This window comes from Vidua macroura, chromosome 1 (assembly GCF_024509145.1).
Source record: "Vidua macroura isolate BioBank_ID:100142 chromosome 1, ASM2450914v1, whole genome shotgun sequence".
Classification (NCBI taxonomy): Eukaryota; Metazoa; Chordata; class Aves; order Passeriformes; family Viduidae; genus Vidua; species Vidua macroura.
The window spans coordinates 133,206,963-133,260,302 of record NC_071571.1 but is presented as its reverse complement, the minus strand read 5'-3'; the positions used below and the strand labels follow the sequence as shown (position 1 = coordinate 133,260,302).

Genomic DNA, 53,340 nt, shown 5'->3' with positions numbered 1-53,340 from the left:
TCAGCCAGTAAACCTGGATGGGTATCAATCCATCTCTCCCAACTCTGTGACTGCACAAACAGTTGGAGAAGCACAGTTAAAATGTAGATGAGTCACAGCAGGGCTGCCATGAGAAGCAATGTTTGCTGAGGTGTGCCTTTGGAGTTGCAGCTCTGCAATTCTGTTCCCTGTGGGACCTCTCACAGTTGTATTTTGCTTTGGTTAATGGAGCATTTTGGATAGCCTATCTGAACTAATAAATCAGCTTATGCATTTGCTTCCACTTTTAAAAGGCCTACTGTTTCTTGCTCAACAGGTTTTAACATCATTAGTGCTCTCAGCAAAATTGTTCCCTTCTCTGCATCCCTGGTAACTGAGAGTTTGCCTCCTGCTGGTCTTTAGAACTTGTTAGCTGATTTTTGTTTTCAATTCCTTCATTCCTGCTGTTGGTAGCTCCCACACTTGGTCTTGAAGTATACAACTACACTGCTGTCTCTTAATTGCCTTCCCTATTCTTCTGTGAGGTTGCTTATCTGAAATTATTATATCCTATTCTGCTTATTTTGCTTGAAATACTCTGTTAATGTAGAAAAATGCACATGTATGGGAAGCCTTACTCCAGGATAAAGTAATTTGCACCACATATGACCAGATCACATATCATGACCACAATGTTCCACAGATGGCAACAATTCTGTGATGCAAAGAATGTAAATTAGAAATAAACTTCCCTCATGGATGGATTTCTGCACTACTATACCTGCAGGGTCTGTCTCTGGCATCTGTTGGATGAGCTGATGTGGGAAATGTAAGCAGAGAGAGCTCCCAAGACCTCAAACATACAAGCTCAGAGATAGAGATGGATACAGTGCTTGACCTAAGACCTTGGAGAAGGCTAGGAGCTGTAGAATAGAATTGTGAAACTGACACGAAATAAGAATAAAGATATGTCGTTTAAGCAGAAATATGTTTTAAGCAAGTAGAAATATGCCTCATGTAAGCAAATAAATATGTTAAGCAAGATAGTAGAAGATTCTAAAGTTTAACAATAGAACTTGTTGTAGAGTTGGTAAAAAGTAGCAGATCCAGCACAAAGTTTCTGTAGAGTTATATGATTGGATAGAAAAAGACCCATTGCAGCAAATCGAGTAAAACGTAGCAATTGGCAATTGGTTATGAAGATGCTAGCGAGCTTTGTGGAAGTAGCTGATTGGATAAGAAATTAATAAATTCATTGTAACTGAAATTAGAACAGCTTCTAATGTGATGGCTTTGAATGTAACAACCTTGCAGTCTCACCCGATGGACTTTTGCAATAAACTATCTTTTAAACACCTCTTCAGTCGTCCTGTCATTCTGTATCCCGAACAAGCTTTCAGGGTAGCAATCTTCAAAGCTCTCCTATTCCATCTCTACAAGCACCTCTCCTGACTTGTGATGCAAAGGACATAATTCCTGTTTGTGGCTGTGCCTTACCTGCCCCTTTTCTTTTGCTGTGCATTTTCCTGCTTCCCATCACTTTTTAGTCTGAGAGTGCTTCTGTTGTTTGACACTCCATCTCTGCTTCCTTGCTGTCTCCCAGAGCAGTTGTTCTCTTAAAAAGGACAGTCTGAAGGGAGCAGCTGTTCAGAGGCACTGTGTGGTGATGGAGCATACAATGGTTTGGACACACTGGAGAATGGGGAGGTGCAGATATACTGACTGTGAGCGACTTACCCCTTGGTGCCTCGCCTCCTAAGGGATTTCTCAGCTTTAAGCTGAGGACACAAGGAAAATCATATAGAGGGAAGTGTGATCAACCAATAATGATACATTACAAGAGATCTTCCTTAAAGTGAGTTGCTTAGGTAGGGCTGGCAGAAATGCTGAGGAGAGTGGTGCAAATTTAGCCCTTCTCCTCTTCCTCAGACACTTGGCTTTGGATTGACAGAAGTTGCCAGAAGGTCTTGGTATGAGGATTTACAGCCTTCACCTTCCTCTGGGAGAAGGGGCTTTGTATGGACTCTAAGAGAGTCCAGAGGTGGCTCTGTGTTTTCCCCTTTGCCTCTTCCTTTAGGAGCTAGTGCATTTGATTCCTTTAGCAATCCAATTTTCTTTTCCTCTCCTGTCTTGATATTTTATTAAGTATTAGCAGTGGGAAGGAGAACAGAAGGCGCAGTCTCCCTTTGCTTGGGATGAATCCAACATGTTGGGCTGTTTGCACTTGCTGAACTGAGATTTGTGCAGCCATTCCCTGCAAATGACTGTGAACACTTTCAGCTGGAGTGTCAACGGCAGATGACATGCATTTGAAGGATCTAAGCTTTGGCCCTAGATTTACCCAAGGACCGACAGGCCCTGCTCTGTGCTGTAGTCGTGCTCTGTCCTGAGAGTTCTCTGGGGATTGCACACTGACCAGAGCATCCCTAATAGAGCTCTGAGAATTTATTCTGCTTATGGAGAGGAAAGGCTCTCTTGCAAGACTAAGTTACAGAAGCTTCTAGAGTAGGATCAAGATCATGTGGACAGTAGTTTGTACTTTAAAAATGTCACTGGATTTCCAGGCCCTTCCTGATTTCTGCCTTTGTGATGTTTGCATTTGGCTTTTCAGCTTTGCAGCTGCTTAACAATTCAGCACTTTTGTTTCTGTTATTCTGTCTGACTTGGAGCTCTGCACATCACCAGCGTGGCCCTGGGTTAAACAGCTGATCTAGATGGCATAGGCAGGACTAACACCAAAAGGCAAACCTATGGGACTAGACTAAGAAGCAGATTTGGTCAATTACACTTTGAAACTGATGGTATCTCCTGCTTAGGAGGGGAAAGATGCAAAAAGATGAAAAAGGAACAGCAACAGCTATGCCCTGTGTCTTTACTCCTCTTTTTGAAGATAATAGCTTTTAGAGCTTAAAATTGTCATATTTAGGGAAGCTACTCTATCTATTTAAGGTGGAAATCTTGGGTGAAGACTAAGTACCTCTTCCACCAGGTTAGAACATCTTATCTGGGTTTTCAGCACCATACACAAATACACATTTAAAGTTTATGGGCATTTTCCTTTCATTCTTTGGAATGTGAAAAAATATAATTGGTTGCAAGAAGTTTCTCTTCTCTGTAGCCCAGATCCTGAGGACACAGGATCACATTTCAGGAAACTTACCCAGCAGCTGGCACTGAGATTAGTTAATTATTTTTTTAAGTAGGCCAGAGTCTCAGTTTGTGTGAAGTGATGATAACAGACAGCACCACTTTCTGTAGGTGAGGCATGGCCTGAGCACAGAGGGAAGAGAGAGGACCACCTGGTTGTCAGACTCCTGGCAAATTTTCTTGCTCTGTCTCCTCAGTTTGCCTGCCTGTAGAGCAGAGATAAGTTTTCCCTGGAGGAAAATCATGTATGTGAAGGGCTTTGAAGATAAAAACCACTCTACACTCACTATTGCAGTTAGCTTTACATTAAACCAAAGCATGTCGTGTTATCTAACCCTTTTATGCTGTTTGTCTCTGAGCTATTCACACATCATATGTAAAAATCAAGACCTTGGAAATGCTGGTGTGTTGCCAGCATGGGGAAAATGGAGTTGTTATTCTAAGCTTCACTCCTGGTTTTAGCTAACAAAAAGGAAAGGTATTGCTAATTCTTGCAGTAATAAACTTTTTCCCTTCATACTTAGTTGCTTGAGTCATGTGAAAGACTTAGGCAGCAAGGGCCAGAGGGGAAAATGTCATCTTTCACATGATTTAATGACACTAATTGCTGAGTTGAATACTGATGCATAAATTTAATTAGTAGTAATGTCTCAACATTCTGTAGGGAGTCTCATTTTACTGATCAAATGACACATTGTTTTGATTTAGGTTAAAAAATGTTTCCAGGCAAACTTGCTGTATTTTGCTCTATTTAGTAATGTGCATTTTGAGAAAGTAAACATAGCTTATCCTTCTCTTGAGAGTGTTTGCCTATAGAAGAGAATGTTTATACTTTCAAGTGACCAAATACTGTCCAAACCTATTGAAGCCATCTTATGTCAATTGTAAAATAGTGTAATTGTAGTTTTTTAGGACTTCCAGGTCTGTTTATAGATGATGTAGGGTTTGTACAGAGGCATTAGGTCCATATTAGCCAATTGTAATAGCTGGAGGAACAATCAAACTTTCAGATAATTTGTGTTCATTAAAGATTTTTTTGTTTTGTGGGTTTATTTTGTTCTGTTTTTGGTGTTTTGTTGTTTGTTTGGTTTGGTTTGGTTGGGCTTTGTGTCTTTTTTTCCCTTTTCAATATTAGACGATCCAATAACTTTGATCACCACTCACAGAAAAAAAGAGTAAAAGCCTCTGAAGTAGCACAAGTCAAGGACAGAAGTTACCAGCTCATAAAAAATAGTTCTGTGGGTACAGAACAAAGAAATCATGTATGGACATACTGGAAAGAGAAGACATCTTTAATCAGAATGTGTCTTGTGTATAAGACCTAGCTGATAAGGTTAATGTAATATTGGGTTTTGTGTCTTGGAGCAGGAACTCAGAAGTGGTAAGATTGTAAAAAAATAGAGACCCCACATCAAAAGAGGCTGCTCACCTGGGCTGTCTTCTGGTGGCTGCCCTGAAAAAGGCTCTGCCTTTGCTGTGGGCCCTGAGGTCCATCAGGGAGGTTCTGGGTGGTACCCTGTGCCTTTTGCAGGACATCATGTCTTGCTGCCAAAACAAGAGAGCACTGAAAGCTCTTTGGAAACTATGAATACTTCCTCATTTTTGTTTAGCTTTCCTTTGTTTAGCAGCTGAGGAGAATTTTGGACATGCTGTGCATCCAATGTTTTATCTAAAAATGACCAAACTGATGGCAGATGCGAGAGAGGTAGTCGCAGCTGGAGCAGTATCTTCAGAATGGTAAGCCTGGCTATAACAACCTGATCAACTTTCATATGTAGGGCTTAAACCTCAATGATATGAGTACAATATTGACTGCAGGGTGCTCTACCTTCCTTTACTGAGATGAGTTAGGGTGTATCTAAAATGCTAAACATCGCAGCCATGTCCTGGCTGCTGGTTCACCAGGTTTAGAACATCAGGGTATCGTATTTCTCTTATTTCTGAAGCAGATGCCTTTCTGCAGGTTTCCCAAAAGGCAAGAGTGCAGTTTCACACTGAACAGCCCTGAACGGAACAGTTCACCCCTGCTGCTCCACAACTGACAGAGCTGACATGGGACCCACTGGGTAGAAGACACTGGCAAAAATAACAGGCACTTGGGCAGGTAGAAGACTAACATGAACCTCCTCCCTTCAAGAGTTTCCAAGAAGACTTGTGAGAATTATAAGAAGAGTTTGTAGAAAAATTACATCTCAGTGTGCTGTGTTGTAGGACAGGTCTGCAGGATTCCTAGAATGGGTCTTGTGAGTTTCATATAAGCCAAGAAAAAAGAAAAATCCATTTCAACTATCCAAAAGGACAGGTGTGGTAGGGAGATGAGCTTAAAGAGGTTTTGTAGCCTCTGGCCTCAGGTATTTTGTGCCAAGACTTACAAAACAGAAACTCAGGGTTAAAGATGTACTTAGTGGTTATTCTATCTTTTTTCACTTGAGCATTCATTTCTTTTAAAGTTACCAGCCTTGAGTGACCATGGAGTTACATGGCCAAGAACCTTACAGAGGTCTTGCTTTGGGAGAACATGTATTTTGCCCTGCTCATAGCTTCAGTAATTTAACAGACTGATAAAGGCAGCTGGGCAGAAACCATGGGATGAATAAAGTAACACTATTTAGTCAAAAGTCATGTTTTGAGACACTGGCCATGTTTTTCATCTGTTGGCTATATTTGGTTTCCTCCCTCCCCGTTTTCCACTAGTTTTTCAGTTACTTTGGATTCAAATATTACAAATAGTGATGCCTTTTTTTTTTTTTTTTGGTTTTTTTTTAAGCTACAGCAGGTAAGTTTGAATTTTTCAACCAAATAATTTGTTACATGAAAGAGTTGAAAATACTATCCTATCTCCCAGGTTCAAGACTTCCTTTGCTATCTTCCTTTCCTTGTGTTCTTAGAGTATCAGTCTGCTTCTGATAAAGTAAAGCAGTGAGTTCCAATGACAGAGTGCTCTCTGTGAAGCCTGGGTGGCAATAATAATAATATCGTTATTGTTTTTTTCTCCATGTACAAACTTGTTTCTCACATGGAAAGAACTGCATGCTTTGTTTTTATATTCTGTGGCATATCTGATGAATCTTTTGCCTCTAAACAGTTCACAGGAAAGTATTTGTGAGAATTTAATAGAAGGATTGCACACATTCTTGGACTTTGCAATTGTAAATGCTTTTTGATAGTGTCAGTGGTTTGCACTGATGAGTGTATTGGTGACTGCTAGGAAAATGTCATGTTCTCTTATCTTGCAATTGTAGTGATGGGCAGAATCTGGCATATATTTGGGTTGTTGTAGCCTAGATGACTTTTCAAATGCATTTAAATGTGGCCTATGGCATGTGTGATCTTTCTTTGGCAGCCTTGGAGCCTTGATAACTTGTGATTGTATCTGACTATTGCAAGTTGCCATACGTCCCTTTTTCCATTCCTCGTTTCATGTTACTGTGGTTCTAATGAGAATAGTGGTGTTTTGGAGCAGGTGGGTGCAGTATGACTGACTCCACAGCACTTTTAGGGAGAGGATGCTGTTTTGGTTTTCTGGGAAGGGCTTGGTGTGCTGTGGTAACGTTGCTTGAAGTGAACTGTTCTGGGAAATGGGCATGTTTGGAAGGACCAAATAAGAGGTTTGTATCTCAAGAGCTCTTCACATGCTATGTGTGACTAAGGTATGTAAGGGGAGTTCAGGAGGGCTATAGAAAATGGTATGAACATTTTTTGAAACAAATTCTAGAAAGGTTTTTCCTGCATATTTTGTAAATAATAAGATACTGTTTATTTACAGTCTCTTAAATTCAGACTGGCTAGAGTGCTAAAGACAATGAATGACTTCTGTTGTAAGAAGCAGTCTTTTTAGTTCTGATCCAATGCCTACTACAGCCATACAGATAACTCCCAGTAATTACTGCTGAGTCTTAATTAGTCTTGATGAGACTGATAACAGGGCTGCTAAAGAAAGTTAAATCTGTCAGGAATGCCTGCAATATACTGTCAAACACTGCCAACTGACTTTTCTTCTACAAAGTTCTGGCAGGAAATATCAGTTCAAAATATCAGTTTCCAGGGTTTAAAGATGTCTTTTGACATGATAACACTGTGGATTTCTCTTAATGCACCAGCAGAAATAATGTATATTAGTTTTTTTCTCTACACCAGGCCCTTTTGATGAGGAGGGGTGACTTGATAAGTATATGTGCAGTACTAATTTTACAGGTTATGTACACCTGTGTATGCTTATAAAGGTGTGTGATAACTGTGCTACCAAAAACAGTTAGTTATTTTGTAGAGGTCAAGATAGGCACAGAATTATTCCTTAAGTATTGGTGCAAGGTCAGCACATTGTCAAGACAAAAAAATGAACCCAAATTTCTGTTCCACAATACAATAGATTTTAATAAGCTATGGTTAGGCTTCCTGGTTGGCAAAGACCAACCAGGTCTTTGTAGTTCTACAGCTTTATTTGCTTAAAATTAAAACTTAAAATGGTTGTGCTTACATAAATGCTGCTTCATAATACAAATGGCAGTAGTGCTTAGTGTGTTCTTCCATTATGGTAAAAAACAATATCCAAATAGAGATCAAATAACTCTGTGAAAGACAAGAGTGCATCAATTGTCATTACCTGTGCACAGTGCCTTTTATTGGTGCAATTGACAGTTGAAGAAATACTCCTTTTGGTTATTAAAGAATGTCACCCAGCAAACAGTCCTTGTTGTACGTGTTCTAGTATTTATTAGCATACTGTTACTTGAGAGGTGTCTTATGGCAGAGTAACAAAATTTCTCCAACAGTACTGAAATACAGAGTAAAGTTCATTCTTAATGCACCTCTGTGCTGTTCTTTTCTTTCCTGTTGTTGAAGATGTGTAGGCAGCACTTAGTGTCCTACATGTTTCTCGGGAGAGAAAACAGTGAATTCTTCTGTGTTACTGATACTTAGTGTTAAAACCAAACATTACCCCAAACTTGCTCATGTTATACTGCAAGAGGGATGACTAGTGAGTAAAAAATAATTAAAAATAACAGATTGATTCTATAACCAGAATCTAAGCTGCTCTGAAAAAGCATGTTCCTTTTCCGGCAAAGGCATGGACTGGCCTTGAGTAGTCAGTCTTGGCAAGCTGAAACAAGTTAGCACACACCTGTGCAAGCAACCTGGCAGCTGGTGTGGGAGAAGAGGCAGAGGGACTGCACTGCAGTGCTGATGAACGGGAAGCAGTCACCTTTCTGCCACCACAGCAATTTATTGAGCACAGATATGTCTGCATGTCAAAGCAGTGCAGCTTTTATAATAGAAACCTTCATTTTTAATAGAATGAAAACATGGGAAACTAGAGGTGCATGAACTTGCTAGGGTTCAGATACCTTTTCCTAAAAATTCTATTGCTGAGTTTTTTTCACCTTCATATCTATCTTTCATTATGAGAGAGAAGTTAATACTTACCTAAGAGAGAGTAATTACTTAATTTTCTTGGTTTGCCTTAAACAGCAGTATTTAAGCTTCTACGTGAAGGGATTTGTATGTGTCACTGACTAAAATATACTATGCAAAGGGAAAAATCAAACTCATTTTAAGACTTTTTTGGTCCTTGTCCTGTGTTTCTTCTGAATGGGGTTGTGAAGTGTGTGCTGGAGTGGGAGTGCTGTACAAGGACCATGGCTTTACTGCAGCTGCTTGAACGTATTGAACATGACTCGTGTGTCTGCACTCAGCATGACACCAACCAGCTGCATCCCCCAACCACATGTAACAGGGCCAACTTTCCAAGTTTGGAACAAGCCCGTGCAGGCTAACCTGGCTTTCCAGGTGCCTGTTTTTGCCTGGCACCACCTTTTCCTGCTGCAGAGGTTACAGCAGGCATACTCTGGCTGTTGCTCCAGTAACTTACCTCACAGGAGGAGTTGTCAGGGGACAGCAGGACACCCAACACAACGGGAGACAGCTTGACAGAATGGATGTTTTGCTCAAAACAAACATTGCTAAAGTATTTACCAGCACTATCACATAGTAGAGTTGAACACAGAGTTGAATGATCTAACCCCTAACACCCCTGCCCTTCCACTCTTTCAGACTCTACAAACTTTCAGACTCTACAATAACCAAGCTGGAGAGACTGATTCAGTATATTCCTTACTACCTCCAGCTCCTAAAGACAAATGCTGTGGTTCTTGCAAGAAGCCACTAACAAGAGGAGACTTTGTGACTGTGTTGTATCTTCTCCTTTTTCATCAGGAGAAAGACAGTATGAGCAGGTACATATATCCCTATCAGTCTCATTTTCATGCAACACATAGATATCCTTATTGAATGTAACCTGAGATTATGGTCTGCCTGTGTAGGGCATCCATGCAATAATGTGGAGTACTCAGGATGCAGCTGTGAGGACAACCAGTCATTATGCACTTATGAATAGAATTGAGACACATTTCCTTGAAGCAGCAGAGGTTTGGAGTTGGGAATCTAACAGGCTGACATTTTCCATTCTGTGTTGAACAGCAGCCTCTAACATGAGGAAAAGGATTCAGGTGTTGATGAAAGGACAGATGAAAAGTTGAGTACTTGAGCAAAAACAACAGAGCAGAGCCTGATAACAGGCAAAAAGTAGCATTCTTAGGTGGTTCTTTACCAAAGGATTCTGATATAAGATGGTTTTCTTTCTGAAAAGCAAACATGAGGACAAGGATTGAATACCATAAGAGAATTGTGGTGTGTATGGTATTGGAAATGTAAGTAAAAAGTAACCCAGAAATCTGCAGGTGTAACCAGCATCAAAGCTGTTCTGATCACAAGCTGCATTTCCTTCGCTACAGCCCCTGTCTCTGACCACATGATCTCTGCTCCCCTGACCTTGCATCACACCATTTGTGCAAGCAGTGGAGGAATGCATGTTAGGAACATTCCTCTCTTCTCTCTCAGTAACTCACAAATGTGTTTGGATGTGTATGTACACAAACAGAAGACTGAGTATCTAAGATTTTAGCACTACTCTAAAAATGTTATTCATATCAAACTAGGTTGTGTTTCGTATTTATTTAATTTCTATTTCAAAATGCAGCTGGACACAGAACTGAATTTCACCTGAATTTCATATGGGAAGTTCCTATACTTTCAGACTTGTATTGTGTGTGGCCAAGGGGGAAGGTTTCTGGCATAGAAAGGCCTGAATAAAAAGATATCTGGGTAACTTTCTTGCTATATAACATATATATTTTTTGAGATCTGTTTGTTTCTGTTTCGGTTTATTATTTGTTTCTGCTTTTCTTTCTTTATGAAAACTTTTATTTTTTTCATCAAAACTGAAACCCAAAGAAAATGCCTTACCAGCTCTGTATTATTCCTATTTAATGATTGAGCTGTGCTTCAAGCTACTGGGACAGACTAGTGGGTAGTAGACAGCAGTTCTAGATGTTTCAGGAGATTTTACTACAGCTAATAGTAACACTGTTAAGGGGATATTCAAACAATATGAAGGGATACAAGAAAGTGTCCAATTCAAGTTACATTTCCTGAATTTCAGGAGAAAAAGTGTAAGAAACACGAATATCTACTGAATATCTACTGTTGCCAAAACACAAGGTTTCTTTATGTTGGTGCCTGTTTTGAGTAGATAAGACTTTAGTGCTCTTTCCAAAACTAAAATAGTTGCTTGGGACAAAATCTGAGCTTTTTCTGCGAATTTATTTTAAAATAATTTTCCATCAATTTTGGATGTTGTTAGAATTGTCATCTGTGCTTACTGAATGGATCATTGCTTACACTGGTAAATATTTTTTCTTTTGTATTTGTATTAAACTTATGCTAGATTCTATTGTGTTATTTTAGGGACATGTCTGTATTTGTACTTCTTCACTTAACACTGTCTTCTCCTGCCTTACAGACTGCACTGTTTCCTCCTTTTGTTTCATGTCAGTGACTTTCTTTGGTCGCAACAATACTTCACTGATAAGAGGCTAAACACAAATATTTGTAACATTGAACAATGTGGGGAGTTTCTGGCATGGACAGTTCTGCCTTCTGGGTTAAAAGCAGATGATAAAATGAAGTGGGGGAGGGGAATCCCCAAACACAACAGCTTAAGATGATTTTTATTTTTGATTTGCTGTGTCATAACCTTACTAAGGGAATCACAGAATTATAGAATGGTTTGGGTTGGAAGGGACCTTAAAGATCATGTAGTTCCAATCCCCCTGCCATGAGTGGACACCTTCTGCTAGACCAGATTGCTGAGAGCCCTGCCCACCCTGTTTTTAAACACTTCCAGAAATGGGGCATCCACAGCTTCTCTGGGAAGCTGTTCCAGTATCTCAACACTCACAGTAAAGAATTTCGGACTAATATCTAATCTAAACCCACCCTCAGTTTAGATCCATTCTCCCTTGTTCTATTAATACACGCCCTTTTGAAAACAACAGTAATCAAAATCTGGAGATAAATAGTGAATTTGTCCCCAGTGCCATGATGTGAAGCTGTGCTTGTAGTTCACTAGAATCAAATAAGATAAAATAACACAATTTAAAAAAGACAGCTGCAGAAACTGCTGGTTTAAGTGTTAAACAGGCATACTTAATGTGACTATTCTAGGTGGAACTGAGATTTTATTTCCTCTAACATCCTTTCTTGAAGATCCTCAAATTAATCTGCCTACTAATATGTTGTACAGTGTTCTTGTAGAACTCAAACTGCTTAGAAGTAGCTTGAAACCTTGAATCACGCTTGTCTTTTTTTCCATGACTGCTGAGTAGAGAGGAGGCAATGAGGGTAGTGTGCTGCCAGATAGGACTCCCTCGGAGTGGCAGAAGGGTAACATGACCACTGTGATCCCAGCCCTGGACTGCCACAGTGGATGAGGTGCCCTGTATCCAGGTTGTAAAAGCTGCTGGGGTGGCAGTGAGGATCTGGGAAAAGTAGATGCATAAAGTCCTCCATGTACTTTCCCTGAGGAGGTTTCATCATGAACAGCACACACCCAGAAGCACTTTGGTATTTGAGCCTTTTCAACCCCCCAGCACTGCTGAGCCCCAGGTAGTAAATTGCTCTGTAGTGACCTGTTTGCTGCTCATTGAGAGTCAGTAATGAGGGGTGGGCCTTTATCTAATTCTGATGTTTGTATCCCATGTTTGTTCCACACTTCACATACATTTTTATCACATGTGAAATGTTTCATACCAAAATATGTGCTCCACAGGTATTTGCCAGGAAGTGTCTGCTCCTTCTCATGTGAGGAAAGTTGTAAAGGTAGTCAAGAAAGCACAGCAGATGACCCTCTGTGTAAGAGACAGAGGGGCTTTTGTATCTTCATAGAAGCAAAGTAGTGCTTATTTTAATTAAAAGGAATAACTAGACCTATCTCCTCAATAAGAAATAAAGAGATTTGGGAATAAAGATTGAATCCCTAGAAGTACTCAATGCCTTGAGAAGGGGTTCTTTTATTCCTTAATAGATGCAAACAGGTGTGTGGGTATGCAGATACGTGAAATACTGGGTGTCAGGAAAATCTTTGAGAAGTCTGTTTATATAAGAAAGATTGTTTTAGTTTGGCTTTCCTCAACTTTTTCCCCACATATCATTCTCCAAACTTTTATAACATGTTCTTAATTTTCAGTTATTTTTGGGAAAAAACCCCAAACCAACACTTATTGTTTGTACTTGTATAGTCTTTCTGACTGAAAAAAATAATTTACCAATCTGAACTGAGTCAGTTAATTGGAGTCATGAATCCTAGGATGTTCTCCAGGATACCCAATGAGGGTTAATAGAGCACACAGCATAAATGTCAGCTCTGCCACTCTGCTCTTGCTGACCTTGCAGGAGCTGGGAGATGGTCCTATATAGAGACACCATGAAGACTGCAGAAAGATGCCAAGAGTACTTGAAACCTAAGGGGTCCCAGGAACCCTCCCATATTTTTGGCCAGGCTAGCAAAGGTGGATACAAGAAACTAAAATTTCATCTTGCATGCAGTTATGCGCAGTTCCAGCATTTCCTCTGCTGTGATTGTGAAGGGAAGTACCTGTTCTCAATGCCAGAAGGACCACTGCTGTCTTCTGATACAGGGCAATCAACAGGAGGAGGAGCTGCAGTGATGAGTTTGTGCCACCTAATCCAGAGGGAATCCCAAGGATGTTCTCAAACTAGTCCTCATCTTCTGAAATGAGTAACTGACTTCTCATGCAGAGCAAGGCATGGTACTTTCTACATATGAGCTCGGGAAAGTATTTTAGGGACATATAAAGTCTTAATATAAAACCAGTGGAGAATACCCCATTCCTTTGCACTACCTCACTGTTAGAAATGTGAACTTTGGCTCTAGTCTAGCTCTGTCTATCATCAGCTGACAGCCTGTGCTGATCTGGCTTCTGTGCTTTAGTTTTCCAGATTGCAAATCACCCGTTTATTGTGTCTACACATAAAACAGTTCTTTGTGGTCACTTATTTAAGACCTGTTTTCTCATGACCTAAATGCTTTCAGGTTTCTTTTTTACACCTCCTCTCACTGTGCAGCGGTTTGGACCTTTGGGAACTGCAAAGTATTCCTGTAGCAGTGGCTCTTGTCTATTCAGATACTGTAGCCTCATTATTCTCACCAGACATTTTTCCAGGTGTAGGTACAGGGATGCACTTCTTCCTTTTGGCAAGATTGTGACTTTGAAAATTCACCTTCAGTTGTATATTCACCTCCTCTTTTTGGAGTCTCTGCTTCCTGGGAAGCAACTGTGTCATGCCTACAAACATTGAGACACCAGGTAGCCTGTGGCACTAAACACCAAAAAGACTCTCCTCTAATTCTTCAGTATCTTCCCATTTGCTGTTCTGCAAGTTTATTTTTTTTGTCATCTTCAAGCTTTAATAGTAGTTTTAGTAACTTTATAACATATATATGCATAAATGGTAATCTCAATTTTTTATTTTACCTGAATAAATAGGGAATGGAACATCAGCATCTTCAGAAGGATTTCAGCAATATGGAAAGCAGTAAAACAGTGCTGCATTTCTACCTGACAGGATACATTTAAGATCCAAACCCAGAGAGCCTTTTTGGATGTTTACCTTGCTGATGGCAGCAATATTAGACTTTATATCCAGACATCAGACACTGCAGAAAGAATATTACAGGTAATGGCTTTCTAGAATTGTGTTGAAAGTTTCAATTTGTGGGAAGTAGATAAAAATTAATGTAATTTCAATTAGGAAAGGATAAACCTCTCTATATGAAGACATACAAGAGTATTTTCTGTAGGCTTTGAAAAGTTTATTGTACCAGAGAGCTGGGGGAAACTGCTGGTTTTGCAGATGAGATTTGGAGTCCTTAGAATTGTCCACAATTAAATTCTTAATGTTACATGACTTCTGCTTCTATGGTTTAGCTGTTAAGTTCAGGTTTCCTTCACATATGACAGAATCAGAAAATACATAGAGACATTCATAATTAAGCTGCCTTTGGTTTGGCATAGTGTGGATGAAAGTTCTTGAACACTGGAGTCAGAAATTATCTAAATCTTCACTTACGTCTTGGTTGGCAGCTGCTGTTAAAACTGCACAACTGATGCATTTTTTTTCCCCTGCATGCTTCTCTTTATTGTTTTGTGTTCCTTGGTGCTTTCTGTGGAACTGTGTGTTTGCAGTATTGGTGCAGTTCTAGTGCTGGCTCTGGAATGTCTGTAACAGCTGTTGCAATACACACTGTAAACAATTGCTAGTTACAATTTGAAACCAGTAGCAACCAAATATTGTTTACACAACTGGCTGATATGTGATTGAGACTTCCAGCTGGAGTTCCCTTCTTATGCCAGGGGAGGAGGAGCAGCAATGGCTCTGCTTATTTTGTGTATTTGCACATTTATGTGGGCACAAGCAAGACTTCTTTGGTTGCCCTCATTTCCTAATCCTAACAGCAATAACAAAGCATGCATCTGTCCAATGGGTGCTGCTCTTTGTCGTGGGATTCTAAAATTTCCTCTCACTGTACATAAAAGTGTGCACCGTGTTTCTTCTGTGCCTTTGCAATCTGAGTTTGTGGAGGTGGTTCTCAACCGGCTGTAGGTATAGGGGAGCTCAGCACGTGTTTGCTGTACTCTGTTGAGCTGATGTGTGTGAGTCCAGCCTCAGAACTTACCTGTACATAGGAACCATAAACTGGAAAACAAAAAGTGACCCTTTGCTGGCTTTGTTCTGCCATGGGGTTTGCACCACCTGAGGCAATGCTGGGACCGGTTCTTCCAGGGGAAGTAAGTGTCAGAGTCAGCCTTAGACTCTGTAACAGGAGACTTGTGAGGTGGGAGATGCCGAAGGCAAAAAGCGTTGGGTGTGGCAGGGAGATAGGAACTCTGATTTGGGGAGAGAGAAGCAGGTGCTAATAGGGTGGAAGAAAGAAGGAGACATATTTGGACCAGAAACTTGTACAGGGGCCTTGAGTAAGGAAAGGATGTTCTAATATACTTTAAAAAACATTAATAACTTGTGCTTGATAAACTTGTCAGTTTGCAGTGGGCCAAGGTAATTTCCAAGACAGACAGTGGTGTTGTTTATTGCTTTGTATGTCACTTCTATATATGTTTAACGTTTATGTGACACTGTAAAGGAGGAATGACACTTAAAATGCTGCAGACACAATTTCTTCTTTTGTAGTCTTAAAGATGAAATAGGACTTTTGGGAATTATTTAGCTTTTTCACTGTAAATTGCTACTACATTCACTGTTATTTTGTGATGGAGTTAGATTTTACAACCCTCACTCCCTAATATTCTGGTGCTCAGGCAGCATATACCAGTTTGTGCTTTGATCCAAGAAATAAAACCAGTCAAAATCCTACTAAATCTGAGATCTGTGTTTGCCATTCCTTGGAAATGCCATCCGGTATGCTTAGTATTGCACTAGCAAGGGATAGCACATTAGTCTGTGGCTAGTTTCTTGAAGTAATTTGTGAGGACAACACAGTGGCAGATAAAGTAAAAGGTGATAGTCACTTCTTTGTCTTCTGTGTTTGGACTTAGGAAACTTTCTTCCCATCATATCTGATGTCTGAATTGACTGTGAGACAAGTGATTTTAATGGTCTGCTGCCATCTCTGAAAACAGTCCTGATATTAACAGGGATAAGGAAAACCTTGCTAATGTGTTTTTTAATTTTAACTGGAAACAATTGTTTCCAATCTATATTTAGCTTGATGACCACTTTTTTCCACGCACAAAAACATGCCTACTTTTTGAACCCACTGATACAGCTGGAGAAAACTTTTCTGAACTGTGAAGATGAATTTACAATGCTGTCACTGTGACACAGAATTTGAAGTGTTTTGGGATTGGCACACTTTGGAAGAAGAGTTATGCTCAGACAAAGGAAGTCCATCTCTCTGACCAAAGCATGAGGTTGCACGATCTGCCAGAGTAGCTATGAGAGCAGTATTTTCAGGACTGAAGAGATTTCTTATAATCTCTTAGTGCCAAATCACTTTCCTGAGCAAACTCAGGAGATTATGGTCACTATGGAATTTAGGAATGCTTCAATGGTACTGCATTCTTTTACGTTATTTAAACTTAGGCTGTTTAAACTTATGCTTTGATTTTTCAGAACCTAAACCAGAATAAGACAACTCTCCCAATCAGATTCAGTGGTTAGTTGTTGGATTATTCCCAGCTTTTCAGAGATGGGGCAACTGAGAGGCGTTTTAAAAGATTTTATTCCATTTTCAGTCTTGATGAAGGGTGAGACATAAGAGATGTAAAACTCAATGCCATTCTATCAGAAGCCAACCTATTTCCTGGTTACAATACCTTATAAATGTTTTTCAGCCTATTTGCTTTTGCCACACAATGCTGCTAATACGTCTAACACAAATCACCTATATTTTTACCTCACGTGGTCCTGCTACAATGCATCTTTCACCATTCTAATTTTCTAAAATATCTGGTCTTTTTACAAGGCCATAGTTTGAAACTTGTTGCAACTTGTTTCTAGTTCAATCTCTCAACAATGTCATCTCTATTCCATGACCTTCCTAAGTCAGCACACCTTACCTCAGTGTTTGCATACAGATGTACAAGACTGTGTGAGCTTTCTGCAAGATTTTGAGAATTCCTTACAAATCCGTTTCTCACAGTTAGCGGGCTCACCTCTGCCTGATTTTTGTCCTCACTATCCTATTGTGCAGCTAGCTGGTCCTATAAATATTGTCTGCATTTTCTGTTGGTGCTACTTCTGCCCTCTTGCAGAGAAGATGTAGAGAGGCCACAGCAAACTAAAAGCAATATGTCAAGCCAGATAGGGTTTTTCCTCCTTATGCATTATTGATAATGAAAGTTCCACAGAGCTCAAGTCTGCTCTTGTCAGAAGCCTTTACAGAGAACCCTACAAGACTGGTGTTTTCACTAAAGGGCAGGATGTGTAGATATTTCCTAGAACAAGAGAACTCTATCAGCCTGCAAAAAACACAAATCCTGTAAAAATATGTATTTGTGATGCTCATGAATAATGTTAACTCAGAGCACACAGTGCTCAGTGTACAACAAGATTTGAGGATTTAGTAGTAAAGATCTGGAATAAAATGGCAGATGCCTTGCATTAGAGAATACATGCATGACAGTAGTAAACAGTCTGTTTTGTTACATTTTTACATTTCTTTGAATCTTATGAAACTCATCACAAATTCACATGCTGGAATATGAGAGTGGTTATATTTACTTCTAAACGAGCAGTTAAATGGGACATAAGGGAAAATTTTAAAACAGTTAAGTTACATTAATAGGTATTGAACACTTCTTCCTTATTCATGCTAATGTATAGTGAAGCTTCTGACCTTCTTTGTTTTTGAATGTTACATTGTGTGAGGGGAGTCTCTTGAGAGAATTTATAAAATATTTTAGCCTATTTTTCTTTCAAGATTGTGAAGATGAAGCTCTGTCTGGTAAGTTTTACACGGTGCTTAACTTAGCCCTCCCTTGGATTTTTGTTGTTGTTGGCTGCAGTGACTGAGTCTGAAATCTGAACAAGGCTTGCATGATCCTGCTAAGGTTAAAAGACCCATGTGGTCTGATAAATTCCCTTGAGCTCTCTCCCCCTACATCTTAGAAAGTCTGGTAGTGGGGAACAAAGTCTGGCAAGAGAGTGGTGTAGGGGTAAGACTTTCACATATGAAATATCCCTTTGAGTTTACAAGTCACATAGTAACTTTACCACGTGGGAACTATTGGCTGTGTATTCTAGGTAGGCATTTAATTGGATGGCCATACCTACATGAAACAGTTCTTAATTTACAGATCACATGCTGAGTTTAACAATAGGACAGGAAGCTCTCTTGTTACACTTATAAACAATGTCTCTAGCTTACTTTCCTTTATATCATTATGTGTTTCTTTTCTTAACGGCCAGTAACTGACGTTTGACCACAGTGTTATTAAGCAAGCTGTAAATAAGGGTTGTGAGTGTCTTTACGATCATAAAATGTGAAGAGGCTTTTGGATCCTCATTGGTCTACTGATGTCCTGTTTTTCATGTGGGTGGGTATGTGGATGAGGCAGGATCCAGGCCTGTGACTGGGATAGGCTCAGGCCACATCAGGACAGTGAATAGTCTTTGCTGTTGACTGGAGTTAAGTTAGGCATTGCAGTTATTTAGCTTTTTTTGGTCTTTTCATTGGCATAGAGATGTTAGTGCTCTTCTGAATGTTTTAAAATGAAGGTCCTGTTACTACTGGACTTAGTAAGAAGCTCAGGCTTACTTAGTGAGAGAATAACTTTACAGTCTGTGCCTATTTTATTTATTATTCCCTTGCTCTCTTCATTCTGCTGTGAAAGATATCTCTGAGTACACAGTTGGCAGTTACTACATCTCAAAAGTATCTTGCAGTGCAGTTCCAGATGGAATTATTTTTGCCTTGAATTGTGATATGATCAGATACACAGGAGAAAAGTTTTTCAGTTGATTACATTTCTATGTATCTTTGATAATCCTCACAAATACATCAAGTCCAAAGGTAACCCACATTCCACTGCCAAAAAATGTCTAGATGCTCACAGACCTAAAAAGGTATGTTTAAGTGTTCTGCTGAATCACGTTGTTGGCTTAGAATAAAATGTTTACAGATTTGGGCCTTTAGACTAACAATTTTTTTTTTTAAAGTAAGCAGAAAACTAGTGATTTTTGAAGAGTGACATGCTTTGCAGTGGCTACCTGCCACGACCTCAAGCAGACGAGATGTACCGGCTGGCACTGCCCGTGTGAGGCCGGGTGGCCGCCACGTGTGCGGGCACTCCAGGGGAACGGCGTCTGCCACCCTGGTAGTGCTGAGCGCTGCGGCGTGGGTCACGCAGCTTTGGTAGCTTCACACGCTGAGAGGAGATGAAGAGACGAGAGAAGGACACTTTGTTTGCGAGCCCAAAGAGCTTTTATTCCCCCAGGCATGGTAGGAACAAAGTGCTCTCAGACCGGAGCGGATGCAGTGACAAAATGCCGAAGAACAAAGAATGGCAGCAGATTAAGTAGGGGGTGGGCGGACAGGGGTGGAAACCTGTTTCGCCCAATGGGGACAAACGAGAGGGGGATGACATAAATTATAACAACCAATGGTAACCTAATAGATGTGGGCGCAAAGTCCGGGGAGAAATAGAAAGGCTGAGGTGGGGTGACTGATACAGAACGTTCTTGAAGAAGCTGGGGGTGGTCACAAGATTGATACTCCACAGGGAGTGACAAACCTTGACTGATGGGACTAAATAAGGAGAAAACAGGGAGAGGTGAGAAGGTTGACGGATAACTGCAGATCTGAGTGGCAGGAACTCTCGGGGTAAACAACTTACAGTAAACCACTGTGAGGGGAAAAATGGGGGATACAAGGAACAAACCTAACTAACATTAATAAAACAGCAGACTAAATAAAACCAACCCACAACAATGCTTTTCGTGCTGTACATTGACATTTTGTCTGGTGATCTGTTCCAGAAAAGCAGCAGTCCTGGAAGTTTCCATCCCTGTCCCGTAACATCTATCATGCTTAGCTGTGTTTTGAGTGAAGGCTATCCTAGAAGATCATAGTCTCAGGGAGTAGAGATGTTCTGTAAAAAGTAGAGCTTAGGCTGTTCTGTAAGCTTAGACTCAGAGAAGTGAGGAAGATAACAAGCTTGTCATGTTACTTTACTCCAGAATCTGTATTATTTTTCTTCTAACAGCACATTGCTAGCCAGCAATAACTGATACATGAAAGTAGTTGAGCTATTTCCCTAGATTTCACCAAATGTTTCTGTGTTTTTTGTTTTTTTTTTTTCTTTTCCTAGTGGTGAAAAAAGTAGCAGAACTTGAACTTGAAGGAGTTGCACTGTAAACTTGGGATCAGAAAGTAGTGAACAAGAAGCTTCAGTGAAACTACTAAGATGCATGACAACTACTATAAGCAGAGAAAGAAAACCCTTGAATAACTTAGTTATAAAGCCTTCAAGCTTCAGCAGCTTGACTGGTTTTTGTTTCTTCTTTTTTTTTTTTTTCCTGAGGCCAATTTTAAATTGGAATTGACTGGTTTCTGTGGTGTTGCATGTTTTAAATATTAGCACTGTAGTATCCGGGAAGGGTCCTTTATTGTAGCTAGCTATTTATTCCCTCTCTCTTTAAGAATCTATAGAGTGTTTTGTGGCTCCTTGCCTCCTAATATTTATACTTGCACAATGCAGTGGCCACAAATAAAAATATACCCATAAACAATATAGAAGAGAACTTTGGGTTCTGAGTTGCAAGCTGCCCCCTCTGGGCAGAGGTGGATTACTTTTTATCTGAAGTGCTCAGTTCTATACACTAATATGCATAATACCCGAGGCCATAGCTTGAGCATTTCTTTTAGTAAGTGGCCTGGCTTAAACAGCAGAGCACTCTTCCCTTTTCATTTGCTTGTTCCTTGGGCTACTCCTCCATTATGCTGGTGGGAGTGGTGAACTGGACTGGTAAGCTAACCTGGTCTAAAAATACTGGCTCTTTATTTTTGATTTGGTTTTGATGGCCTGTTTTTGGCCTGAGTCAGTCCCCTGGCTCTGTTTGCTGTGCAGCAAATGGTAATGCTCACTTGTGGGTGAGGATAAACCCTGGGGATGGGGAGCCTGGTGCCAAGGTCCCATTTGTCAGAGTGCCCCGAGGGGGCAGTTAGGCAGTATAGCAGGGCCGGTCTAATGGCTCCCTGGTGCAGTTGTGTTCAGGTCTACATCTCCCTACAAAGAAACAGAAAACAAAGAAATCTATTTTTACTTGCTTAGTGACTTGTATTGATTGCAGCAGATGAATGAATGGAGTGGAAGAGGAAGAATAGACCATATCTTTTGGTGGCACCAAGGAAAGGTGCACAGAAACCTATTTTTCGCTTCTGGTAACTTGTCTGGTTTAAATCTACTGCATTAGAACTTGGCCTCTACATATCTTTCTGTTTCCCTCTATGTGCCTTTACAAACTGCAGTACTAGCCGTCCAGTGAAAGAACTGCATGGTTCTCAGCTGTGGCAAACTGTCTGAGGAGATAATTCTCCATCCAGCACTGCTCCAAGCCCAGGATAGGAAATGCGGCTGTCTGGGTGCAAGCGGAGGGCGAGTGATATGTCTGTACTGGCCATGGAGCCTGCACTGCTCCAGTCGTAAGGTTGTGGAGATTAACCCAGGTTGCTTTAAATCAAAGGGCTCAGGCCAGCTGTGCCCCTGGCACGTGGATAGCTGAGTGTTCAGTTTGCTTTGCTCCTGCACTGAACTCAGCCTGCTGCAGCTCCACAGTGATTGGTGCTGCAGCTGGCTGGCTTCAGGCTAGGTCATGTATGGCAGCACTGCAGCATGGCAGTGGCTGCTCTAGGAGCCTTACCAACCACTCTGTAGAGAAACCCAGAGTTGTTTGAGAAAAGGAGGAAAAAGTGTTAGTTTTATATTGTAACTTAATGTTTGGTACCACCAAAATCAATGGAGAGATTGGATAATCTGACCCCAGTTTATTTCCATTTTGCTACATTGTGTAAAGAATGAGTACAGGACACACTTCAAGATTACATCTGTTGTTTGTTTTGGTGTTTTTTAATCTGGTAAATAATGAAATCTTTCTGGATTGCGCTTCCATTTTATTTAGCTGAAAAATTCAAACAACCATTCAACAGAAGAATTTCTTCATGTTTTATTACTTTTTTTCCCTTGGCTTGGAAAAGTTGTATGGATCCTTCTTTCAATACACAGCTGATGGATTGTAGAATTTCACTGAACTTGCTACATACACAGGTAAAACTGAAAGGACTTTTTGTAATCTTAAAGATTACCTTTCCCACATTAATTTAATCTTTTATACAAATTCTTGACATATTTATAAATGGTTCTTGTTGGCACTGATTTGTGCCACTTTTCTAAGTGCTGGGTATAGCTGTTGCTGACAAGGGGCATGTTAGTGTTTTGGGTTTTTTCTCCTTCAAACCCTTGTATTAGAGATTCTAACTCACCTATGGCTTATACATGGGAAAAATATTACACAAAAAGGACACATTTAGGTATATATCCACTGTATTTTCAAAATGATATGTGTATCCTAATGTTCCTAATATGTAGGCACTCTGTCATCATATAAGAGCATGTAGGTGATCTGTAGGTTTGTTGAGTTGTACACCTACACACAGCTTTGGAAACTACTAACTCATGAGGAAAGAACAGTGTAGGGCGAACTTGTCCTAAAATCAAAAGCTTTGTTTAAAAACCAAAATAAACCACAAGCTTTCTATTTCTATGTGTTTCTGAATGTTTATGTGAAAGGAAATATGTTTTTGCTGATTTTTTTCTACTATTTTTAAAAATTCTTTTAAGGCAGTCCAGGAAGTTAAGAGGAATTGGGTTAAAACAACAGACGAGCAGATGCATGAACTTCAACTTCTACAAAAAAATGTAAACAAAGCAAAGGTAAAACAGTATTTAAAAAAACAATCAAAACAGATCAAAGATGTGGGGTTTTTAAAGAAATGAAACTAGGGGCTGTGACTTCAAAAACAAAGCATGGTTTTGTGGAGTCATTTGAACTAGAGACCCAAGTCTCCCATCTCCTGGTCAGATAATGAACCATCAAATAGAAAAGGAGATTACTATCTCTGTTAATATTTTTTTAAAATCCCAACATAATGAGCTGTATCTCAAGGGCTGGCAAGAAATATTTGATTGAATGCTATTCTTCTCTGCAAAACTCAGGTGCAAAAGTTTGTCATTCAGTTTAGGCAACCAGATGAAAATTCAGACTGCTGGGTCTGTTGCTCATAGTATTTCTTACTTGTTTTATATCTTCCTATTATCATATCTGCTAATCATCCAAAAGACCCATCTCATCATATCCTGTTAAAAAAAAAATTAAAATAAAATTTCTTACTCTGTCCTATAAGCACTATTCTCTGAATCAAGCACTGACCTATTGTGTGAATCTGTGTCCTTCCAGAAGAAAGTTTAAACATTTGTCTTATAGCCCTTTTTTTTTTCTCTCCAGATCACTAGACCTATTGCCTTTACAGTGAATTGCATTACTTCTGTCCTTTGGTGCAGTTCCCAATGCAGATTTGAGAAATGCAGTTCTATGGTATATACAGCTTGATGTTTGATCATTTTATTTGTATACTGTATAAAATGAACCTATTTGACTGATTCTGATTTAAGGCTGCTCCCTCTGTTCATTGGCTGGAGGATTTTTGTTTTTTCTGTTTGTTTGTTTTTGCAGGGTATACAAAGGATGTCAAAGAAGACACACTGGAGCTCCGATTTGAGTACAATGACTCAGGCACATGAAACTGGATCATTTTGTACACAAAACAGGTTATTTCTCAATCCTTTCAGGAAGGATCAGAGTAAAATGTAATCTTACAGGTTAGTCATGCTGAGGCTGGGCCATAAGGAACTGCAGCTGGTTTGTTGCACTATAAAGATGTTAAGAACAGGGTAAAATTAACTGAGTCAGGAAAATGATGGTTCAGTAGTTAGGGACTGTAATTTTCTCCTGGAGAAGGAATGGAAGAGTCAAGTAAGTAATTTTGAAAAAAAATGAGAAAGTTCTCTGGTTTGTCCTCTTCAAACTTTTGTGTTCAGTAGCTGCATGAAGAAAATGGTATCAGAACAGATGATGAAGGCAGCCAAAGGCCAAGAAATGGTGAGCAGGTGTGTTGGTATAGGAATTTGTATTTAATATGAGATAAGGCTGCTACTCTATCACTCTTACAACCCTGCTGAGAGAAATACCATTGAGGAAAAGTATCTTTCACATTCCAAAATTTCAGTCCAGAATTAATTGACTAAAAAGCACATCTTTGCTCAGTTTTACTGAAATAATTTTCAGAATGTTAGAAGGTTTATCATCACAGCTTTAAAAATACGTTTTGCATTCTCTGTCCTTGACTTGGACTTTTTCTGAGTATGATAAAGGATATAGATGGTATAATTTTTTGTATGTTCTGCACTACCCTGTTGTATCAATTTCTGCCTTTCAGTTTTTCCCCGCTTCACTTGCTTGCTTCATCTGCTGCCATGTTAGACCAAATGAGATCCGTGACATTCACACGGAGAAAATTTTTTATTTTAAAAAGAAGTGTTAATAAACTAAAAGTCTGATTTGTAGCTAAAATACTTCTATCTTTTGTGTGGGCCTTTCAGGATGGAAGTATGTTTAGATATTTGAAATTTAAAAAATAATTTCCAGCATTAGAAATGTCTTTATTTAACCTTGTGATATCTAAAGACTTTGTCTACCAACTGAAAATGTCTGAAGAGGAAAAAAGAAAGGACCGTGTGTAATCTTCTAGGCTCATGCTGATTAGAGTGAGCAGCGAGGCAATGCATGTTATTTCATAGCTTTAAACTGTAACTGATGCAGAAGAAAAGACCAATTTTAATCTTGGGAAAGAGTGGATCTCTTTATTTCTAAATTTATTTGTAACAGAAGCAAACTTTTAATTATGAAGATTAGCATTCACTATGTAACTAATCAGCTGTGGATAGTAGCTTGTACTAAAACAGAGAATTGTGAGAGAAGGGCCACTCTGCCAGTTCATTTCTTATACTGTTGCTGCTGGGTATAACTCAATACTGATTTGCTCAGCGTATTTTGTTACAGTACTTAGAAGAGCATTTCAGCTTATTCTCAATTTGCATTCGTCAATCTGTTCTGGAGATCAAGATGCCTGAATAGATGAAAACCAGTAAGAAATACAGCATCCAAAAAAAAAAGATATTAGTGAGTGAGAAGTTGAGTCCAAAATGTACATACAGTGTGTTCTTGCTTGTGTTGTTTAGCCCAACCACTGTTTTTCTGGTTAGGTAAACTTCTAAAAAATTTAGTAAGAACTTCTTCAGGTAGGAAAAGGAGGAAAAGTTAAATTTTTGGGAGGATAAAGAGGGTAAAAAATATGTCTGAATAAAAAAAATATTTTAGCTTGATGGTTCAACAACTTGCTTCATTTTATTTGCTTATTGCGAGTATTTCTGAATGACACATTGGAAATTTACAGAAAAACAGAATGTGTATGAAGATCAGGTATGTATATCTGCATGCACCTGCTGATATATTTTACAGACCTGTACTCAGATTCCACACTAGGATTGTTTGTGCATTTTTTTTTTCCCTCTGGTGGGGAATCATACCCATTTGGAAAATCTGACATGCTACATATTCATACACAGACATTCCCATCACATAAAAGATACAGCTCCAAGTTCATTTGCAGGAATTAGTATCCATTGCTGATAGTTCCTGAACAGCTAAATAACTAAAAGTTGTTGCTCTTTCAAGTCATTTGTTGAATGAAAGGGAATAACCTAAAGTCAATTAAAATAAATACCTCTACTACAGCGTGTGATTGGCTGAAGAAATATATTTCTCAAAGAAAAGTATTTCTAAAAACTCAGTCTAAATTCAGAAAAAATATGGTGCTGCTGTGCCATCAGAAACCTTAAAACCAATCACTAACTGCTGTTCAATAAGCAAATTGATTAAACTGTGTGGTGGGTTCTCTTGCCCCTTTCTTCGAAGTGCTCTGTACTTGTTACTGCTGGAGATGAGAGTCTAGGTTAGATGTGGCCTTCAGAATTCACAAATAACTTGCAAATGATATTAAGAGAGACAACATTTTCTGACTAGAATTGTACCTATGCTGGAGACCGAAGGATGTGGTTTAGTGGCTTTGCTGTGGCGAAGCTTTAGCAAGGACTAAGTTCCGTGGCACTCTGGGCTTGAGGCCATTGGTCTGACCTGAAGATATTTAAAATATTTTTTTTGTGAGAAGAACAGCCTTGGACAGGGCAACAGAAAATCATTGAGCTTAACAGCTGTGTCTGGTTGCTGACACAAAACTCAGTGAGCTGAAAAAATTAAAGCTGGTAATTAGAATAGAGCTGTTAAAGCAAGTCCCAGTATGCTCTTGCATTAAATAGTGATAGTATAGAATGGTATATGTCATTTATACAGCAAATTTGAAGTGGTTTATGTTTTCATACACCAAGCTGTGTTTTTAGAGGATTAATATCAAATCTTAAAACCATGCTTAGCTAGCTTCTAAATGCTGTGATCACAATGTTCTTAAGGATCTCCTCTGCTATTTCTCTACTTTTTTTTTCTGAGATACTTGAAAAATGTAGTAAAAGTTTATCTTTTGTACATTGTCATTTGAAAAAGCATTGATTGAGTTGGGTCTTTATAATTTTGGCATTAGCATCCCCAAGAGTCTTATAAATCTTTGCTCTGAGTTGGAGAAAAGTTTAACTGATGCTGTTGAAAGACTCTGAAAACTTACTGCTGACTCATGAGAAGAAAAACATAACTTTTATTTTGTTTCTGATACTGTAGGACTACATGATACTACTAGCTTAGCATAACAGCCTGAAAATTCTTGTCTGAATACACAATCTAGTGCAGCAGTAAGATTTAGTAGGAAAATTAAGAAACTTAGGTGCACTTTGCAGATAGTGAGGCTGTGTTGTAGAAGTGTCTGCACCTAGGAAATTTTGCAGTTATGTGTTGTTTTAGAAATCTTGAAACAGGCATGAAATAATTTCTATAGAGATAATGCATGCAAAACCTGGTTCCTGCTTCCTAATGCCTTGATGCTAGTTACTGCAGCATGGTTACCACAGCTTCATGATAGACACTTCTATTAGATTTTCAGGACATTTACTTTACAAACATATATCGAAAAGATTAATCAGTGCCATAAGTTTTCCTAATACAACTGCAGATACAGGCAATGGAATAGTATAATTTGTCTACTTATACCTGCCAGATGATACGGTATTCAGAAGCTTCAGACAGTACTGCTACCTTTTCAACTCTACTTTTCCTAAAGGGAAAAGTAGAGTTGAAAAGGTAGCATTTATGCAGTTGTTATGGTTAAAGAATGTGTGATTAACAGAAGTCAATCTAATTCAGAAGGCTTATTCTGCAGTTAAAGCACCTGTATATATGTCCTTGTGGTCACTATAATGCCAAACAACATCCATGGTGGCACATTTGGAACTGCTGTTCAATCCACACATACAATACATTGTAAAAAGCCTTAGAGCAGAAGCAACTGCTCTTGTGTCCTATTCCAGCAGGGAAAAAATTAATTCTGTTCTCTCTGAAATATCCTAAAAAGATCAACTTCAACTGTATTATGTGAGATTTTCTAGCTTGTTTGTGTCTACCTATAATTACTGAAATGCATATGCCCTTCTAACTGTTTATTTGTTCCACTGCATGTAGTTCATCTGTATCTCAAAATTTTCCTTGTATCTCAAGGAAGAGATTTTTAGTTAGGCCAAATGAAGATGACTGTGGATTTGAGAAAATAAGAGAAGAGGACCGTAATAATTTATTTTAGATATCGTTTTTCAAAAGGAATTGTCTGAACATAATAAACCCATTGTTGAAGTCTTGAACTATAAAGAAAACAAACAAACACCACAAAACCGAAAAAACCCACAAACAAACAACAACAAAAACCAAAACAAACAAACAAACAAAAAAACCACAAAAGCCTTTGCTGTCATTCCTTGTCTGTGCACTGTTCTTTAGAGTTTTTACAAATCTAGTTACTAGTGAGAATGAGTGCTGAGATTATGCTTTTTTATTTTGTTTTCTGTTTCCCCAGACACTGTTCGAGCAGAAAGGGGATGGTTGACAGGAAAAGGTGCTACTGTATTAGCTTGTAATGTTTCTGTGACTCTCTGTAATTAGTGTGATGGTTGAGCAGGCTATTGCCACCTAGGCATTGCCTGGGAAAGGCATGCATTTCCTCTGATCCTTCCAAGCAGACCAGACTGTTGCGGTTCGCTTACTGACCTGCTGAGGTATCATCCATCCAAAAAAAAAACTACACTAATATTTCGGGTGAAGTCAAATAAGTTCAGCCTCCGCCCTTTTTCCCCTCTCACCCCCACCTCCATTCACATATACTCAGAGAACCTTGGTGCTGAGATGAGGCGGAGACAGAGGCACTGTACTTTTGCCTGAATTTTTAGCTTTCTGATTTTTGTGGTGTTATAGGGATAGCACACACAGCAGCGTCAAAATCACAGAATCAGTTAGGTAGGAAAAGACCTCTGAAAGCGAGTCCAACCTTTACCGGAACCCACCCCATCAACCACACCATGGTCCAGTCTTTAAGCCTTTAAACACCTCCCGGGCTGGAGCCTCTCCCACCTCCCTGGGCAGTGTCTAATCGCCCTTTCTGTGAAGAAATTCCTCCTAATGTCCAACCCCAACCACTCCTGGCACAGCCTGGGGCAATGTCTTCTTGTGCTGTCCCTTGTTCCCTGGGAGAAGAGCCCGACCCCCACCTGGCCTCAGCCTCCTCCCAGGGCTCTGTCGGGAGCGGTCACGGCCGAGCCTCCTTCGCTCCAGGCCAAACACCCCCAGCCCCATCAGCCGCTCCTCGCAGGACTTGAGCTCCAGACCCTTCACCAGCTCCTTGTCCTTCTCTGGACTCGCTCCGGCTCCTGAATGTCCTTCCTGAATTGATGGGCCCGGAACTGAGCCCAGTACTCGCCTGGTGGCGTCACCAGAGCCGAGTACGGGGGGGCGATCACTGCCCTGCTCCTGCTGGCCACGCTATTCCTGCTTTCCTTCCTCTCGCGGCCTGGCGCCGCACCGCGGCTCTGCCCCGTCCCCGTGCCCCGGCCAAGGGCGCCGTGAGGGTGCGGGAGGTCTCGGAGCGCCCGGCGGCCTCCGCCCAGCAGGGGGCGCGCGCGCCCGCCCGGCCGGCCGCTCGCTCCGCCCGGCCCCGCGCGCCCCCCGAGAGCCCCGCGCAGGTACGGCGGGAGCGGGGCCGGGACCCGCGGGGCCGGGGCGGCTGCGGGAGGCCTGGGAGGGCACGGCCGGGCGCTGTCACCCCCACAGGCCTGTGCCAGGCCTGGGGAGGGGCCCGTGGACGGGCCCTGGGCAGAGCCCGGCCCGGGAGCCGGAGAGGTGGAGCGCTGTGATGCCGTTTGGTGGGAGAACAGCGGGAGCAGTGCCAGCCTTAGGGGAGGGGAGGGGGACGGGATCGCGGCCGCCCTGCTGACAGGGCGTTGGTAAGTGTGCGGCTTTGGACGGGCTTTCTAGGAGAAAACAAGTGAAACTGGAATACATATTTTAACCTGCTGTCATAACTGTCTTTGATGAAACAATTGCTGTTTTTACGGGAAGTGGAGTAATTCCCTTTCTTATTTTCTAGACCCCACTAAAGCTGCTTCACGTTGCTATTGTGGTGAAAAGGTAGCCATAACACCTGAATTGTAGACAGAATAGGGAAGTAACTAGAAATAAACTGTGGTGAGTAATATTGACTCGAAAATCCATCAAATCTGAGTATCAGATGGTATAAAATTAGTTCTTTGAAGATCAGTCTTGAGACCAATCTTACTAAATATTTGATAGAGGTCTTGATGTAGCAATTAAAACTTTACTGTCTTAATTTGATAGTGATGGGGAGTTGGGAGGCACTGACAAGTATGGAAGAGGGTTATACACAGAAAATTTGGGTGATCCTGATAACTAGGGTATGAAATAAGTTTAATAACAATTTAAAGAATGAGGGTTTAGAGTTGTAATCTTGCAAGCAAAAAATTTGTAGAAGAAATTCTTACCAATTGAAAGCAATACAAAACCAAAGAATGATAGGTAGTTACAAGATGTTGAATTGCAGAAAAAGTAAATGCTTACTACAGTGATCCAGTTAAAGGAGTCACTATTATCCATGAACAGAACTCTAGAACTCTTTGTATAATGTTAATCATTCTCAGCAAAAAAACTGGAACAGAAAGAGGCAGATACGCCAAGGTCAAGTAGGGAAATTAAAAGTCTGTTAGAAGAGGCATTTGGCTTTTTTTAATTTTGCAGAATAATTGTAATTTTGCTTGCTGTTTAACCATCAAGGTAAACACTGTGAGGGAAATAAATAGAGCTAAAGGATCATGTTAATACATGAATAATTTAACATAGGTTTTAAGATTAATAATATATGAAAACTTCTAACCATCAGAGAGCACTGATATTCAGGACCAGCCCTCAAAAAGATCAAGGAAGAGCAAAAACTGAACACTTACTAGATGGAATGTGACTGGTTTGTAAAAATATTACTTTTGTTTGCTGCAGCAGAAGCCTAAGTTAGTGTTACCTGTAGACTATAGATCAGTTTTTCTTTTTTGCTTGTTTGTGGAATAGGTTATTAGCAAGAACTTGTTAAATTGTTTGTTAGAAGAAAAATATTTATATTTGCTGTCTGAATAGTAGAGTTGGTGACAATCAGGAAATGACAATGGCTAATTGCTGGCTTTTGTGTCGAAGAAAAGGTATGACAAGTAAGCTGAGATGAGTTGAAGGTTGAAGTGTAGTATATGCATCTGCTGTCTTTTTACCAGAGCTGTGTGAGTTTGCCTCTGCAAGAGGGGACTCTATAATTCAGTTGTGATCTGTAATCAGTGACACATTTCCTCTCTGCAGATTTTGGTGTCCTTTGGTTAAAGTTGTCTCATCAGCAAGAGTGAGGGATTTGAAGCAGTGCTTTAAGTTAATTGTGTTATCTCACATTCTTTTGAACTTAATGTTTGAGCACATGTGGCCTTGAAGTCCTCGTCTGCAGCTCAGGACCTGCAATACTTGGTTGTCCAAGGAGTAAACTAGTACTAGAGGCTCTTCTAGGGATTTGGGTATGCTGGAATTTTGAGGGCTGCCACTCTTTTCTTTTGGTCAGTCTGTCAGTTAATATCTCCCCACATGATCTCAAGTTGTGGATGTTCCACTTCCAGATAGATCGGTTAATAAGCACATAAGATATTTTAGAATATTGGTTTATACATGTAATGGTTTATACACATTATGTGAAATACGTGATCCCTGAAGCATTGAGCTTTCTGGAGAGAGCACCCATAGAATGCTGCTAGAGAAGGCAGCAGGCCTGTCTTGAGTGCATGGGCTTGTTCCACCAAATTTCCATTGTGAGTGTGTATTGTAGGTCAAGAACACAGATACTGAAATGGTCAGTTTTGTTGTGGTTTGCTTTGCTATTTAAAGATGATACTTACTAAATATGTGGAAAAAAGGTTTTATCTTGTGCAGTCCTGTGGGAAATGGATTTGTAGAGAGTCCCCCACTGCAGCCTTGTCTGTACTTACAGGACTTAGATTCTGGTTTTCATTCATGTATCAGCACCACTTTTCCAAGTGGCATTTTTTCTTTTACTTTATCAATGACATTTTGATTGGCTGAGTGGAACAGAGCTGCTTAAACACCAGTTTTGTCAGTCAGCAAATTTCTGACATCCAAGTAATGCAGCTACATCAGCTGAATTTTATAATATAAACTCAAAGGCATAAATCCTGCAATGCTCATTGATGATAATCTTCAGCATGCTCAAGACATCTTAGAGTGTCTGACCAGCAGTAGTGGATGGTGACAGAAAAAGGGCAGCAGGACATTTCAGGAATGCTTTGGGGTGTATGGGCTTCCCATGGGTGGTGTAGAATGCTTGTGAGTCTTCTTCACCTCGGAGTTTTTTATCCACAGAAGAATATGCCTGTCTGTGTTATGTGTTAGTACCTTAGGGGCTGGTTCTCTCTGAGAATGGGTGCATCTTCAGAGTTTTTCTACATCCAAGACTCATCAGCTTTTACTCAGGGTTACTGAGTAGGGTTGTAGATACAGGTGTTGTGGATCTTCAGGAAGCATTAGAACAAAGTACCATACCAGAGGATTTTTAGGAGAATGGATGCATATAGCATCAAAGACATTTCTTACGTGCAGAAGTGGTTGGGTTGAAAAACTATAAAGAAGGCAAAAAGAAATTGCGAAAAAAAGGAAGGAGGCAGAAAGGTGGCACATGAGCTTCAGTGTACACAAAGTAAGATGATGTCTTGGGTAAAATAATCTAAACCATGCTCGCATGGTGGTGAACTCGAGACTGGCAGCCACTAATCAAGAGAAAGTGCTTGGAGTTACCATTGAATGTTCCCTGGAAACCTAAGCTCAGTGTGCTATGGCAGCCAGAGAGCAGGAAAATGGTGACTGTCCTCAGAGAGATAGTGAGAAGAAGACAGAGGGCACCATTTTGCTGCTGTGGCTGGTGCACGCTCATCTGGGGTAGTTTGTGTGGTTCCAGTCTCTGCATTGGAAGGACACAGTGGGATAGGGAAGGGCAACCAAAAGGGACAAGGGGATCAGCTTCCTTAAGAGGAAAGACTGAAAAGTCAGGATTGTTCACAGAGGATATTGCTGGGGCATGGCCAGCGTTATGCAATGAAGGCAGTGAGTAAAGTGAGAGTTATTCATGCAGTGTTGAGGCACTGAAATGGGAGTTGCATGCTGGGGCTGTTGGGAGGTAGTTTCAGATGGATACAGGGAAGGATGACGGGGGTGCTGTGGTGGCAGTGTGAGCAAGTTCAGGAAGGGGTTAGAAAATGGGCAAAAAGTCTGTTGAGGGGCTGCTAAAAGCTGCTCAGGGAAGTCCACAGTGTACTGTTGTGGCTGCTGGGTGTGTGTGGAGAATGGAGAATAGACTGCAGGAAGCAGCCAGGTTCATGTGCTCTCCCAGTGGAGAATCTCTGATGGCTGCTCTTGAAAGCAGAGCGCTGGGTGAGCCGGATCAGCCTGATCCAGGACACCAGTTTTAGTCAACTTATGATCAGTAAGACTGGAATAATTTTAGTTCTTCATAGTTCAGTTCTAGCTTCTGAACTGTTAGAATCTGCATGTATAGCCTAGAAAAGGCAGTGAGCAACAAGTTGATAGTGTTTGCCAGGACATGGGTTATAAAGATAGGGTCAGCTGCAAAAGAACCCTGTAAAACTGAGTAACTGGGTAATGCAACATACTGGCACATGAGTTCAGTGTAAGTGGAGGGATTCAGATAGCATAAAGAGAATCCTAACTTCTCGTATGAAATACTGGGCTCTCAGTAATGAGCAGTGTCTTGTAGTTTTATTGCATGGTTCCATGAAAATGTAACAACAGTGTTAAGCAGCAGTGAAAAAGGTAAAACAAACAGTGAATATTACTGAGAAACAAGTAAAAAACAAAGCAAAGAATTTTGTCATGACACTTGTTAATCCATGGTTCACCCAAACATCTTGATTGGGTCACCCCTGCTCTGTCTGCCTGCTCACAAAACAGAATAACAATGAGTGAGATTCAGAGAAGCAAAATAAGAATGGTCATACACACAGACTCCCTTCCAAATGAGGAATGACCAAGAAAGCTGGACTTCAAAATTCATCCTGGAAAGGGATGTCTGAGGAGGCTGTGATGAAGGCCTGTAGAATCATGAGTGGCAGGAAAAGAATGGGCAGAGGTGCAGTCTGTTCTTCCTGCAGGAGAGTTGGGGGTCCACAAGGGAAGCTACCAAGTCCCTGATTCAGCAAGATCAAAAGATGTTGTTCTTCATAAGAACTGAGTTGGAGAACTTACCAGAGTATGTTGTGGGTATTAGAAGTATTTGTGTTGAAGAGGAGAGAGAGCAAATTCAGAGGTGGAGGCGTAGCCAAATACATAAAAACCCCATCCACTTTGAGTAGAAAAAGCAATATTATATATGCTTGCCCTATTCTGTGTTCTTTCTAGCCTCTGGTTTTTGCCACCATTTAAAAAATTATACTAGGCCTAAAAGGACTTTTGTTGTGATCTGCTGTGGCTACTTTTATGTAGGCTCTTTATTCACAAAACTAATAATTGATGTGGACTTTTTTTCACAGTTTCTCTTCATCCTTCCTCAAATAGAGCTTGTCAAATCTTTTTAAAGAAACATGGGTACTGCTGTTCATTGACTAGACACTGGGTTTCATGCTGAATATTGATTGAGTCTTTCAATCAATATTCAATCAACTTGATTGATGAGTTACTGCTATTTACTAAGTTATCTAAAGGTAGAAGCTTTCCCTGTATATGTGATGTCTTTTGTTTTCAGGCTCAGCAGGATAAATTGATGCAATTGGTAAACATCAGTTGAGCTACCTCACTCTCAGGTTCTTTTCAATCATCTTTCATTGCATTTTTGGTCAATTCCAGCCCCTGTGCAGATCAGGAGCTTGAAGCTGACCTCTCTGATTCTCCTCAGAATCTCCATCTGTTGTCCTGGGAATGCTTAGGCTTCTGATTCACTCCCTTCAGTCCCTTTAGACTGAAGTTGTGCAGTCACTAGTACTACTACGTGTTTGCCTCCATGGAGAATTTTTTTGAGTCTAAGCATGGTGAAGCAACTATTTATGCAAAAGTAGTATCACTATGTATGTACTAGTTAGACATACAACCTAAATAGTGTTGCCATTTCATCTTACTATGTCACATAACATGATCCACTGTGATACAGTTAAGTTTTTTAAGTCATGCTGTGTTGATAGATATTTAAAATATTTGAAAGAATAAATGTATCAATTTACTATTTGATAAACCGGTTTAGTGATTTACTGTGTGAACATGAAAATTCTGAACAGAAATGTGTATCCAGCACTTGTAGTTAAGAGTTGCGTGTTTGACAGTGTTAATTGTCTTATCATTGGTACATTGATATAAATACATTATTGGTATAAAAATGAACTTCAATGAACAAGCAGAGTAATATATTTTTTCAAAGGTGAAGTCAAGCATACAGTTGTATATAAATGACTCACAAATTTAGGAGCCATCTACTTTTAAAAGTGTTCTGTTGCTTCTGTTCACTAGCCACTAAACCACATTTGATGTTGCACACTAAGGCCATGTCATCAAGATTATGCATTGCTAAGGACATACAAGCTATTTTATATATTGAAAGGGAAAAAAGTAAGAAAATACGAATGATATAACAAGTCATTTGATGACAGGTTCTTAGTTTGCTTTATTGCTTTTATTAAGTTCTGATTTCTGATGATTCCTCCTGGACACAGAAAGTTTTTCCCCATGTTAGTAAATATATAATCTCAGACTTACTGTTTGTCTAGGTAAGGACTAGGTTTTTTTGTGTGGGGGTGTTTTGGATTTAGTTTTGGGTGTTTTTTTAAGAAACAGGCATAAATACATAATTTTAAAAATTAAATACCTTTGTTTTCAGAACTCAAGCAACATACCTAAGTCCTTGTTTCACTAACAGAGGATCAAAGATTAAATGAGAATGCTGTTTATACTGCAAAGAAGTAGCAGTTTGGATTTCAGACTCCTTTTAATAAAATTTTATAAAACCTTATTTTCAGGCCTTTCATAATTTCCTTCCCAGGAAGACAGAAAATACCACAAGTGTAGAAAAAGTGGTCTTTGTGAGTCTAGGCTTACACACTACACTAGTATCTAAAGGGAACCTACAAGAAATCTGGAGAGGGGCTTTTTACAAGGACATAAAATGATAGACAAGTGGGAATGGCTTTAAACTGACAGAGGGAAGGTTTAGATTGGATATAAGGATGAAATTCTTTCCTGTGAGGGTGAAGAACAACTTGAACAAGTTGCCCAGAGAAGCCATGGATGCCCCATCCCTGGAAGTGTTCAAGGCGAAGCTGGATGGGGCTTTGGGCAGCCTGGTCTAGTGATGTCTGAGGTGTCCCTGTCCATGGCAAGGGGGTTGGACCAGATGACCTTTTAAGGTCTCTCCCACCTCAAAGCATTCTGTGACTGTGTGCGTCCCTTCAATTGGACAGGAATTCAGCAGTCCACGTGGTGGCAGTGTCCATCCAGACTCCAGTGCTGTTCCGGCCTCGGCAGCCTGCTGCCAGCCGGAGATATCCCTTGTCAATGTCTGTTGCAGAAGACTGCTCCGAGTCTGCAGCAAATTTAAACACAAACACTTAATTAAGAGTGGGACAAATTCTCTCTATTCTCTTAAAAACCAGACAATTAAACCAACAACAAAACAATATGTAGTAACCTTTAATATTTTCTTGACCAACATACACCCTATGTGTTCCCAACAGAAACAAAAAAGGAATTCAGGTAAAGCTTTGTGAAAAGGTTGATAATTATGACCGATACGATTCAATAACTTTATATAAAAACGGATATATTCAAACTGGCCACGATGAACAGAGAAGTACTGTAGCTATATAGTGGTTTAATAGAGCGAATTGTGGGGAATTAAAGTTACAGATTATTTGAAAAAAATCTGTAAATTGCCTTTTTTCCTAAATAGTTCTTGTACAGAAGATGAAAGATGAGCAATGTTCAAAAATACTTAGCGGTATATTTGATAGAAGTTAAATGTGCTCAAACAGGTAATGCAACTGAATTACCAGTTAAGTTTAGCAAGGATAAAATGTTTGTGAATCTGCTTGTTAATAAAGGCATTTTAAATGAATAATCTCATTCTTATTTTTCCCTTGTTTTGTGTACCTCAGTACACAAAATTTACACTGTTTTGTCTGGGGAAGCATCCTTTAACCCTGGATTGGCATTTGAGGCCTTGTTTATTTTTTATCTTGTAGTGTTGACATATTGGGCAATAATGAGCAAAAAGCTTCCTGTTTCTCACTGCCATTATCTGCTGATCCGTAAGAGCAGCAATAGTTGTTAAAACTTCTTCATAAAGCACTTTGTAGCCTGTACTTGTAAAGCCCTTTGTATATGCAGTGCCCCAGAGTTTCTGCTTAGAGGATGGTCCTGACACCAAGAGATCATTACCTGGATGTCTCACGTCTGCATAAGGGAATGGGAATGATTGGAAACAAATGGCATAAATAATGTTATTCTGTTGGCACCTACTCATGTGTCTGACTAGGGACATGAGAGGGCGTGTAGGTGTTATAAACCTGCTGTGATACCTCAAATCCAGGAACCGTTGAAAAAATAGCTAAAGTTAGAAAGGGGAAATCTGCAAAATATAGCAGTGTGTAAAATAGGCATCATGCTGAACTTAATCTGGGGTGCTGCTTTTAGCAGCAGTTCCATTTTGGTGGAGCCATAAAACTGTTCCAGTTGTACTGAAAAGATAAAGATTTCTAATAGAAAATACAGAACTTAAGTGTATTTTGATATACATACTAGTGTTCTTTCCTAAACGGAAATGAGCTGATCATAAAATTTTTTACTGAATGTATGATTTATTCAGTTAAATGACTTCTCAGTAACTTGCACACCAATACATGTGTGCATGAAAACTTAGCAAGGAAGTTCTCCCTCAGCACTTAAAGCAAAGTACTTAAATAATGAAGAGGAAGAGCTCTGCAAGCCATTGCCACTGAAGTGCTCTCAAAGTGCATTACAGAAGGAGGATGCTGTTTACCACCAGGGAGTTGACAAATGCAAATTTTGCAAGGAAGGCGTATCATGTGTTTGCTGGCATGGGAGGTTACTATTTCCTGGATTTTAGTTTCCATTTCTTGGTGTTGGCAGTTTCCCTAGTGGTAATCTTACTGATGCCTACATTCTAGATGTCAGAGTTTGTATTAATACTGAGAAGTCTCAAGGATGGAGCAATCTGATATTGTTTTGTGGAACCGATGTGTTGTTTTAAAATAGGAGCAATTAGTTCAGTTTTCCTGAATGTAGTGGGGAAAACTATAGTTTTGCAGAACTGGTATGTCCTATGGAGCAGTGACTGGTGATTAATCCAAATTTGGCAGGTTCATTAATACTTCTGTAGTGGAGGGATGGGTCCCACGAGTGATTGTGTTTCTCATGTGGAGCTATTCTCTCCTATTCCTGGGGCTATTTGGTAGCTGTTGAACTTAATAAGAAAGCAGAGGAAACAGCATATATTTACTGTAAAAACAAACTGTGTACAGTTAACACAAATTTTAGGACTAGTTTAAGAAGTGACAGAACTTGCATTTAGTTCTGTGGTTTGAATTTTTCAAGATCACTCCTGGCTTCTGCAGATGAGAACTTGTCCTGCAACAGATCAGTGTGTGACAATGAGTTCCCATTGTACACAGTATAGTGAGAGACAACTGACTCCTAGTTAATAAATTATTTTTACAGAATCACTTAATATAAGTGATTCCTTTTGAAAACAAAACAGCTTGGTTAAATTTTCTTATCCTCTACTACATGTGTCATTGAAGAGTATTACAGCATAATTTCTAAAGTTATTAATTAAAAAGTACACTGTGTTGAGGCTAAATAAAAGTATAAATTTAGGGAAAATACATTCTTACATTATGCCTTTCTAATCTGAATACTTCTAGTTTGGGAGGATGTCTTTGAATTTACTTTTTTTCACAAAACTAGTTTTCTGTCAAAGTTCCAAGTTAAATAAAGCAAACCTTTTTTAAACAAAAATATTATTTAACAGCTACATTTTCAGTAGATAGTGATGCATTTTTACAAGCAGTCATTTACTTCTGGTTTTAAAGATTAGATTTATTTATGTAGTAGTAGTAATTTTTTGGGATGTTCAGGATGGTCATTTTGCAATATATTGTGTCTTGTTACTAATGCAAGTCTCTTTGTCCTAATTGGTGCCTATGATATCAGTCCTTACTGGTAGGATATCAGCTTCTGGACAGGTTCAGAGTTGTTACCTGATTCACCTTTCAGAAGCAATTTAAATTGAATGGCCAATGCTGTTTTGTTTCTAAATTTTGCTCCTAAGTCTGTTGTATTAGATAGGCATTGCAGTAATAAGCTTTTTGATACTGTGGGCAGAAACATAACCACCATTTGTTTAATGAAAAATACCTAATTAATTTTACTTGTGATTTTTTATGAGTTTTCTTACACAGGAGATTTTGCTAGGTTGGGTTAATTTTGAGGCAAGAACATGCTATTTGGGGACTGACATTTTAAAGATGGTGCATAGTTCAGCTTTGTGTGCAGCTTGTATTTGGCATAGGTTAGCTAGCCATATGTGAAATAGAATTGTGTTAGTACAAAAAATCTTTTTAATCACAAAGATAAATGAAACCAGATGGCCCAGATTTTTAAATTTTTTTTTTGTAAATGCATTTGCTTAGTCCACAATCTTGAAGTATTGGGAAGAAGGATTTACCTCATCTTTGTCTTTCTTCCTGTGAAATACTAAGGTTTTACTTTAGTCTTCTACACATGAGTGATCAGTTCTAGAAGATTTTAGTGATAATAAATTCTGAATCAGAATGACTTCCAGTTACACTTTCTGTTAACTGCTAGTATTTGTGCTTCCTTTTCTGAGAAGATAAGGAAGTGGCTTTTTTCCTAGGTATTATTAGCTAATGTTTCATCACAGTTGGGGAATTCTGTAGGGCTTTACCAGACATACACGTCTGGTATGAAAATACAGACATTAGCTTATATTTAATGGAGCATGCCATGCTGTTTCTCAAATAGCCTAAGTTTCTTCCAGCATAATATCCTCACGTTGATTTATGTTAGGCCTTGTTTTATTAAGCAGGTTTAAACACTGAAGCATTATTTTACAAGCAAGCCACTTTTTGTCAAGTGCAAGTAGGGGTTTGTGGTATTGATATGCTGCTTCTATGGCTGATAATTGGAGGTTTTAAAATGATTGATGATCTTGCTTTAGGGAAGATTTAGTGCAGAATATAAAGGTCACAATCACATCGCAGAGAAACTGGGCCCATTATTTTTCTCATTGAAGACTGGACGGGCAGAGTGGAAGAAAAATTCTCATATCATTCATGATTTGGGTGGAAAATGGGCAAGAAAATTGAAATTGCTGTCAGCTAGGGATCATAGCTTTGTAGCATCCAGGGGGTTGTAACATATTCACTGAATACTCAAGTAATTACATTTTCCTGTCAGTGCCCTACATGGCTCCAGTCTCGCACTAAGTTTTACGGTGTATCAGTGAACCGGCCACTTGCTATTGGAGATGGTTGTGGAAAAGAGTTCTTGAGCCAGTGATGTACTATCACGTGCTTGAAAACATACTTGCAGCCTAGAGGAATGTACTCTGCTTAGAATCATTCCTTATGCAGATACCAAGATGCAGAATTTATTTCTACCTCTTTGTCTTCAGCATCCAACAAAGAAAAAAACGTTGTGCATTCCTGCACTGGAAAACTAGACATGTGTTGATATATGTAGCTGAATTTGTCCAGATAGGAAACACAGCCTAGTGAAGTTTAAATATGATTTATTAAACTCAGCAGCCCCCAGTGCTACAGGTGTTATTCAGACCAGTGTGTACACATTTTGAAATTACTTCTAGAGGTACTTTGATCTTGAATTTGATCTAAAACATGGGGGAAGAGCTATAAAATATAGACATTATGAACTCTCATAAAAGGAGAGGTTTTAAATTGAATTCTTTGGCTACTGGCCATGTTTCCATTCTCCTGGCTGAATGACTGCACTGGTGTGGAAGGATACCTTATATAGATGAGAAAATTTAAATCTGTATATAGCAGTTTTAATAAGAGATTCAGATAGTTAATCAGAACACTGCTACACCGTGAGCCCAGAATAGAACCCCTGGGCAAGTGAAAAATACTCTTTCAAGTGATGTTTCAGTTCACTTTCTATTCCAAGCTTATCTAGTAAAATCACGTTTCCCTCCTATCACTTTAACTTTGTCATGTGTCTATTGAGATTTCTTCTAGAGGAATTTTACTCATGTGATGTTTTTTTACCACCTCTCTGAGGCAATACAAAAAGAGGACTGTTGTCCAGTCTTCTACATGTTTTCATTGCTTCTTAAAATTGCTTCATGAACATTCTACCGTTCTCTTGCTAAATCATTCTCTTTTTCCTTATTGTTTTCAAGTAATCTTTTCTGTGTCCTGTAAGCACAGTGTCATCATACCTTCCTGACTTGATTCACCCTTAAAATATTCTTCTGTAAAACTGAAATCATAGTTCATCAACTGTTCTATACCAAGTAATCCATGGTGAAACATTTCTCTTCCTCTTTTATGTCCTGATACAGAAAAGGACTTAATCCTTTATTTGGTATTAAGCCAGAGAAACTACATTTGTGTTTCTCCTTGTTGAGGTTCTACTCAAACTCACAGTAGCTCTGTGCTTGATTTTACCATTGTCTTCCTTGCACCCACTTCCAGTTTTCAGTGGGCAATTTCACCTGATGCATACAGTTTTCTGTGTTCTGTATTGCTATTCTTGTTTGTTCTATAGTTTGTATAACTCTGACACTGTAAAAATAATGTTCTCAAAGATTATTGAAAAATACATTTATTGCAGAATGAAGAAATTAGTATTTTTATTAAGCATTTTTAGCTGTACTGTAGTTTGTGGATTGAAGTTCAAATTCAGAGGGTGAAAGTCCATTAGGGCAGCTTTGCTTATAACTGGTAAAAATTGCAGTTGTGTGACTGTACCAGTGGACTGAATTGTTTAGAGTTTCCCCATTTATGAAAGGTTCTTCCTTTCTGTCCCAATCTGTGGGTGTTTTGCCCTTTTATATCAATACTACTATATGTGATTCCTTACTAGGTTGAAAACTGATCACCTGTCTGGCATCTGTGGCAGAGATCTTACCAGTTTTCTCTCATAACAAAGCTTTGCTGCTCTTTCCAGAGATGTGAGCTCTTTCCTTTTTACGAGAAGGGAATGCAGCACACAAAGTTAATGTGTATGACAGGATAGAGTTGACCTATAAGCTAGTTTGCATTCTTGTTTGGGAACCTGAACAGTCTAGTGAATATTAGCATTGTGTTTATTTGCCTGGTTTCACCATCATTTCTTCACCCTTTTACTTGCAGGTTGGTCACCTCCTGCTGACCTGAGAGAGTCAGAGCAATGTCCTACGTTTTTGTGAACGACTCCTCCCAGACAAACGTGCCGCTGCTGCAGGCTTGTATCGATGGAGATTTTAACTATTCCAAACGACTCCTAGAGAGTGGTTTTGACCCAAATATTCGTGACAGCCGAGGCCGAACTGGCCTTCACCTGGCTGCAGCCAGAGGAAATGTAGACATCTGTCAACTCCTGCATAAATTTGGTGCTGACCTACTAGCCACTGATTACCAGGGTAACACAGCCCTTCACCTGTGTGGGCATGTCGATACCATCCAGTTCCTAGTTTCTAATGGACTTAAAATTGATATTTGGTAAGTCACTTTTTACAGTACATATTTTATAATACATTAGTCTTTTGTCACCAGAGCCTTGCATGTAAATCTGCTGTTGCTGAAATGCTGTATTCGGTGCAATTCTACTTTACAAAGATACCACTTAATTTAAAAAAAAAAAAAAAAAAAAAAAAAGGCAGGAAAACAGTAAGAGGTCACTTCTGCTAGTCTGTGCTGGTGTGAGCTGCTGTATCTAATTCTGCCTCATTGATGACATTGCTGCCCTGGTTTGGCCAGACAGACAGGTGTGGGTTGTTGGCACCAAAGAAAAAATCACATTGACTATTTTAAAAGAATTTCTCCACACTATTTTCTATTGTTGTACTATATAGGACAAAGAAAATACAGTATTTGTGTGTGTCAGTTCATTCCCATACTCCTCTGGTAACAATGCTTCCTTTCAGTGTTTTTGCCCTCCCTCAAAGTCTGTGACTCACAATATTGTATATTCTTTCCTTCTGGCTTCCAGCAGCTGTCAGATGCCAGTGCTCAGATGGAAGCTTTCAAGCTGCAAAATAACTAGCTGTTTCATTCCTGTGCTGAATTACTTTGTTTGTGGAACTTTCTGCATATTCACAACGTGTGCAAAAACCAGGAGTAATGTCAAAACCTTTGAGTTTTTAAATCTGTCCCTTTTTCACCTGTCCCTCATTAGTGTTTTCAGCTCAGCAAAACTAGTTATTGGTAGACCAGATTATTTATGGGTTGTGGGTTGGGATTTTTTCCCCTCATTTCAAACAGCTCTGGTGGAAATTCCTGGTCTAAAGGCAGCTCTGGACCTATTCAGTATTATTTTAATAGCAGCAGAGGGACCATCTGTATTTTATTTCATTTCTGCCTCATGTCCTAATACCCTCATGGAAAAGGAACTATTAGGAGCCAGATTGCACAATTCTTTCTTGAAATTAAGCTTGAACTTGAACATTGCCATAAATCTACTGTTGTGATTTTTTTTTTTTTTAGAGTCCTAAGAATTTTGATTTTATTAGAGGGGGAAAAGAGTTGTGCAATTTCAAACCTATATATACTGATTTTCTTCTATAACCAATTGTGCTGTAACTTGAATAGATTGGAATTTATTACTGTCTGATAAAAGAGAAAATAGTTCTGAGGACTTACTAAACTGTAATATGTTATGTTGAGTTGACTTGTTACAAAATTTCTGTGTTAGAATTTTTTTATGTCTTTTTATGTTTTAGCAATCACCAAGGTGCAACACCACTTGTTCTTGCCAAACGAAGGGGTGTGAATAAAGATGTGATTAGATTGCTGGAATCTTTAGAGGAGCAAGAGGTGAAAGGATTTAACAGAGGAGCTCACTCAAAACTGGAGACAATGCAAACAGCTGAAAGTGAAAGGTATTTACCAAACAAAAATAACTACCAGGAGAAATAATGTTTATGGCTTTAGATTTTTGGGATTGACTTGATTGTTTATTCCTCAAAACAGATAATATCAAATTTGGCCTGACATTACCAAACAAAATCAAAATTGAGTGTTAAATTTTGGGAAAATCTCTTTAAACAGATCCAATGTAAGAAAAAAAGGAGTATTGTATTTTTATTGTATTTTTTTTTGAGATTTTAATTTTATAATAAAATTTTTAAAAAATAATTACTAATTTTCCATTCGGAGTCCCAAACTCAAATATTCTACCACCTACTACAGAGCCAAGTGGGAAATAGTGTGAAATGCAAAATGGCAGTATCACAGGCTAATCTGACATGCTTTTAGTGATTTTCTGTGCAAAAAAAAAGGGGTTGGAAGACTTTTCATCCATCTGAACTTGAATAAAGGATTTTATATTGTGTCATATCTAAAATTTCTATTGTTAGCAGTCCTGGAAAAGATGGAGAATAAGAATTTTATGATGGCCAAAGAGATAGTTAATGCAGAACTGAGGATTTAGAGAAAATTGCTGACCATTTCAGGGAAAGTGTTGGGTTAGAGGGAAGTTAGTAATGAATTCCTAAAAGCCTGGTTCTAGGACTGTGCTTACTTCGAATTTTCTTAAATAAAAAAAACAAAAGCATGAGAAGTAGAAGCATGTTAGTGATACCAAGAAATGAGATACAGGGAACCTTGAGGAAAATTGGGATGGCATAGACAAAAACCTAGGGTTACAAGGGAGAGGAAATCAGTAGTAATAAATTGTGATTCTGTAGCAAAAAATGCAACTGTAATTACTGGAAGCTGTATGCCATAAAATAAAAGTTTCTCAGAGGAAAACAAACATAGAAGGAGAACAGGTTTGGTGCATTAGGATTTAATACTATCCTGAAAAATGCAGTGAAGTCCTACAAAGTATGAAACAAAACATTTTCACTAGGTAAAGAAAGCTGTCGGTCCTGTTGTATAAAGCAATGGTGACTTCTCTCTCTAGTATGTCTCATTATCCTGTTTACTCCCATTCAAAAAAATGTGGCTTTTTTAATATTGTCTAATGATGATCATGAACTGTGACTACTGGAACATTATATCACAAAAGACAGCGAGTTTTGTCATATAACTGTTGCTTGGTTTATGTGAAAATGTAGACAGGCTGTACTGTAAACAGAAAGAAGCTGTATAGATGGAGTTAGATCTAAGCTGAGTAAACGAAAAAGGTGAAACCAACAAAACTGCAGAAATAATACCCAATACTCCCATGAAGTTCTTTCTTATACATCAGATGACTCTACCTGTCAGAGAGACTGTTTTAAGCCCTGAAACAGATTTTTTTTTTATTTTCAAAATTATGTGGTTATACATTGTAAGAATTAGTGCATATTACCTTTCTGACTTCACTAACTTCTACTGAAAGTTTCTTGACGCACAGAAATGCACTTAGGCTGATCTTATGTAAGCATGTGGACAAACAGCTCAGCCCCATTTAAATTTTGATTTTTGATTTGATGGTGTCCCTTTAACAAACATAGCTTCCTTTCTGTTATTTGACCTTCATAAATGTTATATTGTTTGCTTTGGCCAGGAAGTCAGCAGCTCTCCTTGGGGACAGGCACAGAGACATAAACAGTGCAGTACCCAGCTTGTTTGGGAACGTGTTTAAATGTCTGAAATACATTATTTTTAAAGTAACAAATAGCAGCTGCCTATAGGAGCCAAAGCAAATGAGCTTGTGTGCTGATTGCTTTGTAAATAAATAATATCTTTTTACCAGCTGGCTTTTCAGACCTCCACCGTTTCACTTATCCCTCTTTGTATTATTTTCACATTTTAGGGACACTTAGATTAATGTCTTCTGTCCTCTGCCCTCTGAGCTCTTACATTAGGTATGAACCTATGGACAAATAACACTGTTTCTAAAAATGGTCTCTGACTTCAGTTTTCTGCTCCTTATTACACAGAGTTGCTGCTGCTGGGGAAGCAGAGGCCAGAGCTCTGTTCCCAAGTCAAATTTGGTTTTGCTTGCTTTGCCCTCCTGCGGGTGAGGAGTGGCCCTGCTGCCAGGAGGCAGAGCTTCTCTGTCCCTCTCTCAACATAGACATCTGTCCTTCTGTCCAGCCCAGCAGGACCTGTGGCTGTGCCACAAGCGTGTCCAAATGTGAACTCCCACCACTGTTGGACACAGAACATCTGTCTGGGCTGTGTGGCACAAACTCTTCTGAGGACATGTTGCTGCATTACCAGTTTTTATGCAGCTCTAATTTGTAATAAGAAAAAATATCTTGAATAACACTGGTTTTAATTGGGTCGTAATATAAAATAGTAAAAATGTTTTCTGTGTACCCTTTTTAATGAGCAAGCATGTGACTTTTCCACTTAAATTGCATTGCCCCTTTATTTACCCTCTCTGTGGTTATGTATTAACTAGTTAGTACTTACTGAGTAAGAAATACTGCACAAAGGCTGTCTTTTACTAAACCCTTTGTTTTGCTTGGGAAATCAAATAAGCAAGGAAGGTTACTAAATCCTGCACCTATGGGTAAGCTAAAATAGCTTTACAGCTTGGTAAATATTTAAAAAAATGAAAATACAGGCTGTTTAATAGGCAATTGCTGAAATCTTGTGCACATGATACTGCAATACTTGAGCAAGCTGTGGGAGTTCGGGCTAATTGTTCTTCAGTGGTTGTACTTCCTGAGAAAAAATACCTTATGAATAGTGTGAAGTTTTCCCATGGTGTAATCTTAGAAGGGAGCTTCGTGAATGAGACTTTTTTCTGATTACCATCACTTTTCAATTTATTTCTGTCATGAAAAACAGCAGCATTTCTACAATTAGTTTTGACTTGGAAATACTATTCCTTGATTTTTTAAAATTTTTATTATTAGTCTTGTAAGAAATACCTAGGAATATGGTAACAGAAAGCAGTTAAAAGGGAGGAAAATTTTTTTTGCTTACATTCTGCTATTGACATCATTGAATATATGATTGATTCCACCATTTCCTTTCTGTGGTTGTCAGGGCCTGATCCTGTAAATTTCACTCAATAATAAGTAATAAGACTGTGCAGATGGCCAAAACTTAAGTGAAGTCAGACTATGCAAAAGCTTTCCTATTCTTCATGAGATTTTTCATAAGCAACAGGTAGTTTCCTATTACAACTGTGAAACTAGCAAAATTGGGAGAATTACACAAGAAGCTGTGCAGGATTTTGAGACAACTTACATCTTTTCTAAAGGTGATCAATTGTCAAGAAGACTGCCTCTCTCAGATTTTATATTTGTTTTTCATTAGAAGTGAGAATTCCACTCCCTAATTTATAGTCTGATGATTTAAGGGGCCCTGATAGATTGGTAGTGGAATGCTAAAACATCAAAGCAGCCACTGAACATCATATGGCAGAAAACACAACAATGCCAACTTTTTCAGAAAGTTTCTGAACTTCTTGTTATCCAAAGTTTGTGTTTTCTGTGATTTTTAATGCTTTTTTGGAAGAGGCATGTAACAAAGATATCCAGGAGAGTAGTAAAGATCACTGCAGAATTCAGCATCTCAATTAATATTGGTTAAAGCTTCCATTTTATTAATCAGAGTTTATTTTTAGTCATGATTTGTTTTATTAACAAATAATGTGTGCCCCTTGAGGTCTTAACTTATGCTTCATTATATTTTACTAAGCCATATCTAGTAGGAATTATGGGGACTGACCTTTGAAGGCTTCTGGGTGGCAGGCCTGAAAATTCAGTGCAGTTATACATACACAAATATCATTCTCTTTGCACAGGTTAATAAAATGTCATTTCAGATAAAATAAGTTTAGAATTAGATGTGTTTTCCTGATCTGATTTGTCTTGATTTAGCAGAAGCAATGCTATAAATCAGTTGGGGGTTTAATTTTTAATCTAGAATGTTTCAGATGCCCTTAGTGGGATTACTGTCATATTTACAGATGCATTCTTTTACTCTGATGTATTTTTAACTTTAATCCTTCGTAGTGCAATGGAAAGCCATTCCCTTCTTAATCCAAACCTACAGCAAGGTGAAGGAGTTCTTTCCAGTTTCCGCACAACGTGGCAAGAGTTTGTGGAAGACCTGGGCTTCTGGAGGGTGCTGCTCCTCATCATTGTCATCGCTCTTCTGTCCCTTGGAATAGCATATTATGTTAGTGGGGTGCTTCCTTTTGTAGAAAACCAGCCTGAACTGGTGCACTGAAGCAAATGCAAAGTACATTGTCCTTTTTCCTGTTCTAATCTAATCTTGTTTTGAGCTTGGAATTATTTGCTTGGTGCAGACAGTGGCAGCTGTATATACTGTTTGCCTTTTGTACTTATTATTAACCCCTTTGAAAGAGGGATTAATTAATTTCAAGTAAAACACTAATTTCTAAAGCATTCCTAAGATACTTCTGACTTACCTTGACTTGCAAAGCAAGATGTGAAGATAGTCCTCTCTGATAAAATACTGTGATTAGAAAAGGCCTTTCGTTATGAGTATTAAATTCCTGCATATGAATAATACATCCTAGTACAGAACCGCATTTGGTTTATTTTTCCTATGAAGAGAGGTAAATCTATTGTTGGATTTTTTTGTAAGTGCTTCAGTGGAAAGAAAGATACTCTTAGAAGTCCTCCGCAAGAAATCTCAATAATGTAATAACACTTTCTGATATATAGATGGTGATAAGCTGCAACTCCATAGTTATTTTAATGCCTCTCCATAGTTTCCTATCTGCTAGTTTATAAAAAGAATGAGAAATAGTTCAAGTTTTACTATGTCTCTGATGTATAGATCACTCCTTTATTTATTAGGTTAATGTAATGTGTGTCTTCCCCAGATGAATTTAATGTTATTAAAACCTGCCTGAAGTAAAATTTGTAGAACAAAACTGTTGTGCTTTGGAAGAAGATTTGGGCTGAAAATTTTGCATTTTTGTTGAAATGTTGCTAAGCAAACCTTTCTTTATAAGGGTAATTAAAAAGTGATTTAGGTGTTCTGCCATGTATATAGTAATTCTGTAAAGTCATTGTGAAATATATCATGAAGGATAACTTTTTCATCCTCCCATAAGGATCAGACTGAACCATGTAATTGTGTTTTCGTGTTTGTGGAGAGAACTTGGTTGAATAGAATTCCTTTCTAGAATTGTTTTCCATTTCACTTGCTTTCAGACAGAACCTATAGGCTTATGAATTATTTTATGAATATGCAGAATAAAGGTGTTTAAAATACTAATATTTAGGAACATTGTATGAAATTAAATCTTGATCCATTCTGTACTTTGCTGTGAAACCCTTTGTTGTAAATAACCTAGGGATATGAATGCATTAGATATTCCTTTATGAAGGCTGGAAAGGTATTGCATAGTAAGTTGGAGGTTTTCAAAGAAAGTGGATTCTCTCTCCCCATGCTGATTAGACATCTAATTCTCTTTTGCCATTGCCTTGAAAATCCCAAACAAAATGAATTCTTTGAGCCTAAGGAATCAATTTTTATTACCTTTAATTAACCACTCCTCAGTTGTTGCTAAATAACATAAAACATTTATTGTACATTTAAATGTAACCTACATGGTTCTGTTCTGGTACCATATATATTTTTCTTTCTTTATTGGTTTGAATGAAGGGGATTGTTGTGATGTGTGACACAGGTTTTGCTGGAGCTGGGCCCCATTCTAAATTTCATCTGAATAAATCTTGATCTCAATTCTTAAGTTAGACTTTAATGACACAATACTTTTTTAACAGCACAATGCTGCAGAAAAGAAAATATCTTAAAGAAAACCCAAAAAATGAGAACATATTCCTCTTCTAAATATGTCACTCATGGTACCACTGTTAATGAACAGATAAATATAAACTCATCATATACCTAAATTACATTTACTTGTCTAAATAAGTACATTTCTGTTAATACCATGCATCTTCATTAATGAAGTTGTCTTTCAGTATGTATTATCTGCATAATTTGTAATTGTATTCTCAGTATGGGTGAATGCCACAAATAAATACATGTAGTAAATATGTTTTGGTTTGTTATTACATTAGAGCAGCAGTAATGATGCTACCCCATTTTACTAAGTTTGTCATGCATTGATAATGAGTATTTCAAAAGTGAGGAACTTCCTACACAAGAAATGGCAACCGTGCAGCTTTATAAATGAGATTTTAGAGCACAGGTTCTTTAGATTTGCCTCTTTTGTTTTCAGTATTGTTGATGAACTAAAATTGCCGTCTGGCTGTCTCTCTTCTCTGAGACTTCAGATATTGACCATGTGGTCTGGAGGCCTCTCAAAATTTAAGATTGCCTATGAGGAGGAACAAAACATAACCAAGAAAACAAAGCTTGAGCCTTAAGCAGCCTTTCCTATTTTGCTGCATGCATAAGCAGACATGCAGGAACTACACATTGAAACCGTTTGAAAAATTGTGTTTGAAATTAAGATATTTCATGTTTTAAACCAGAAATAAATCCAAAGTTCTCTTTGAACTTCACTGTGTCATGAGTGCTGCTCCTTTAAATAAGGACATTATAAATGTCTGATAAAAGTGGAGTTTGTTCTGTATATACCTCTGTTACTGTAAAAGGTCTGTTGTGCCTTTCAAAATATCTACAAACACTAATGTCTTCTTTTTCAAAGGCTGCTTCTAAAGAATGCATTTACCTCTGTAACTTTAGCTTGGTTGTCATGGAGGGGTTCTACTGTTTCAGTATAAAGTCTTGGATTGTCTGCAGGTAATAAGATTTCTTTTATTTATTATTGTAGTGGTGTCTCGGTACCTTGATCCAGGTACTCACTTTTGTGCCAGGCAACACAAAATCCAGCTGAAGTGCTTAAATATGATAAAGATAACAGGTACATCAATCCATCCTGCAAGTGCAGGTACAGAATTATCCCTGCTGTCACCAGAAATTAATTTCATTATGTTAATACAGATTCAAGATTAGTCACTCTTCAAATCCAAAACAGATTGTTGTCTCAAGCTGTTGTTGGACTAATGAGCTCAAATGGAATAAGGAATTGAGAGGGAAAACAAACAGCTATGAAGAGATTTATTTTTCCAGTGACATGAAACAACTTGGTGGACAAGATAGTGCAAGTTAAACTGGAGTGTAAAAAGGATAGACACAGGCTCCTGTGCAGTGGGTTGTTCTGGTGCTCACATTTATCCCATGGCAAGATCACACCTATCTTACCTCACAGTAACTGGTTCACGTACCAGATCTCTTTATCTTCAAGGGCTCTGTTTTCACTCATACTGGTAATTTGCTTTGTAGAAGGGGATGTTCTGTTGGGTGACTGTCATGAGTAGATACTGTTTCTGGCTGCCACAGTACAATGGGTAGTTAATTACTGGATGTGATCTGGCACTGTGAGGCTTTTCCTCATGAAAAGCTCCGAGGGGGAAAGAACATGGTTTCACTTTGAAATATTGAAACATAAGATCTCCGTAGTTTCTGGGTCTGCAGCTGATTGGGAGTTTGATTTTACCGTGAGTCTATGAATATTTAAGGCTGTTTTTAGTACTTTTCAATAAGTAGAAATCATCAGCTCTGGCTAGTTAGTTAGGTAGTTCTTTTTCTAGTCAAAATATATTTGGTCATAATTACTTCAAGAAATGCAAATTAAGTAATTTATTCAGAAGTACAAATTGCAAGTGGTGACTTCCCTGAAAACTCAAAAAAAAGGGTAATATTGACTGGCATCCTATTCAGGATTTTCAAAAGTCTAGCATATATTTAAAAGTTATCCCAAGCTGATGTTTTACAGACCTGATAGCTTCCTCAGCTGACACACAAAGTAACTGGTTTCTGAAGTTGTTCCTGTTTCTGAAGTCAGGTCTTTATTAAATTCATATTGGAATCAGTGGTTAAAATAAGTCTTCAATGAGGTGAGAATTAGGTCAGAATGCTTTCCCTTCATGCATTGTTCTTTTTTTACATTTCAACATTAATCACTGTAGATTGGTTACTTGCAATACACTTTGTAAAATTTCCTCAGTGATCTAAAGTGTTACAAAGAACATTGCCAGTTGTTCCTGTACTTTTCTTCTGTGGTGTTGCAGCTTTCTAGAAGAAGTCAAATGTCATTGCACAGTTTCATAACCTGCAGTTCTCTGTGAATGCTAAGTGGTGAAATACTGTTGAATCATGAATCCTGAATCTGTATTCATATTATTAAATTAATTTCTGGTGACAACGGAGATAATTCTGGACATGCACTTGCAGAGTATTATGATGTGCCCGTTATCTTAATCATATTTAAGTACTTCAACTGAATTTTGTGTTGCCTGGCATTTTTGTACTGCTCTTAGCAAATGCTTTGAGGAGAGAATGCTTTTAAAACATACAGTATTAGGAAACAAATGCAACTAATTGGTAGTTCTTTGCTATTTATTGCTGGGAAGTGAAGTGTTCCCAGGGTCAGGCTGCCAGAGAAATCTGAGATGAACACTACAAGTCCCCGACTGACAGTGATCTGGTGTGTCTGTGCTCTTACGCAAAGCAGGATGAGTGCTCTGGTGTTGCAGCTGAGCAGTCTGTGTGTGCAGAACCCTGAAAAATGTGTCTCTGCTGTAGGCATTTATAGTTTGCAATTCACTCTTGTAACTAAGCATTGAGCAACTAGTATTTCCTAATGACTGGGATGAGACAAAACTGTTGTTCTTCATTAATGCCAAGGGAACGGGGAATCTACTGGAAATTGCCAAATCTAAAAAGCAACAAATTAGAATATCTTATGAAGTCAAAGTGTGAACTAGTCATAACCATGGCTTCAAGCGATACATTCTTTCCATTTGTGATTTTAAACGACATTCTGGATGGGAAAAAAGGAAAAAATGGGGAGAGAGACCTTTGGAACAGAATTTGTTGTGTGCAATGTATGGCTTGAAGAAAATAGGAGGGAAGCGACTGCAGTGAGGCCAGACAGCAGCACTGCAGGCAGAGCAGTGTGATACCTTCATGAATCACTGCTTAAAGGCCAATCCCAAGGCTTGTAAGCAGTGTGAGGAGTGACCAGTAATAGCTTCCTAGCAGGAGAAGGATTTCACTGGCTTGTGATTACACCATCCCACAGGGATGGCCATGCAGCCCTGCAACCTGAGCTGGCCCTTCTTGACTTCCAACGTCTACAGCGCTGCTATTTCAGACAACTGCGTGTTTGAATGTGTGCCTACATTAACAGCTGCTCATGTGGAAGCTGAACTGGTTCCTCTTATACAAGGATTCCTCTGCACATAGGTTAGCAAAAGAAGTTTTACCAAATGTGAACAGAAGCTCTTTGTAAAGCATTAAATATTTCTGGTGTATTACGTTATGTTTATCGAAATATCAGAAGGCAGGAATCCAGATGAAGGATCAAGTATATGCAATAACATCTCATTTTCCTTTGCCAAATAAAAAAGAACAGATAACATTCTCTTAATGCAAAGCAAGAAGATCACAGTAAATTTGTTTTGATCTGTAGAATATGAAT

At 38.9% G+C, this 53,340-nt stretch overlaps 2 protein-coding genes across 3 annotated transcripts; both read left to right on the top strand.

Annotated features, from left to right (window-relative positions):
- Positions 1-21,813: 21,813 nt before the first annotated feature.
- Positions 21,814-25,104, top strand: SNX31 (sorting nexin 31). Its single transcript, XM_053987003.1, has 5 exons — positions 21,814-22,307; positions 22,881-22,973; positions 23,773-23,867; positions 24,138-24,206; positions 24,536-25,104. Exons 1-5 carry the CDS (start codon positions 22,125-22,127, stop codon positions 24,654-24,656), a joined length of 561 nt encoding a protein of 186 aa, XP_053842978.1. The 5' UTR covers positions 21,814-22,124; the 3' UTR covers positions 24,657-25,104.
- A 4,193-nt stretch (positions 25,105-29,297) lies between these two features.
- On the top strand, positions 29,298-49,885 carry ANKRD46 (ankyrin repeat domain 46). Of its 2 annotated transcripts, none has more exons than XM_053994097.1 (4): positions 29,298-29,327; positions 42,111-42,458; positions 43,679-43,837; positions 47,861-49,885. In XM_053994097.1, exons 2-4 carry the CDS (start codon positions 42,148-42,150, stop codon positions 48,075-48,077), a joined length of 687 nt encoding a protein of 228 aa, XP_053850072.1. In that variant the 5' UTR covers positions 29,298-29,327; positions 42,111-42,147; the 3' UTR covers positions 48,078-49,885. The 2 variants fall into 2 exon arrangements, with proteins under 2 accessions (XP_053850072.1, XP_053850065.1); XM_053994090.1 differs by lacking the exon at positions 29,298-29,327 and adding an exon at positions 29,375-29,588.
- Positions 49,886-53,340: the final 3,455 nt, after the last annotated feature.

Coding starts and splice junctions, on each gene's coding strand:
- ANKRD46 (XM_053994097.1), top strand. CDS start 42,148: ATGTCCTACGTTTTTGTGAACGACTCCTCCCAGACAAACGTGCCGCTG. Junction 42,459..43,678: donor GGACTTAAAATTGATATTTG/GTAAGTCACTTT, acceptor TTTATGTTTTAG/CAATCACCAAGGTGCAACAC. Junction 43,838..47,860: donor CAAACAGCTGAAAGTGAAAG/GTATTTACCAAA, acceptor AATCCTTCGTAG/TGCAATGGAAAGCCATTCCC.
- SNX31 (XM_053987003.1), top strand. CDS start 22,125: ATGAAATCTTTCTGGATTGCGCTTCCATTTTATTTAGCTGAAAAATTC. Junction 22,308..22,880: donor TGAACTTGCTACATACACAG/GTAAAACTGAAA, acceptor AATTCTTTTAAG/GCAGTCCAGGAAGTTAAGAG. Junction 22,974..23,772: donor AAAATGTAAACAAAGCAAAG/GTAAAACAGTAT, acceptor TTGTTTTTGCAG/GGTATACAAAGGATGTCAAA.